At 39.0% G+C, this 72,089-nt stretch overlaps 2 protein-coding genes and 1 pseudogene across 2 annotated transcripts in view; 1 reads left to right on the top strand and 2 right to left on the bottom strand.

The window, feature by feature from the left end:
- Positions 1 to 4,884, bottom strand: part of LOC127622115 (solute carrier family 22 member 6-A-like) — a 22,638-nt gene extending 17,754 nt beyond the window's left edge. The window contains exons 1-2 of the mRNA XM_052096052.1: positions 4,244 to 4,884; positions 2,507 to 2,610 (exon numbers count right to left, since the gene is read on the bottom strand). Of these exons, the coding sequence (XP_051952012.1) occupies positions 2,507 to 2,610; positions 4,244 to 4,603 (464 nt within the window). The 5' untranslated portion in view covers positions 4,604 to 4,884. The remainder of the gene's footprint in view (positions 1 to 2,506; positions 2,611 to 4,243) is intronic.
- Positions 4,885 to 28,534: 23,650 nt separating this feature from the next.
- Positions 28,535 to 50,555, top strand: ccn6 (cellular communication network factor 6). Its single transcript, XM_052096403.1, has 5 exons — positions 28,535 to 28,597; positions 31,753 to 32,014; positions 40,728 to 40,949; positions 45,948 to 46,141; positions 48,003 to 50,555. Exons 1-5 carry the CDS (start codon positions 28,550 to 28,552, stop codon positions 48,282 to 48,284), a joined length of 1,008 nt encoding a protein of 335 aa, XP_051952363.1. The 5' UTR covers positions 28,535 to 28,549; the 3' UTR covers positions 48,285 to 50,555.
- Positions 50,556 to 50,655: 100 nt separating this feature from the next.
- LOC127621716 (tubulin epsilon chain-like) lies at positions 50,656 to 70,414 on the bottom strand (annotated as a pseudogene).
- Positions 70,415 to 72,089: the final 1,675 nt, after the last annotated feature.

The following is a 72,089-nucleotide window of genomic DNA, read 5'->3' as shown; positions in this document are numbered from 1 at the left end:
CTAGTACTTGTAGAATCTGATCAGATTTTTAAAGTCGTGTAGTGTAATCCAGCATATAGTTTGAGTTCATGGGTGGATTTCGTAAAACTTCTGAGGAGGAAATTCATTAACCCTTATATTGCGTTCCGGTCAAAACTGACCAATTTACTTATTTTTTGCAACAAGCGATAAATGATATCCCATGTTAATCAGAGTTTTGTCCTAACTTTTTTTCCATGAATTTGTTTACACAGGGCATCTGAACACACAAATGTTTTTAGATCATTTTCATATTTTTTTAACATATGGTTTTATTACACTTTGTTACACCTGTGGTGTTCCCAGTCTGAATTAATGGATGTGTCCAGGAGCATTCCAATACTTTAGATGAGCACATATGTGGATGTGTGTTTGCACACACAATGTCCTTGAACATGTGTATGCACTCAATCACTCGCTTACTCACTCGCTCACTCACTCGCTCACTCACACGCTCACCCACATGCTCACTCGCTCGCTCACACGCTCGCTCACATGCACACACACATGCACACACACACACACACACACACACACACACACACACACACACACACACACACACACACACACACACACAAATATCTTGGGTCATAGACACAATGGGTTTTATACTGTACAATCTTTATATTTTATCCCTCTAACCCTAAACCTAACCCTCAAAGAAAGCTTTCTGCATTTTTACATTAAAAAACCTTTTTGAGGAATATATCAAGATCTACTTATTATACTATGTTGTGTTTGGGCTCGTTTGAATTGGGATAGTCTGCTGTAAGTTACTATATGCTATTGTCTATGTTATATGTATGGTTCAGGAAGTAATAAGGAAAAATGTGACAAAAAGACACTCCTGTTTATTATATTTATGTGTCAGTGTGAATCTAATTTGCTCATTGCATCATCTTTTTATGTTTTTACCAACTCTAAATATAATTGTTGTGCTATCAAATTTGCAAATTATGAGAACAAAACAGTTCTAATTTGTCAAATTAAAAAGCATTATTTAATAATAGGTAGGATCAGCTATATGCATTGTAAAGTTCAGATTCTAAGCTTTAAAATGACACCTATTTTGTTTAGATCAAGCAAGTAATATTAATTTATTACATCATTATTTTTCTGCAGGAGTGCCTCACAATAGCATAATCTCGGTATAAGCTCAATTCAATAAATCAATATACATACAGTATATATATATATATATATATATATATATATATATATATATATATATATATATATATATATATATTAGACTGTCAGTTTCCTAGACAGTATTATTCTCTCCAGCCTTTCCAGTATAATGAGAATTCCACCCCACATTCTCCCTTCGGTTCATTCACACCACAGTGCTGGTTTTGTCTCTCCGACACTGAGATGTGAACATGTGCTGTGAACATTAGAGGTGCGCTCTGAAACCACTGCGTTTCCAAAACCTCAGAAACTTCTAATTTGGTTACAGCACAACCCAGCTAACAAATGTATGTTCTTAAAATGTTTTCCAAAAGTTATTTTGTGTTTGTGGGAACATGAAAATGTTCAGCTTTCCTAAAGTGAGTTGAAATATTTTTGGGTTGGCAAAACATTCCTAAAAACGTAACTTAGTTTGCCAACTTCTGGATGAGTTTTTTTTTTTTTTTTAACAGTAACACTTTACAATAAGTTTCCATTCATTAACATTAGTTATGATTTTTCTTTGTGCATAGTACATTAATGAATGTTAACATACAATGTTTGATTTAAAAAATAATATTATTATTAATATTAACTGGATTAATAAATGCTGTAAAAGTATTGTTTATTTTTAGTTGATGTTAACTAATGTTTACTAATGGAACCTTATTGTAGAGTGTTAGCTTTAAATCTAATGACGTAAGAACAATGCTGCTCTTGGAATTTTCTCCTAACATTGGGAGAACCTTTACCAAATACTAATTACATCATACGGATGTTCCATTAACACATTTTTTTTATAAACTTTATATAATGTCAGTCAAAGTTGTTGGAATGTTCCGTTAGATGAAAAAGAAGCATTCATGCATTCAATCATCCCTTCTCACAATAAATATCAGTAAATAAAACCAGGACCACTCAAATAGACGTCCGCATACAGGAGAGAGGCCCTCCCAGCCGTCTCAAGATTGTGTAAATAAGCGGTGAAGATAGTGCATTGAGGTTCTCACAGACAGAGTCGCATTTTCAACTTGTTGATTTGCCATGTTCAGGAGGACGGATGTGTTTGCGGTGTAAAAAAATATTCCAGTGACCAATGTATGTAACATATCCAAAACCTCCTGATATTTAGGGTCTTGTCCAGGCATGCACAGTTTGTTAATGATCTCATAAGTGGTGTCAATCAGAACGGTTTGTAAGCATTACATGATATCAGTCATAACATTTCAGATAATTTTTTTTTTCACCTGAGAATCTTCATGCATTTATGTGTTTGTGTGTGTGCTTTAAGTTATCTTGAGGTGCTTCTACTTACTTATCAGCAAGGGCACCAAACAGCACAGCACCAACCAGCAGCCCAAACATATAGACAGATGCTCCAATGTTGTTCAACGTGGCATTTTCACACACTAGATCCCACTGTAATATAAGGTGATGGGAAAGTGGAATGAATTGGTGAAAAAAATAAACAGGTCATGTGATCCTAAGGTGTTCAAGCTGGTTTTTAGACAATGGTAGCTGGTTTGTTGTTGGTCAAAGGTGGGTTAGCAGTCCTAACCAGTCTGACCAATATGGTCCACCAGCTAGTAGTCCAGCTGATCAACCATCTAAACCAGATTTGACCAATAATGTCTAGTTTAGACCAGCTTATTACCATATTCAGTTAAAGCAGCTACCACCAAAAGCACACTTTATGTGTAAGTAACACTTTAAAATAAGGTTCTATTTGTTTACACTAGTAGATGCATTAGGTACAACGAAGTAACAATTAACAATATATTTACAACAGCATTTTATTAATCTAGCTTAATGTTGCTTTAATTGTTCATTGTCATTTTCTCATAATGCATTAACTATTGTTAACATATACCACTTTTAATATGAAAAATGTATTAAATTACGTTATGTACATAATGTGGTTTTTGCTGTCCAATTAAATAATTAAAGTCAATAAAGTCTTTTTTCTAAGAGGTCAGAAAAATGTCATGTCAACTGCCCATTGACTGAGTTAGACACTGTGCCTTTGCTTTAGAGATTTGGCTGGATCTTAGAAGTTATTTGGTTCAGAAACTCTCTCCTCCCCATATCTATTCCCTATACACCTGGACTAGAGACCGACCAGTCCCAAAATCCTCTCTTCTTCTGCTCCCCTCTTTGCCCCCCTTCCCTTCACTCGCCTCAGCTCAGCAGCTGGATAGCATGGAGTAGAATCAGATGGTCGGGCCCCCATTGTGAGGCCGGTCCGATGTCCAGTGTTCTGGTAGGTCCTGCTGCGAGCAACTCATCTGTCCTTCTCGCATTCTCCATGTCACATGTAGCAAGGCAAAGGCCGTTCCATTGGCCCGTCTCACAGCTTTGTGAGTTACATCTCTTTATATGAAGTCTTAGATTCCTTCACCACAGGAGGCCAGAAACTCTCACTGCAGCCCTGCACTCAAACCATCTAAACCACACCACACGACCAGCTCATATAACACCAGATAGAACGTACAACGTGTCCTAACCATACGTAACACAATAAAGGAACAAGCAACAAGCGATACAAGATATCCCATGTCAATCAGAGTTTTGTTCTAACCATCCGTGTCCACAATAAACCCGCACACTATGGACTTTCATTGTTCGAAAAACCTACTACATACAAGTATATATAAAACATCAACTAGATACATCAAAGTTTGACAAACTTTACCTAAGCTTGACAAAGCCTTATCTAAAAGTTTAAACTAGTTTTAAATGGAATATATTGAGTATACAGACAGTACAGTAAGACAAAGCAAGCTAGCTAGATAGTCAGAAGTTGCGTCTGAAACTGCATACTGTCACAGTATGTACTACACAGTGCTACACATTTAAGCACAAGAAACAATTATCTTGGTATATATAGTACAGATGAGAAGAGCCGTCCAATATTCAGTGTGGACAGACAAATCTTATTGCATCACATCTGGTTAGGACACAATGTTAGGAATCACCTTGTGGGAAGCATCATGTTATATCACAAAACTACTGCCTCCTTATTCTACCCCAATTTTATGAGATTAGCACTCACCTCTGTGGCGACAGTGCTGAGGAAGACATCTTTACTGAACTCCCATCCGCCCTTGCAACCAGTCGAGTGCTCAGTAATTGGTAGATTGAGGCCACTGTGATTGAGATGGGACTGTGGGCTGTGCTGAAAAGAAGAGCAAGACTCACCAGAAGCATTGCTAAAGTTGAGGCCCAACCCAGGGCCGCCACCGTCGCCCGGTGGCCAGGTGGATCTGCACAGATGAGGGGGAACGGCACCAGTAAATATAGACACCAACATGTGGAAGGCCAAAAAGATCTGTGGCAGACAGATCCACACATAAAGCGTCTTCTGGAAGCGTCCAAACCCACCAATCCGGTCCAGGACCTCGTCAAAATTCATCCTGCCTGCCCTTGTAAGCCACTAAATGAACTCTCACATGTAACTATTCAGATAAGGATGACTGGGCCCAGGATTCTTTGGACAATCCAGGACTATGAGTCTGTGTATTTGTGTGTAATGCTCTAGATGATGTCAGGTCAGTATTATGATGATTTTAATGCTATCTGGTTAAAGCCTGGAGGGACTGGCGCAGTGTGAATGGCTGGCGTGGGTCTTCTCACACCTGTAGCAGAGAAAGAGGGAGGGAGAGTGAGAATAAGTGAGAGAAAGAGAGAGGCGGAGAGGGCTGCAGCTGAGTGCTAGCTGTTTGAGTTGTTCGAGAGTAATATAAGGAGGGAAGGCTGGGAGTGACCCAGATATCTGAAATGAGCCAGTGAGAGGCAGGGGGAGGAGCCAATGAGCATGATTGGGGGGGTCTTTCGGGTGAAGGGGAAGAGCTTACCTTTGCCCCAATGAGAGAACCTTACTTTGAAACTCTCTCATCTGCAGTACAAACTTGCATCCACTGTTACATTCCTCTCTTCTCTCAACCCCCAACTGCTTCTTCCTCTTTCTATTTATTTCATTCACAGACTTTATGCCTGTGTGTATGATATAATAGAGGAAGTGTAAGAGAAAGTAAATGAGGTTTGTTTTTCCAAAACTTAGTGTCTTTCGTACATGCTGTAGTATCTTTTTTTTAACACATCACTGCTTTATTTTTGACAACTTTACACATAAGAACTACCCAATATATAACTATATATAACTATATAGTGGTAGTGGTGTAGTGGTCTAAACCACATAACTGGTAAACTGGTAATCAGAAGGTTGCTGGTTCGATCCCCACAGCCACCACCATTGTGTCCTTGAGCAAGGCACTTAACTCCAGGTTGCTCTGGAGGGATTGTCCCTGTAATAAGGGCTCTGTAAGTCTGCCAAATGCATAAATATAAATATAAATATAATAAATATACCCATAGGAAAAGACAATTACATGTGAGCAAATTTAGACTTGTACTTAAGTCTTCTTCTTATATTTTTTCAGACCCTTTTTTATCAGGGCAATAATGGTTATAGCTCATGGATCATTAATTTGCAGAGTTTGAACCTACTACCTTTCAGTTTAAGCACATGTGTTTGCTCTAGAGTTTCGGAATAAATTTATACAATGTTTCAAACTCAACACAGATTTGCCAAGCTAACAAAGCATACAATCAAAAGTTATAGATTTCAGTATGAACTCAAACATTTCTCATTAAATTTGTCACCCTGACCTCATAAAATCAAGTTACTGTAACTACATTTTTGCAAAATGATTTTATGTGCCTTGGTGTACGTTTTGCAGCAGTTTCCAGGCACTACAACAACAACAACGACTTTTATTCGCTTTCACAAAAGTCATGAATACAACTGCAGATTTGTCTTCTTGTATCTCTCCAAAGGAAGAGACATTTCAAGTTAAGTTTATCAATTAAAATCAATTAAATTGGCAGCTACATGGTAGTACAGTCCCTAGTACAGCAACAATAAACAATGAGCTCTACTGAAGTACTGCAGGCTAAAAAGGCCCCTAAGTGCATCTTCTTTCGCTTTGAGTTCCATTGTGAGTGTAAGGGGACCCTGTATGGATGAAAGACAGATTTAGCCACTAAACAGAGACTGCTGAAACACTTTAGGAATCTCGTGTCTCTCATACACATAGCCTGAAGCCCCTGCAAAATGTACACACACAGCGGGAGACTAAGATTATCCTAAAGAAATGCAAATTACAATTCAAACCCATTGAATGATCTGCTATGAGAAGCATGATTGTAGCCAATTCAGGACCATGAAAGCAGTTGAAACTATCTCAGATGCAACTGAGACAGGCAGTCTGCTCCTCTGCAATTATTTTACTTGTTCTCTCTCTTTCGCTGCCATTCCTTCATCACTTCTTTTTGGCATGAGTCAAGAGTTTGAAGAACAGCTTAGCTGGACAGATTGCATTGAGAAAAGAGCAAGCATGAAGGTAGCGTTATGGAATAATTTACTAAAAGTTGTGATGCTACTAACTTTTAGATCAGTTATATTAAATTGCACCAATTTTTTGTGTCCTTGACCAATTTTAGAGTCTTTGTTTCTACAGCTTCAAAGTAGGACGCTATTGTGGGTTTGTAGCGGTACATATGAAGTGAATTTATGGAGAGTAGTGGGGGCTGCAGTTTATCAGCATTCTTCAGAGAGGTGTGGGAGTGGATTACAACACACACCCACCCACACTCATTGTAAATAAAACTATATATGACAACATCTACGCATAGTTCTATTAAACAAACACTAATGCCATTCACAAAAATCCAGCATGAATCATTAGTTTGGCTCAAGGATAACAGAATAAAACGTTACAGTGTTATCAATGAGGTTGTGTGTTAAACGCAGGCACATATCTCTTCTCAGTCTCTCGTTGCTGTTTTAAATTACGCCGTATGGCGCATTTTTTGTCAAGGTTAAGAGGATGACATCAGAGGAAATGTGACAGTTTGAGGGTTAGAGCAAAGAAATATGCGTGACCGCCATACATTCCAGAAAATGTCTCATGCTATAGCAGCTGTCTCAGCAGGATGCATTTAAAAAAAAGTGAATTCTTCATGCTGGTTTTGTTAAGTGTGGAGTTTAGACTTCAGATTGCCTGCTGTATGTCAGAGAACAACGTGAAGGTGCATTTGTGCAGTTTACATTCATATGTACACACTTAATGTTTTTTAGATCTTAAAACTCACAGTCTTTTGATCTTCAAGGTGCACTCAGTAATTTTTTCCTCATTAAAAAAGTTTAACTCAAGACATGAGTTGTAATTTTATAATATATTTGGAAATCATGAGCACTCACATTTAAATGAAGAGTCCAGTCATTTCAGTAACCTTATAAAAGCTGTTTTATGGAGGCTGCCATGTTAGAATCACATGACCAGCCGAACACTACTCTCTAAATCTCAGTAACCATCCTGTTATTTGACACTTTCACTCATTGATTAAAGTAAACATGGCTGACTGTGAATACTACATTTCTACAATGTTATCTGAAACTGAATACTATTGATTTTAAATGATGCTGCACAATGGTATAGCCCTGGCGGATAGGGCTGAAGCCCCATATCTTTTGTTAATAGCCCCGAATGTTTTTTGTGATGAAAAAAAATAAAGTAAGGCTTAATGTTAATTACATCAGGGTACAAAAGCAACAAGACAGGCTTAAATTCTGGCTTCAAATGTAAATGAATTCCGATCAGTGAGCCCAAGTTGCATTAATTGACAGTTCGCACTTTGACTTTTAACTGCTGTTCATGCTCAATTCCTTCCTCGCACTCTCAGGCCGGGGATCTGCAGCGGTTATGTAGAAAAGGTAATTTATTCAGGAGAAAAAACAGACAGATTCGAGCAGTCCCACTTGGCATTGTTATTGGGTTTTCCTCTATAAACAATACTGTAATTGAGGGGATGTTACCACATACAATATCTTGATATGGACTTGTGTGCACTGCATCATCAGCGTGGGTGGTTTCTCGTCCCTCGTTGAAACCAGCAAGACATCGTGTTCACATAATGAGTGACAAATGGGATTCAGAGGTATCATTAACCTGTAAGATTACTTTTTACTTCACTGACAGTTATGTTTATAGTTAATCAAATATGCATTCCTCTTCACTGTATTACATCATTTACAGCTAAAAGCAGCTCGCTTCTGATGCCCCTCTGTGGACATTTCACCTGGAAAAATGTAAACTGGAACTCAAACGTGTCCTTATGTTCAAAAACTTTTCCTGTTTCAGCCACTGGGGGCATTGTTTTGAATATCGTAAGCACAGACTGACCCTGCATTCCAAACGGGATAAATCCGCCTTCGAAGGGTACTTCGATTGTGGCCACCATGTTGAAGGGTCGTTTCAAACCGAAGGCTATTTATATGGCTATTTATGAGCCATAAATAGCTGCTTCGAAGGGCCCTTGATGGACACTTTGCTACCAAGCGGACCGGAACCGGAGCATACGTCAGAAATATGGAGGTTTGCCAAGTGTAAATTAAACCATCTGCAACTGCAATCTGTTTCTACAAATAAAAACACTTGTTATACCTTCATCTCCATAGTGTCACAGTTTTTCATCGTTCTGTTCCATGGACTCTTATTTTGAAATAGTTTTGTGTCAACTGTCCTTAGTTTCCCACAAACTACATTCCCCATAATGCACTGTCCTTATCACAGCCATCTGTCCCTAATCCTCCTCACCTGTTCTCCATTCCATCATCAGCACCTTTGTGTATAAATACCCTCTAGATTTGTCATTTCCTTTGTCAGTTCTTGAAGTGTTTCATTGAATTGTTATGTTGTGATATTTAGCATTATATTTTGTTCCACTTAAACGTTTGTTCCACTCCAGCGAGTTTCCTTGACTAATTCTCTGTGTTTGTTCCACTCCTTCTTTTTGTTTGAATCTGGTTAATGCTTGTGTTATTTTAATGTAAACTCGCTGATTCAGTTATTCTAAAGGAGTTTAAATCAAATAATAATTAAAAGTTACATTTTATTTAATAAATGCATTGTCCGTTTGTTCACTGGTTTCTTTTCACCTCTGTGCGATAGCAGCGGCTCCTTTGGATTGATAGATGAATACTGTACTGATACAGTATTTGTGAGCCCTACACTCTTCAGCCCTTCAAAAGCTCTCACTCTGAGGTTAAACCCTCTGAAGGGATTAGGGATGAACATTTCAGAATAAGATTCAACTTTATTGTCATTGTGCAGTGTACAGGTACAGAGCCAATGAAATGCAGTTGTTTTCGCATATCCCAATTAAGCTGGGGTCAGAGCGAAGGGTCAGCCATGAAACAGCGCCACTGGAGCAGATAGGGTCACCGACCAAGGTCTTGCTCAAGGGCTCAACAGTGGTATCTTGCTGGTGCTGGTGCTTGAACACCCGACCTTTCGTTCAGTAACCCAGAGCCTCAACCGCTGAGCCACCACTTCCCTACTTCTTGAGTTTAGCTCAAGAATAGTCAACCTACTGTTTCCGATTTCCCTGTCGCTGCATCCGAATATCCATACTTCACTACTATACAGTATGCCAAAAACAGTATGCCAAAGGAGTAGTATGTCCGAATCTCCAGCAATCATAAAAGAGTATGCGAGAAATACACAGATGACCTACTTTTTCCGGCGAGATCATGAAGTGTGGTTCGACTGGACTTTTTACTATCCCATAAACCAATGGAAGCTGAGGAGATGTCACTTTCAAAAAGGCTACATTTTAAAAAAGAACGTTGTTGCGTGTGCTTAAATGGTGCTTATTAAACAAAACCAGAGTTATTTTCAGGTCATGGAACAATGCCTACATTCTCGGAAGAAGTATGTTCGGAATCTATTCACACTACTCAAATGCATACCTAAATAACTTTCTGTTTTACCACCCTAGAAGTACATCCTTCATCAAAAGCTGTACATACTCTGACAGTGATTTAGGACACAGCTTGCAAGATCAGCCTGAAGGAAAAGCAGTTCCTTCAATACTGTTTAAAAAAGCATCACAGAATGCACTTCATGAAGTTGATTGGGAGTATGCCCAGAGTCTGTAGAGCTGTAATCTAGGCAAAGAAGTTGTTCAAATATAAGATCATTCTGATTTAACATTCTTTGCTCACTACATGAATAGCAACTATAAATAATTTTCCTTTTATTCAAAGTGATTTACAGTACAAGCGAGTAATATTTCAACTTAAACACACGCTTTGCTCTTCAAGTTCGCAGTTGAATATAGACATGCTAAGGGGGACAAGGAAAATCTAGGGTGTTAGATTTAAATATAAACTAAATAAGTTGTATAATTATTGATTTAATATTCTATCATTTTGGTAAATAAATGAAGATGAAGAATCGAAGGTTCTGATTTGAGTGTTTAAATGCAACCTGGGTGTGTGTGTGTGTGTGTGTGTGTGTGTGTGTGTGTGTTACTTCAAGAGAGCAACATTTTTACCAATTACTTTTCCCTTTTTTTCTTTCCTGTTTAATCTTAAGCTGTGTCCTATATAGTATTCAGAAGTTAGAGATAAAGATTTGCCTATATCCACCTCAAGATTTGATGTGCTGTTCATTCTGAGATGCTATTCTGCTCACTACAATTGTGGTTATCTGAGTTACCATAGCCTTTCTGTTAGCTCGAACCAGTCTGTCCATTCTCCATTGACCTCTCTTATTAACAAGGCATCTCCGTCTGTAGAACTGCCGCTCACTGGATGCTTTTTTGTTTTTTGACACCATTCGGAGTAAACTAGTGAATATTGTGCATGAAAATCCCGGAGATCAACAGTTACAATATACTTAAACCAGCCCATCTTGCATCAACAATCATGCCATGGTAGAAATCACTGAGATCACATTTTCCACCAATTCTGATGATAATTCTGATGTGAACATTAACTGAAGCTGATTACATTAACATTAACATTAACTGAAGCTGATGAAGTGTTTAGAGAGTGTATACATTTAAAAACACACTTTGCTGAGCGCACAAATAGCCATGGTAACATTAGTCATTTCATAAAATACTTGATCTATATATCGATTATTGATCTGCATGCTATTTTATCAATATATTTTTGAGGCATCACAATATTAACATTAGCTGACATTTAAATTAGAAGCCTAATTTGCATGCTTTCCTATTCACTCAGTTAGACTTCTGTTTAATGTCTGCTGTAATATCGTTGGGAGACCACAAGGGAGTGATATAACATTTACTGAAGCAGTTCGCAAGGCACTGGTATCACATGACATCACCGGTATTTTAGAACTCCTTGCACAGGACGAATCGAAAAGTTGCAAAGGTTTTTGTACTACTTCAAGAATGAACAAAGTGACGTTGGTGAGTTAGTTAATGTATGAAACTGGTTTAACTGTGCAAACTGAACAATTAGATATTACTATTCAATTTCTCTGTGTAGCTATGAAGAGTTTTCATTCATTCTGTCAAACCACATACTTGTAACTGAAAATACATTTTGTAGGCTCTATGAAAGATTCTGTATATATACTGTACAGATATCATCCATTGATGGTTAGAGTAAATAATCATTGTCCTTTTATAATGATTTGGGTAGAATTTGATAGAAAACTATGCGAGTTACGCTCCGTGGCGCTGCAGATTTTGAGCAGCCTCCAGAGATGGCGAGGCCGTGGTGTGTACAGTATATACTGTCATAGAAAAAAGTTATTTTGAGTTTTAGAATGCACCATCTCCTTTGCCAGAAATGTCCAGTGTGCAACCCTCTTTAATTTACCCTGCCGCTTACACTCTTCCAAAATTGTGTTGAGAAATCTGTTTGAAAAGACAAAGATTATTGTGCAATGGGTAGCCCTATTTATATCTGAAAAAATACCAATATATAGCCTCGATAATCATCTGAAAAAGGCATTGATCCCAGTTCTAGTTACCATATTTTAAACCCGGCTGATACTTTTGGGATCCTGATTGTGGACGCTGAGCTTTCTGAAGTTGAATAGCACTCCAATACATGTACTTTTACCATAAACTATTGTTAAAATTAGCACTGTCTAGACATATTTATAGTCAATTTCTATAAATATAGTCCACCTAGAAAAGTCACTCTTGAAGAAGTCATAATGTGGCCTTTTGTTTACCACCTTTGTTACTATGGTGGTTAAAATAATATTTCAAAGATTTTTGCAGTTACAACAGGTTGACATATTAACATTATATCATTATTGTAAATAATTATTGAATAGTTAAAACAGCTTTAATAACACAATGGTTTTTCATGTAGTCAGTTGTCAAGACAGCGTGCGTCTTATATTTAAATGCTCTTCTAAACGCCAGTCCCCAGCGGCGTGTCAGGTGTTTGAATGTTCACAAACATTATAGCTACCGTTGCTCAATTGTTTCAATCTTCTTTGTTGCTCTGAGCAAAGAACGAAGAACTTCTCAATGAGTGTATCAGAGCCTTAATAGTGATGCTTCTTTAGCAAACACCACTAACTATGGAATTTGGTGGAAACTAGCTACAATGGTAAATTTTTGTAAAAGCGGTGTCTACTGTAGTGTGGGTGACTGTTTATGAATATGGCAGCCATGGTCTTGAAACATTTATTATAGTCAGGCATTCTGAAACTCTACACCTTTGAAACCGCTTTGAGAGTAAGCACAATGAACTCCAACAAATTCACATGCACCTGCACAATATACAACACATGCTATGTGAGCAAGTGTTGCATATTCACCATACAACACACGCTCATATAGAAGAGCAGCATGCCTTTCTGACAATTACATTTACAGAGGTGGAGAGACCGGAAAAAAGAAAGCCAGACAAAGCGGTATGTTGACGCAGACCTCGGTTATGGTTGTAGGTGTGGTAAAGACACACAACCAAGGATTTACTGTTACCTCTGCCTGAGATAAAAGGGAATGGATTTCCCAAACCTGAGGAGGTGCCCTACCTGTGCAAATTCACTTAATAATTGTTGGCTGGGAACCTAGCAATGGTGGCAGTATCACAAAACAAACCATGTTGAAATGTGCCACTCAAACTGGTACAAAAATCAGATTAAAATGATCAGGGATCTTCTTTAAAATCATTTTCAGCCAACTTCAGCCATTTATATCAGTCTTGTTCTTTGTTCTTCTGGTGTTTAAGAATGATAATATCCTATATTCTTCATTTTACTTCACTGTGATGGGGCGAGCCCAGTTTCTGAACACTGATTAGGTATTATTGATGAGTAAATGTGGGTGGTCAGGCATTCATATATTAATTAAGTTAAATTTAGAAAGTTGTGGAAGATAAGAAAAAGCCATTTATGCAGCTTAGATGGTCTTTTTGAATATAGGGGTTCTAAAAGTAACTATATAGTATGTTTTCACAGTACATCACAGTCTTTTATTTGCAAAGATTAAGGCCAGTTTGATTCCTAATGATATGAGCCCTTTAAAATGGATGTGAATTTGGATTAGGTTAGAACGACTTTGGACAAGTGGAATGCTGGCCTACAGGAATAGCACAGAGTCACACTCAGTACCCTTCATTTAAAATACTTCTCTGTTCAGAGCACTTAAACAGACTTTTGCTGTGGCGGGTTTGTCTGAAGAGCAGGTCCTAACGAGAATACAACATGGCCAAAGAGTTACAGGGCCCACATTCTTCAAATATGTGTAATTTATATAGGCTATAGATATAATTTACAACCATCTCTCTAAAGGGTCTTTTTTTAACAGAGAGTAAATACACATAGGAACTGTACTAATGGGGAATGGTTAAGACAGTTTACAAGAATTACCGAATTTATATTTTATGGGAAAAAATTTACAAGAGCAGTATTCGAACAGGATTGGCTGTCTAAGAGATATTTGGGGTACAATTATTTGGAAGTAATATCTGTGATTTTATTTACTGTTCTGGGGTGCGTTTCCCAAAAGCATCGTTAGCCAACTATGGTCGCAAGTTCCATCGTTATCAACATAGTTCAACAATTTTGTGTTTTCCGAAACCATAGCTCCAATGAACATTAGCAAACACCATTGCAAAGCTGTGTGGTTGGAACTACAGCTATGTATTTGTGGTTAGGAACATAGTTCTTTGTTAGTTTGCTATGTGGGCATAATTTCACTTCACTTTCATGTATATCTTTCATTCTGTTAAGACTTTGACAACTTTTGCATGCACTTGAAAAAACGTCTTCAGGGTTTTGCAGAAAGAGGCATCACATAAACACAAATGCACCTTTTAAAAGAATTAAAAGGCTTTTAAGAGAAAGTGCTTTAACACACATGGTTTCTGTCAGATATTACAGCTCAAGCGCGTCAGGGAAACCCCAGAGTCTGATGTAGAGGTAAACCCCACTATTGCAGCGCAACTATCTGTCGCATTACATAGTACACGTCTCTTTCATGTCTTTAGCAGCTTTCACACATTAAAGAGCTTTCTGGTATAAATGAGCTATTATAATTGAATATCTGCACAAATTATTACTCCACCCCCTGCGTAACATCATTAACGTCAGCTCTATAAGCCTATTGTTGAACCAGTGTTGTTTGAAAGAGTGATGTGCATTTAGGGAAACATTCGTGACAAGCTGGGTCATTTCTCCAACGATGCATCATACTATAGTGGTTGAGCAGTGTTTCATCATTGTAAGCATACTGGAAACACACCCCTGAACAGCCCTTGATTGGACGCTCCTTATTGATTTAATTTTCTTTACACATCGCATGAGATACCAGAAGTACTTGAATGTGTATACAGCAATCAAAGACCAGGATGTGATTTTCTCAGAGAAGTGTCACCAAAACAGTATATATTTGCTTTGTATTTATTACTGAGGATGTTCAGGGGATCAAATTGTAAACAAGTGTAAAAGCAGCGGGTTTCCCCCCAAAATCTTACTTATACCGAGGTATTGTATTAAAAAGACATCAAAAAGATAATTTGAACTTTTTTATTGCTATCATGTAAGGCTTGTTAATAGAAGCTATCAGCCGAGCCATTTACTGTCTGACTCTGATTTGGAATACTAGGCTGAATGGGGTCTGTTAAAGCTAAACTCTTGCTGTGAATTCAGAAATGATTTTCATTCTTATCTAAATGACCCAACCAAAGGCCGGCATGGTCACAAATAAATTTGTATGGGGCTTTGAGTTAAAAATGCTAGGATCGTAGTTTGGAGACTGAAAATTCAATGAACGCATTAAGATGCACCTCTTGTGAAACTCTCTCTCAATTGTCTCAGCTTATCAGACAATAGGAGTTAACGTTACTTATCCTAAGTAATCATGGGAAATGATTATACATCCAAAGAAACTGTAAATTTAAGACTTTAGGCCATCAAATACTGGGACGAAATGCTATAAGACATTGAAATTTATGTCCTAACCATTCATTCTTAATAAAGCTTCTTCAATGGTAAGGGACAGTTCACCCCAAAATTTTAATCTTTCATTATTTACTCTCATGCCATCCCATTGTATGACTCTCTTTTCTCAGCTGAACATATACAAAGATTTTTTAGTAGAATATCTCAGCTCTGTTGGTCCAAATAATGCATGTGAATGGTGGCCAGGACTTTAAAGGTGCAAAATGCTCATAAAGGTAGCATAAAAGTAATCCATATGAATCCAATGGTTATATCTGGTGTGGGTAAGAAACAGATCAATATTTAAGTAATTTTTTTTACTATAAATTATACTCCCTGCCCAGTAGGTGGTGATATGCACGAAGAATGCAAATCGCCAAAATGAATCAATAAATATAATAATAAGTATTTTTCTCCAAAAACATGTTTGCCGCAATTATTGGCACCTCTAGAAATTCTTATGAGGAAAATGTATCTGAAGTATATTCCCATTCATATTTTACATTCCCCTTCTGTCACTCACTCAAGTTGTGTGGAATGAAGTGACACAAGGGGACACAATGTCTCGTTCCCTCCCTCAGGGAAAGGAGGTTACGAGAGTAACAATGATGTTTTTTAGTACACCTGGGTGACTAGGAACATGAAATTGTTCATCCATGACTTTCTTTTGCTCATGGGTAAAAATACAAGGTAACACAAGCCAAATTCTCTTAGTCATCCATCACAATGGGTAAGACCAACGAATATAGTTATGATGCATGGCAAAATGTTGTTTAGCTTTGCAAAATGGGAAGTGGCAATGAAAAAATAGCTAAAGTATTGAACATTTTCCACCATCAGGGAAGTTCCAATCAACTGGAGATGTTAAGAATTGGCCTGAAAGAGGATGTGTATCTATATTGTCTCCACGCAAAGTGAGGAGGATGGTTCGAGTGGCCAAAAATCCTCAAGGATCAAAACTAGATTCTGGAAATTGGATTGGTCAAATAGCCTCCAAAACTACAACCAGACAACACCTACATCAAAACAAGTTGTTTGGGAAGGTTTCAAGAAAAAAGCCTCTGCTTATACACCAGAGATGGGTTTGGTGCACAGAGAGGTAGCCATAGGGAAAAGTATGCCTACGGTTAAATATGGCGGTGGATTTTTAAGGTTGTGGGACTATTTTTATGCTAGAGGTCCTGGTCATCCAACAGATACAAAAAATTTTAATCTGCCAGAAAGCTTAAAATGGGCCCTGGTTGGATCTTCCAGCAGGACAATGATCCAAAACACACATCAAAATTGACTAAAAAATGGTTCACTGACCACAATGTCAAGGTTCTGCCATAGCCATCCCAGTCCTCTGACCTTGAACCCCATAGAAAACCTGTGGGGTGAACTGAAATGGAGAGTCCACTAGCATGGACCTCAGAATTTGAAGGATCTGGAGAGATTCTGTATGGAGGAATGGTCTCAGATCCCTTGCAATGTGTTCTCCAACCTAATTAGGCATTATTGGAGAAGACTCAAAGCTGTCATCTTGGCAAAGGGAAATTGCTTAAAGTATCGAATAAAAGGGTGCCAATAATTGTGCCACACATAAATTTGACAATAATATTCGTTTTTTAGATAAAAATTGTGTTGTGTTTGCAATTGTTTGATATCCAATCAATGATAAAACAAATGTTCTTCAATGATTATTTACAGTATCTTCAGCAAAATTCAGCAACACTTTTCATATTAAGAATAAGGTTTGGCTGTATTGGATTGGCTATATGGTCATTTGGAGATTAAAACTCTTAATGTTACATTATAGGATGTTCGGATCATTGTTTTCTTTCTTCCATCCGTTAACAGAGGAAAAGGGAAGCTGTCCTGGGCTTTCTGAAGCACTGGTACAAAAACGGATTTCTAAGAAAACATAGTACTTAAAATCAATCTTCTATGATTTAAGGCAATAAATCTGCAAACGTTCCTTACATTTGTTCTGCTGTGAACTTCTGACAAACCCAAACTCATTGAAAGCAACTACTGTATAAGTGAGTGGTTGTTCAGGAATCCCCCCACAGGCAGACAAGGAAAACTTTTCTAATTAAAATGTCGACTGAAACCTTAGTTTTTTTTGCTTCTGTTGCTAAGTGAAACAAGAAGGTGTTAAGACTTGTAGTTGTGGCATAGTCTTTTAACAGCTTGGAGCTGATTTTTATTTATTTCAGCAGGTGACACCTCTCTGATAAGGCAAGACATTCAAGCATGATGTCCCAAACAGATTGTACAAACAAAAGAGTTTCAGGGTCAATGTTTCAATTAAACTCCTTTATGAATCATATTGATATTAGTAATACATCATTAATGCATTAAAGCTGTAGTAGGCCGCAGCATAATTATATGCAATACAACTGTAAAATATGTATATTTGAATTGAATAGAGTTTTCAGTATTCATTTGAGCACTACAGCTCATGCTGCATGAGTCAAGCAGTAGTTGCACAAGATGTAATACGTCATAACATCTGACACATTTCCAACAGCCTCAGTTTCACAGAGTTGAAGCCAATGTCCTATCAGGGGCATTTACACATACAGTGATTTAAAGCGAGAAAGTGATCAGAAGTTTATTTTAAATGAAAGTTGGCAATTACAAACAACATGAGCGGCAGCAAGATGGCAATGTTTGGTTGGTTGCCATGACAGCTCTTCAAAAGTACACATGACATTTCTTCATGAATGAACTCATATTCAGTGAACATCTCTTTCTACCTGAGAAAAAAGTGTGCAATCCTTTCACTTTGTGATGAATTTCCTATAAAAACTCATTTTGAGACTTACAGATGATTTTTTTCTATGGCCAATATTTTTCTGCTGTCAAAAGGTTTTATGCCTTTGAATTAAAAAAAATTATATCTGTTATATATCTCTAGGTAGCAGGTTAAAATTGACCAAGAATGACAGGTGCTAACACTGTTACTGGAGGCTACCATACAAGATTTTAGGATGACTGTAAGATCTGGGCCAGTTGGGTAAAAGTTATGAAATAAAAAATGGCATTACTGAATTTAAATTTGAATATTTAAAAGGCATAAAGAACATCAATTCATTAAAATAGAGAATAATCTTTTTGACCAATCAGCTGTTTTATATATATACACACATTTTATGATTAAGTCTTTCTCATTGTCTATTCATGGCACAGTTACTTTTACCACATATAAATGTTTCTAATACCAAAAGATTGCAGATAGGTTTGAAAATGTCAAAAAATACAGAAAGAATTACAACAATAAAAAATTAAAAAGAATAATACTACTACTAATAATAAGAAGAAATAAAGGACTGGTTTTGTCTCAAGTTAAATTAAAGGATATTTTCTAGGATATTTCTATCATTGAGAAATATTCAAATGAGGAGAATGTTTAAAACATCAAGATATCCTCCTCATAACTTAACACTTTTCTGTCAAACTGAAAGCAGGCAAAACAAATCAGAAAATGATTCTCCATTCCATACCTCATCTCAATGGGCTTGACAGTGATTTAGTTGACAGATACACTTATATCATATCATTAGTTAAACGTTTCTGTCATGTAATGATTATGAAATGTGATTCAAACAGCCCCCATGCGTCAAGATTCAACAAGTACACTTTATGCAACTCTTCTGTCAGAGTTACAAAACAGCAGTAATGAGTGTGGACGCAGTAGCCTATAGGGGTTTCTAATTTCAAAGTGGTTCTGTGGGGCGGGCCATAGAGAAGAACTTACATATGACTAACACACACAGAAACAGGCAGGTCAGGGTTTCTGGTTTCTATTTTCAATAAAGGGAAAGTGGATAGTGAATTATACAACCATGCTAAAAAAAAAAAAAAAAAAAAGGCATTATACAAATACAGTGCATTCAGAAAGTATTCAGACCCCTTCATTTTTTAAACATATTATTATGTTGCAGCCTTATGCTAAAAATATTGTAAGAATATTTTATGAATATTTTAAATTTACAATTTCTTTTAAAATATTTTTTATTTACTTTATATATATATATTTATATAGATATACCACAATTTAGATTTGAGAACTGCAGCACAAGGAAAGATTATTAGTGAATAATGCATTAAAGGAATAAAATAGATAATTATCTTAATTTAAAAAATGATTTACTCAACCTAATGCCGCCTCAAACTTGTATGACCTTCTTTCTTCTGCGATATGATGTGAATATATCTATACAATGTAAGTCAATGGGGTCCAACATTTCCAAGCTCCAAAAAGGACATAAAGGCAGCATAAAGGTAATCCATTTGACTCATGTGGTTTAATCCAAGTCTTCTGAAGAGGTCCGGTTTTGGTTGAGATAATTTGAAGTATCGTATTGTATCACTTCAGAAGACAAATATTTAACCACCTGAGTCATATGGATTTCCTTCATTGCGCTGAGATGATCTCGCTGGAAAAATAAATCCAAGATGGTGGTTGAAATAAAGACATTTTGATTATAAATATACTTATAATCCATTCAATAATGAAAATAATCAATTAATTTTTTTTTTTAAATAATAGACTGTTTAGTAAAAATGTCAGGTATGGAATGACAAAAGGGTGAGTAAATAATGACAGAATTTTAATTACTTGTTCCTTTAACCAATGGGTGAATTCTCTACTGTAAAACCACAGCTAATGAATGTGCATGTGTGTAATCGGCAGGAAGCCGGCTAGCAGTGGTATCGCTTCATCAAGGAAGTCAGAGTGTGTTTTATGCTGCTCCTTACACGCCTCGGCCCCTGGCGTCCTGGGCACAAAGCTGTTGCTTGTGAAACAGCATCTGTGTGTGTGTGTGACACGTGAGCAAGTATTATGTGTGCGTGTTAGTGTTTGCGTAACAAGTTCATATTTTGCTCTCACGTTTTGAACTTTATGTCACTCAAGAGGCATTTGCTTGGACACACTCCTCATTTAGCCACGGGCCACCTGTGGAGCCTTTGATGTCACGACGCCCGTGTGAAATATAAGATCCTAGATGAGGGGCCTTCTATAAAAAAACATTGCATGTCAAAGCTGTCCATGCAATTTCTCAGCGCAGTATCATGAACAATACTTAAAATCCTAAAACAAAACTATTCAATTCTAAAATCCTTAAAGTTAGTCTAAAAATATGTTAAACCAGCTTATGCTGGTTTGATGGTCCGAACTTGTCTCTCAGCCTGGTCAGGCTGGTCTGCTTGGTGGTTTAGAAGGGTACTTTTAGGCACTTGAAACCACCTAGGACCAGCAAACCAGCTTAGGCTGGTTCAAGCAAGTTTTTCTCCCAACAAGTTAACACTTAACCTAAGGTAAACACTGGTAACACTTTACATGAATGTTCCAGTTGTTATTAAGGGGTTAATTAATGACTAATAAGTCATTTACAAATGTATTATAAATGTGTTTATATGTTGTTATAGCAACTTTCATCCAATTCTTGCCAAATATTTAGCATTTTAACTTACATGTTATGAATGCCTAATTAATGCATGTATTCATACTTCATGATTTATGTCACAGTCTAGCATAAATAGATTATTGTATTGAAAAAGAAAGTAAAGATTCTGTCATTTTGGCTACAGTACACTTTGTGATTATATTAGGTCTGTGAATCGATTAATCGCGCATTTTTCTATGATTAATCGCGATTAATCATGGTACATAGTAAATTAAACTTTCAAGATATTAGTTAGCCATCATTTATGTTATTATTATGTAAACATTTTAAGTTTAGGCTCATTTGTACAGGTATAAATCTTTGATATTATAAGCATATATAAGCATATATTACATGTCATATAATCAGTGAGCATGGTGTATTTAAAAGTTGGACAAAATCTTCTGGTTTGAAACTTGGTTTGTTCAAATCACTAAAATGTTACAATGAGGGAGGTCACAAGAGCAGGATCAAAACACAGCTTTGTTCAGTAATAATGAAACAAAATACAAAGCAGGATAACACTGAAACAAGGCAAGACAGGAAACCAGGAAGTAAAACATAAGGTAAACAAACTGCAACTGGAGCATGAACTGGATAGAAACAACCGACAAAGGGGAACAGACATCTGGGCAATATATACACAAGGGATAATTAGGTAAATGAAACACAGGTGAAAACAATAGGGAACAGCTGGTAGCGAGCAGGGCAGGGAATCATGGGAAATGTAGTCCAGGGGGAACAGATGACAGAGGCAAAACACAGGGCAGACAACAGTGAATCGTTTCATAAAACTAAGCTGGCCTTAGAAAACATCCCTAAAGTTGTAAACAAGCACCGGCAGTCAGTTAGGAAGCACTGTCCTGCAAGGAAATACAGGCATTGTTCACTGTTATGTAAAAGTGTTATCCAAAAATGATTTACAACATCCTGGTGATCTTACAAAAGAGGGCAGGCTTCCCTAGGGCTCAATGCCAGCATAATCTCATTGAGAAGTGTTGCAAAGGATCTCATGTGGTGTGAGAATATGGGGTTCTTTAAAGAGGGAGAGGAAGACTGACAAAGTTATTATTATTAAAGGTGAAGAAAACTATAAGTAAGCCATTATCATTGTGTAGTAACAGAATACATATAACAACATTACGTATTTAAAACACAAAAAAATGAGTAAATCTGTTCCATTACAGTTACATTTAAAATCAGTTACATAAAAAAAATTGTAACCCAAACCCCAAATTCACCCTCATGCCATCCCATATGTCTATGACTTTCTTTCATCTGCTGAACACAAACAAATATTTTTAGAAGAATCTGTCAGCTCTGTAGGTCCATACAATGCAAGTGAATGGTGACCAAAACTTTGAAAGTCCAAAAATCACATAAAGGCCACGTAGAAGTAATCCGTAAGACTCCGGTGGTTAAATCCATGTCATCAGAAGTGATATGGTAAGTGTGGGTGAGAACAGATAAATATTTAAGTCCTTTTTTTTACTATAAATCTCCACTTTCACTTTCACATTTTGAAAGTGAAAGTGGAGATTTATGGTAAAAAAAAACAAAAAACGTTAACATTGATCTGTTCAAAACCCATGCTTATAATATCGCTTCTTTAATCACTGAAGTCTTATGGATTACTTAGTATTTAGATGTTGTTACAGAACTTGAGTAAACTAATGGAATATATTTCAAATGACATTATGCAGCAAATATTCTGCAATCTGTAGTGGAATACATTTTAAAAGTAACCCTCCCAACCCTGGGCAGTAGAAGGCTGATTCCCTCGGAAAGTAATTTTTACATTTCTTTACTGTAAATTTCACTGTGGCTCACACACACACACACACACACACACACACACACACACACACACACACACACACACACACACACACACGTAGTGTTTCCATGTTTTATGGGGACTTTCCATAGACATAATGGTTTTTATACTGTACAAACTTTATATTCTATCCCCTAAACCTAACCCTACCCCTAAACCTAACCCTCACAGAAAACTTTCTGCATTTTTACATTTTCAAAAAACATAATTTAGTATGATTTATAAGCTGTTTTCCTCATGGGGACCGACAAAATGTCCTCACAAGGTCAAACATTTCAGGTTTTACTATCCTTATGGGGACATTTGGTCCCCACAAAGTGATAAATACACACTCACATACACTGAATACATATAGAATATACAGAATTTATTAATTGTGGCAAATTTTAATTCCTATTGTTCTGATTGGTCAGTTTGCTAATTAGGGAGATGTTATTTATAGCCTTTTCTGACATTCCATGCAGTTATTAAAACTTGCATGTGACAGAAAAATAAATAGTTTTACATTACATAGTTTGCATCAGAGTAATGCATATTAGCTAGGAAATTGATAAAACAACCATTAATTTGATCACTTTTATTTATTTTGAATAACTATTTTGTGGAGGCTTGGCCTTCAGCTGCGTTCACACTGCCAGCTACTTTATCGCTGCATGTCGCCAGTGGCTGGCAGTTAGGTCGCTAGTGGTGTGTATGGAGAGTCTAAACAGCACTGTTTCTTTACAAGTAGTATTATTCTTAAAATATTAGGATCACGTGAGTTCTACCATCTTCTCTCGTATTGGCTGTCGCACCCGAAAGTCGCTCTTCATTTGCATAAAGTTAAACATTTCTCAACTTTGTCGCGTCGCTGGACACGCCCACATCTGGTCGCCAACGGTCGCCGTCGCTCGTGTTGACAGAAGTCGCCAGCTCTCATTGAAAATGAATGAGATGAGGTCGTTTTGTCGCTGCGTGTCGCTGGCAGTGTGAACGCAGCTTTCCTTGACTCCTCTTGAAGGAAATTCTCTCTTTTTCTTTTTTTTTTTTATAAATTAAGTAAATGTGACTGAGGCTAACATTCTGCCTGAAAGAAAATAAATTAAGACAGTATTTTCATCAAGACAGAAAAATCCCTCTACACAGGTTCTAGGGGGTATTTGAATAGATTTCAATTTGAAATCATTAAACCTATAAAACAGAAATTATGAAATATGTTAGGGCTGTCAAGATTTTTAGCTCTTGACTAATTGCTTGTGATGTTCCACATTTTCTAAGTCGCTTTGGATAAAAGTAGCTGCTAAATTATTAACCTTCTAAGAATGCTGTGTGCATTTCCCATTTTGATTAGTAACTAGTAGCTCCTAATAAACATGCAATATATATATATATATTTCTGGAGCATATAGTTTACCTAAAAATGAATGGCAACATATGTGGACAGCGGGACTATCATTGTAAATGATACCAAGCTACAGAATTTTTTTATTTTAGAAAATTGTTTATTTTGCTTCCAGGAGTGTTGGTTATTCATGTTGTTGATGTGTTACAGATATTACATCAAAAATGTGCATAATTAATTCTGATTCATACTAATGGCCAGCATTGTCCAAACACTACCAACAATGTTAAAATAAAATTATTCCTTATAAATTCTGAAAGTACTGATTATGATTGTCCAATGTCTGCCAAACATGTTGAGTGATCCAAACATCATCTGCAGCCTGAAACTCAACTTTTGATAGGAAGTTTGGATTGAATGTACTTAGCTGAAAAAAAGAGCAACTGGATGCTCGCTTGCTCCCTATTTAGTGAATGACTTAACCGCAAGTGTGCTGTCTGTCTGCACAGGTCTCAGAACAGTTTGAAATGCACCTTATTTTCATCCTAACTCCATATAAAGCTTCTGAAAGCAAAATGTTTAATTGATTCTCAAAGTGATGATGCACAGTAATATAGGATTTCTAAGGAAAAAAGTTGCTGAAGTGCACGAGTGGACACTGTGTTTAGCATTGTGGCGTTTCACGATAAATCGTTCAAATGAAATGGCATATCGGATGAAACTAGAGACTCTAATCTTTGTACTCAAACAGGATTTAATGTAAAAACGTAAATAGGTTTCTTACCAGATGTACTTTTTTGGGATTTCTCCCAAAGACAAACTCTGTTGTGGTCAGCACCATGTTGTTTAGTCACATGATTCCATGTGTCAAAAGTTTAACACAGAGTCTCCTGAACTGAGGTCAATCAATTTAAATGAATTAGAATTATGTGTTGCGTATAATGAAGCTAAAATACAACTTCTATGTATATGCAGAGTTGCAAGAGGTTAATTGCAATTAAATGTAAATGTACAGCCCCTATCGACAAAAAGGCATCTTCAGAATGCGAGCATGCTTGTTTCTTATAGGTGCATGCTTATGAAATGACATCAGAATGAAAAGTTTACAAGCAGGTTTTATACATTTTTTTAACTTTTCGTTAACAATAATCAATGCATAATATATCATGAACTAACAGCAAACTATATCTTTTTACAGCCTTTATTATTTAAATTTTTTTTTTTTACAAAAATTAAAATTGTAATTTTTGGTTCATAGTGCATGAACTAATGTTAACATACACAACTTTTGATTTTAACAATGTGTTAGTATATTTTGAAATGAACATTAACCAAGATTAATACATTCTGTAAAAGTATTTTTCACTTGTTAGTTCAAGTTAACTAATGTAGTTAACAAATGGAACATTATTACAAAGTGTTTCCAACTATTCTAACAGCATTGAAGCATAAAAAGGATTTGACATCAAATGGTAAAAAAAAAACCTTTGAAAGTTTGTTAAAGAAAATCTCAGTAACGGCCATATACTGGCTTCAGTCTATACTGGCTTCTATCGCAGCTTAAGACGTTGGAGTAGTTCTGCTGGTGTGTTGTGTTGGGTATCTTTGGGTCTATCTCTCCCCTTAGGGAGACCTAACCTCCCCTTGAGGTCAGCATCAGGTGGGAAACTAGCATCCATAAATTCAAAGCCTTGAGATGACCCCAATCTGGCTGATAATGAATTTCACAGAATTCAGACATGGTTTGCAGGTTTGGCCAGGAAAGAAGCACAATTCTGACATGATACATCTGCAGAAACATCAATTATACAACCACTGTCAAAACTCCACGTGGGATGCTTAAAAAAATCAACTTTCTGGAGCCCCGACAAAACTATTCATACAGTTAATAATTTCCCAAACTTGCAGCTTTGATTTCCTGATACATACTGTATATGAGCAACTTTAAGTGAATGACAGAATAATTATTAATAACAAAACTCGCCCTAATCATTTTAACATGCATCTATACCAGATATCATCTTAGTTTGGATGTTGATTTTTATTTTAAAAACCTGGTAATCGATTTTGATGCATTTCTCACAATTGTCTCTTTACGTCATCTGTGCTGTTAATGTTAGGGCTGTCTAGCAATTGCAGACGTTGAAATTCATGCATATAAAGCTTTATACTAGAACGTTCTCTTCAGATTTCAAATGGGTCACATACTAAGCCGTGATATCGCATAAAGCCTGACTGAATCACACAAGTTTCGGTCTGCGCTGTTCCAGACCTCTGGCACTATCTCTGGAGCATGCTTATGTGCAATGCGGCAGTTCATGCGAAGCCATGCTGTATTCACCCTGCACAGATGCGCGTGTCAGGAGTGAGAAGCATATTTACTGCTTATAAAGTGCTGAACACAAGATTAATATAATAAGTGGACCCCCCCTCCAGTCCGGGCACCCCTTAAGCCTGGGACAAAAGGTCCAGTTGCCAGCCCTTATTGCGGCCCTGTCCACACCTATAATATCGCTTATGAAAACATGGATTTAAACACTGGAGTCATATGGATTACTTTTATGCTGCTTTTTTATGCTTTTTGGACCTTCAGAGTTTTAGTCACCATTCACTTGCATTGCATGGACCTACAGAGCTGAAATATATCTAATGAAAATGAAGTATTCTCTACTGATTATTATTTCTATCAGGAAGACTCGCAGACTTGAGTGAAATTTAAGATGACATTTATTTGATGAATATAAAACAGAAATGTTATGTCTCTCTTTGGCGAAAGCCATGTCTGATGGTCCAAAAGAGTTTCACTCGGAACCGTCATATCCTGCCAGAGATAGGAGGCAGGGGCGAGGAGACTACCCCCGTGCAGGATGGGACACAACTGGTGGTGGTGGGGTGGTGGAGGTTGCCATGTAAGCACACTGAAACAGCAATGTGATAAATTGTGAGCAGACATATAAAGCAATGGCTTACATGTTATTGGCTAGGAGTTACACTTATTGGCTAGTCTTCCCGCTAGAACAACGCTGCAGTTAAATATACCAGCAAAACAAATTAGCATTGTCATTTTTTATCTTTATATGTCATCTTCCAGACGTCAGACAACAAAACGCCGGTCAAGTAGAAACATCCCACATCCAACTTTGAATGGATCACTGCAATTAGACTAAAAATAAGTAAATAAATATACAATGATTGCTGTTCACACTCCTCTTCTTTAAAAAAAAAAACATGGCCTGACAGTTTTGTGATATCAATCTGCAGTTAATTTGAATGCAAAAACTGATTTCAAGCCTCTAGTGGGAGGAGAGAGAAAAGAAAGAGAGACTTATTTACCTTGAGCAAACATTGCAGGAATGTAAAAATCAAATACACAGAGCTCCAGTAAAACACAAGCTACAGGGAAAAGAAGCGTTAGCCAGAATAATTTACCAGAATAATGACCTGGATTCTTAGCAAGTGGGAAAACTGGTTTGATTTCCTTATACAAATGTTTGTTTAAACTTAACATAGTAATTCTGCGGAAAATACTAGCAAAAAACATTTATTATAGTACTTGTAGAGGCAGTGGGGTCCAAAAGTCTAAGACCACTAGTGAAAATACTGATGTTTTGGATTTTTCTAATTTAATGAGGACATTTCCTGAAATATTCTATTATCAAGCATATCAATTTGAATTAAATGATAAACCAAAAAATTAACATTTATTTCAGAATTTCTTAGTTGTTTGTCATCCTCTGGCATGGATTTCATACAAATTTGTATAAAACCTGATGATCATGTTATCCAGCAAAATTTGAGACTCTTCCAAAGAGAGTGTGCTTCAATGGAAGCAATGAAATCTGACTTTTGTACAAAGGTGTTAACATGATCAATGTCACAAATGAGCTTACATTTGATTAGTGGCCTAATAGTGCAGAATTTTCAATATTTCACAACATATGTCACAACATTTATTTGTCTTATATTTTTTCAAAATCCTAAAACTTTCTGTTTAAATTACATTTTTGAATCCCTGATTCGAAATGTGGTCTCAAACTTTTTGACCCCACTATTTACAGTACATTTAATCATTTAGTAGATGATTTGATCTAAAGCGACTTTCAAACGAATCATTCAAGCAATTTATCATACAAAAATATCTGCAGTAGTTATACACATATAACATAAAATGTTATTTAATATTTCTAAATAATTTGTAGAAATACATACTACAAGATGTGAGAAGAGAAGGGCAATGCAGATGGTAAAAGAGGGAGAGAGAGTATAGGGAGGATGGAATATTTCAGATAGACATGTATGTGAGCTGCTGTAGGGGAAAGGTGTGTTTGGAGAAGAGACAGAGGGGAGCTTTGTATACCTCTCAGATAGGTCAGCTCTCTCTCTCTCTCTCTCTCTCTCTCTCTCTCTCTCTCCCCAGCCTTTCCTCTGTCCCTCTCTCTTTCGCTCTTGCTGCACAGAGCTCCTTTGCAAGCCGTATATGATGCTATCGCTACTGTGCTGGGGTGTGCTGCTATTTCTAAGCCAGGTAAGGGCCACTGATTAAATTCTCTCCTCACAATCAATGCTAGACTAGCCAACAGCATCTTGTCTTTCTATGAGCCATTTGGCGGGCCTTTATCATATGCCCATTCTCTGCTGAAGTGAGTTAAAAAATAGACTAACCAATCTGTGTTTGAGTTTCTGTAAAATGTTGGTATGCATTTATTATTTTAGTTTCTTGCTGTGTGTCTTAACTTTGCCGTTTAAAGAGTTTTGCAACTTTTAGTCCATGTCTGTTTTCTTTGAGACAATCTCTATGCTAGTGCACTCCTAAAAGTTGACAAAATTAACTTATAGCAGATATACGTGATTAAAATGTACCTTATCATCCTATGAAACAGGCCAAAAATTTTGATGACATCATCTTGTTCTCAAGGGTGTGTCCAATGTTTTGACCAATGCAATTCTCTCTGGAATGAGAATGCCTCTCCTCTTAATTCCACTGAGGAGTAAATCATGGTTTACGGTCAAGGTTCCTTGGCTGTTGAGGACAAAAAGGGATGAGCCCTTCAATATGTCCCACCCCAACTTCCTGTTTCAATAGTACAGATACGTCAACACGGGAAAAAACTGTGCTCGTCAAGTCATTTCATGGGGTCTTTAAGTATGGTGAAGAAGTTGTCAAAGTGATAATGACAGGTCAGGCTCTTAGTGATGTAATGTAAGACATATTCTATTTAAAAATCTGTCATCTGCCAATGCAGGCCAAATAAACTGTTCGAGTAAGACTCTCCTCTCTCTGTCCATCAGATTTAGGCCTGAGATATAGGGTTTAATACAGCATCTACACAAAGTGAAGATTCACAGAGATGCTGTTTATGAGTGTGTTTTGGCATGTAAGTTCACATTTTTGATTCAATCTTAAGGAATGACCTCATTCTGTAAACTTCACAGAAAGACTTCAGATTTTTGTTGTGACCTCTGGGACCATGAAAGCAGTTGTGTGATGGAAACGTTGGAGATAGCATTTACTTACAGTAAAGAGAAATAACTGCCTTTCTCCAGATGAAGCTCAAATTATGAAACACAAGTGCATTTGTATTTAATACAATCTAACAACATTGAGCATTAAACCAGGTGAAAAAGAACAACATGGTGAAGATCAGTTTTCAAATCTTTGTTGTTATAATCTAACATCTGGGGCATTCTGTGATACGTTTTGTAAACTGTTTGTAAATGTTCCACTTACAAAAATTAATAATAAATACAAAATAGAATAAAAATAACAAAACTAAAAGAAGTATTCATTAGTGATGTCAGTAGATATAATTGTTTAATCGCTATTAATCGCATAATTTTTCGCATAAAATTCCGAAATTTGACTCTAAATATACTTCTTTTCCTGTCTTTAAGCATTTATTTCCTTCTTTGGAAAGAATATGTAACAATATAATGCTTTATTAACATTTTTAATTTAGTGCATTTCTATCTTTATACTGTGGAAGGCCTTGCCTTCCAAAGTATAAAGATAGAAATACACTAAAATAGCACTAATTCAAGTAACATTAAGCATTTCCCAAAGTCTAAGTGGGAGTTTGACAAATTGAAAGAAGTAGTCCTCCCATAGGTTGCATATGCATTGCAATGGGCATTCAATCTCTTAAACTCTTACCCTCCACAATAATAATCAGCTGGCAGACTGTGGCCATCTGCTTTGCTACAGCAATCGTGAAGCTGCGTTCATGATTCTCGGCGTCAGTACCGCTTTGAACTCCACATAAAAAGTGCTTGCAAACAAAAATGTCTCATTCTGCGTGATAGTTAAGACTCTGCTTGCTTCTGTGGTAATTAAAATGCACCTTACTTAGGCTAAAAACTATTTGATTTCTTGTTTTGTACAACAAATAGTGCAAAGAGCTTCTTTCCCCATCAATTTATCACTGACACTGAATCACTGCTGTGTGTGTTTAATGTGTGTGCATAACAGACACATCGCAGAGGTTCCACCCTTCCAACCAGTGTTTAAGTAGGTTTATGCTGTATTAACAATAAATGCATTAATTGGGATAAAAAAGATTGCGTTTTAAATTAATCACATCCATTAATTTTGACAGCCCAAATATATATATATATAGTATATTTACTGTATATAAAATAAATAATTATCAAAACATTGATAGCAAAATGTTAGATTTTTTGTAGTTTAGGTGGTAATTATTTTTTTTTAAATAATAAAAAGCTTTTCATTGCAACAGATCATGCAAAACTGTCTGCTCTAGCCACACTAATTATTATCAACAAAAAATGTACACCCTATTTAGTGTATAACTTCTTCAGAGTATGTGGTGTTGCTAAATAGGTCATGTCCCGAAAATGATCAGAAATAGCTTTAGACTTGTTTCATCTTAAGTGGTCTTTTTGATTAAAATGGCATTTTTATGTGCAGACGTCTATTGTGTTGACACCTGTCACAGTAACACTACAGAACTCTATGTGCGGTAATGACTGAAATAATAATAATAGTAAACTGTTGCCAAATATAGTACAATTAAATGTAAATTGAAATCTGAAGATTTTTTTTTAGACATTTACTACATTTCTTGCCTCAGTTAGCTCAAAACTCAAAACTCTTGGACATAATCCACCCAAATCAATGTAAAGAAAAAATGGAAACATATGCTGACGTGGCTTTACTAAGCAAGAAAATGTAAAGGACTGAGTGTACCACTTCAACAAGCCTCAGTTCAGACATTAGATCGTATATGTGCTATATTTTTGCCTCCTTGCTGAGTGTAGACACTGTAAAAGCGACTGGGCGGTTCATGTTTTTCTTCCCTAGGCTGCTATAACAGTACAGCAGTCAGTAGAGCTGTGTAAAGGCATCGCTTGTTGATATCCGGATCTGATTTTTCCCCTGCTAGGCCAAGTCTGCAGATTAGCAGCTAAACTCACAGAAATAGCCAGAGAATTACAGTAACACTGTATTTAATGAGGGACTGGGGTGGGTGAAAAATTTTTATTTTAATTTTTTGCTGTATGGCTTTAATGTAATGCTAGCTTACAATTGCAATATACTTAAAAAGTTGAGGACAATAAAGTGGTGAAAATCACCACTATTGATCACATCCACACCTAAACCTTAAAATTACTTGGAATTATGATCTTGAGTGAGCCATTTTACATGTACTGTGCTGTGTTCAGGGTGCTGATACCCAGCAGAAGCAACGAGGAGGGACAGGCGTGGCGGACAGGAGGCAGTTCTGTAGCTGGCCGTGTAAATGTGGCGTCCGGTCACAATGTGCCCCTGGCGTCAGCTCCGTCCTGGATGGGTGCGGCTGCTGCAAAACCTGCGCGCGGCAGATTGGGGATTCGTGCAACGAGAGAGACATCTGTGACCCCCACAAGAGCATGTACTGCGACTTTGCCAAGGACAAACCACGATATGAGGTCGGCGTCTGCGCTTGTGAGTGAAATGTTTATGAAGAACCCCTGTTCGGTGTTAAGATAGCAATACTTTCACATACTTTTTTTATATTTATTTATCAAAGTTCTTTTTTTATACGTAAATACACAGAAATACCAAGACATAAGACAAATTATATTTAACCTACCCCCCCTTGGGGTGAAATAACAACGGCCACAGGTACAAAAGTCCAACAATAATGCATAGAAAATAATATGAAGGTAAAATGAGATAATTAATAATAAGCCATGCATAACAGGGGATAGCCTACATTAATCTCTTAGAAAAATAATCAAGGAAGGGGCCCCAGATCCTGTCAGAAAGCACCAACTTTGGAAAATCGTATCTTTCAAGTTTAAGGGAGGAGACCATCTCAGCAAGCTATTTCTGAAAAGTGGGTGGAGAGGTGGACTTCGACTCCCCCAGGATAACCGTCTAGGCCACCACCATCCCAAATATTGAAGATAATTGTTGAGAATATGGTAGTGAGTATGTGAGATTGGAGCACCCAAAAAGAGTTAATTAAATATCTGGACTGATGTTTTTCACAAAAACATGAGAAAACCACTGGGACACCTCAGGGTAGAACCAAAAACTATGAGCAAGTGTCTCTTCTGAGCTCTTGCAGCGATCACATATAGGGGATACTGACAGATACATTTTATGAAGCTTTGCTTTCATATAGTGTAATCTGTGCATCACTTTAGAAGTATTCATTTTAGCCTTGTATTTATGGAGCAAGTATGTATTCTTTCCAATCCATCCTCCCAAATATCGTCGGCACCCATGTGACACACATATCGCTCTCCCAGGCTGCATTAAGGTGGTCTGAGGAGACTGTAAAGTATGAACCGAACATGGAAACAAACCGTGACACCAGATGCTTAGAATCAGAGTGCTGATCGCTGGAGACTATACATACATTTATCTTGTGGCAGATTCTGAAAATCAGAGAAAGTGTGATTTATATAGTGATGAACTTTCAGGTAGTGGGATTAAGAAAGTTCAAATGTCTTGCAAAGGTGATCGAAAGCGGCAAATTTATAATTTTAATACAAATCCTTCACAGTGGCTAGACCCTTGCCTTTCCAAATTACAAATATTTTATCAGATTGGCCAGGCATAAAATTATGATTTTCGCAGATGAGCAGGTACACTGAAGGATGTGTGATGTTCACTGCATTCTTCATTTGGTTCAAAATTTTAAGAGAATTAAGAACAACAAAGTTTTTACATTGAAACTTTTTCAAGGAGTTAGTACCAGAAAGATGAATTGCTGCAACTGGCAACAGACCGAGCTTCCATATGCAACCATTTGGGAGACTCATCAGCCAGATCGTCTGTACATGGATCACTGCTCTGCCATTACACCATAGCACTGCCATTGGCGGCCCAATAATACTACTGAAAAACAGGTAGCCCTAAACCACCAAGCTCCTAGGGGTTCCGTAGGTGGACCTTGCAGATTCTAAAATACTTTGTAACCCCAGATAAAGGGCAAAATAAAAAAAATAAACAAGTTAGATATATGGGCAGGTTCTGAAAAAGGTAAAGAAATTGGTGAAAGGAGACAATTTTATATGGCATTAACATAACCAATTAAGGATAGTGGGAGAACCCTCCACTTCTCAATACAGATTTTCAGCTTCTTTATAGCTTCAGTAAAGTTAAGACTTAAAACAAATATATATATATATTTTTAGGGTTGACCAGCCTCAAATAAGTCAAGTGCTCTACAGTGATTTTAAATGGCAAAGAGTTAAGAAATCTGTTATCCAGTCCCCCACCCAGTGTCATGAATACACACTTTTCACAGTTGATTGAATAACCAGAGAAGGAGCCGAAATTTTAAGCAGTTCCATAACAGGAGGCAAAGCGGAAGAGGAATCACACATGTATAAGAGTAAGTCGTCAGCCTATAATGACAGCCTTCATTCTGTATCACCGCATGTTATGTCTTTAATATCAGGGTGATTGCAGAGGCTCTTGGGCCATATTAAATAACAGTGGGCTTATACAGCAGCCTTGCATTGTACCACGCTGAAGAGGAAAAAAACACAGATCTGTGAGTACAGCTGATTTAGGAGAGGTATAAAGCATTCTGATCAGTAATCTAAACTTCTCAGCCAAACCGCTCCAGAATCAAGAACATGTAACACCATTCAATCTGAAGGCCACCAAGGCCTTCTTGGTGTCCACTGAAATGACAGCTGCCTTTGAGCTCGTACTGTGATTTCCATAAAGACTGCTTAACAGGCGACATACATTAGAAAATGATAATCTGCTTGGAACTAAGCCAGTTTGATCAGAATGAATTAAAGAGGCCATATGTCTACCCTGTTGGATGGCCAAAACCATAGCAAGCACTTTTTTGTCACAATTAAGTAGACTTATTGGTCTGTAAATAGAAGGCTCTGTATCATCCCTATTCTTTTTCCTCAATAGACATACATGAGCCTCATACAGGGATTCTGGGAAAATACTATTATCAGTTGAGTGATTTTCGCTCTAATCATCAAGCGAGCGATATACACTCACCTAAAGGATTATTAGGAACACCATACTAATACTGTGTTTGACCCCCTTTCGCCTTCAGAACTGCCTTAATTCTACATGGCATTGATTCAACAAGGTGCTGAAAGCATTCTTTAGAAATGTTGGCCCATATTGATAGGATAGCATCTTGCAGTTGATGGAGATTTGTGGGATGCAAATCCAGGGCACGAAGCTCCCGTTCCACCACATCCCAAAGATGCTCTATTGGGTTGAGATCTGGTGACTGTGGGGGCCATTTTAGTACAGTGAACTCATTGTCATGTTCAAGAAACCAATTTGAAATGATTCGAACTTTGTGACATGGTGCATTATCCTGCTGGAAGTAGCCATCAGAGGATGGGTACATGGTGGCCATAAAGGGATGGCCATGGTCAGAAACAATGCTCAGGTAGGCCGTGGCATTTAAACGATGCCCAATTGGCACTAAGGGGCCTAAAGTGTGACAAGAAAACATCCCCCACACCATAACACCACCACCACCAGCCTGCACAGTGGTAACAAGGCATGATGGATCCATGTTCTCATTCTGTTTACGCCAAATTCTGACTCTACCATCTGAATGTCTCAACAGAAATCGAGACACATCAGACCAGGCAACATTTTTCCAGTCTTCAACTGTCCAAGGTGAGCTCTTGCAAATTGTAGCCTCTTTTTCCTATTTGTAGTGGAGATGAGTGGTACCCGGTGGGGTCTTCTGCTGTTGTAGCCCATCCGCCTCAAGGTTGTGCGTGTTGTGGCTTCACAAATGCTTTGCTGCATACCTCGGTTGTAACGAGTGGTTATTTCAGGCGAAGTTGCTCTTCTATCAGCTTGAATCAGTCGGCCCATTCTCCTCTGACCTCTAGCATCAACAAGGCATTTTCGCCCACAGGACTACCGCATACTGGATGTTTTTCCCTTTTCACACCATTCTTTGTAAACCCTAGAAATGATTGTGCGTGAAAATCCCAGTAACTGAGCAGATTGTGAAATACTCAGACCGGCCCGTCTGGCACCAACAACCATGCCATGCTCAAAATTGCTTAAATCACCTTTCTTTCCCATTCTGACATTCAGTTTGGAGTTCAGGAGATTGTCTTGACCAGGACCACACCCCTAAATGCATTGAAGCAACTGCCATGTGATTGGTTGATTAGATAATTGCATTAATGAGAAATTGAACAGGTGTTCCTAATAATCCTTTAGGTGAGTGTAATTAGCATGTGCTTTATAAAATTCCACACCAAACCATCAGGGGCTTTCCCATTGGGGAAGGACTTAATGGCATCTAATATTTCATCAAGGGAGAACTCCTCCTCCAGTTCCTCCCTTGCAGCATCATTGAGTTTTGGAAAGTCATCTGCATCAATAAATCGTCTACCTGAAGCATTCTACTTAGGGCAATTAGAAGAGTAAAGATGTTTATAGAATTCCAAAAAATGGTGATTAAAATCTTTAGGGTGAGTTAGGAGGTCATCAGATTTAAATTTAATTTGAAAAAATATGGTCCTGCTTGTCTACACACCTCACTTTTCTGACTTGTTTCCCAGTTCAAACTGGTTTTGTTTGAACTTGAGTAGAAAGTTAGAGACATGATCGCTTAAAATAGAGTTGTATTCATATTTCAATTTTAAAATAACGTTAATGTCAGTCTGAGATTTAGAAGTTTGAAAGGCTTGTTCCCGGAAGTACAGACTAAATTTCAGTCAGTCGCCTGCGATTCTCCCTCCTCAAAGAGGACTCAGCACCACCTTACAAGCCTCCCATCCCCACTGTTATTAGTCTCCAGAAACTGCCTTAGACACCCAGACATGTATGACTGAAAGTTAGCAACTGCGGATTAAAGCGCCAGCAGTACTGTGCTTTGGGCAAAGAAAGTTTATGATTCATGGATACAAGACTTTGGTCTGAAATGAATTTATTATGATATTTAGACTTTATCACACAAGGAATGACTTTGGAGTCAATAATAATATAACATTACGTGTATATGATTTGTGGACATGAGAGAAAAAAAGAATAGTCGCGTGCTGTTGTATTAAACAGCCCCCATATGTCAACAAGTTTCACAGATTGGATCAAATTATTCAAAACACCCACAGACTGAATTACAGGGGGAACATGTAATCCAAATTTGGATCCAGATGTCAGTTAAAATGAACGTTGAGTATCATTGGTTGAGCTAGGGTCTGGAAGTAAATCAAAAACTTTGCAGAAGAAACTGTGGTCATCCTTATTTGGACCATACATATTCACTCATGTTATGGGAAAGTATTAATGAACCAGATTCTACATTATATCTTCCCGCCGGGTCAGCCACTATGGATTGCATACAAAATGGAATGGATTTTCTTTAGAGGAAAACATTGATTGTTAAACCTGTGAGATATATTTCACTTTGCATGAAAGTGAAGGGACCACTTTATTCCAGCATCTCGAAGTGTTGTCGTGACTGCGCTGAATGCATGCTGCTGTGTGGTCACTTCAGGCGTGTTGTCGGGATAATGCATATCTGCTTTTCCTTGTAGAGGAAATGTATTATAGCTGAGGAAAAGAGTAAAATCCTTATCACTGTGATTATGCATCTTGGCGACGATAGTGCGTGGCCTTTGTCCATCTGCAGACTTGGGCAACAGTGCCCAATGGGCCCTGCCTAATTTCACAGGCTTTGGGAAGTTGTCGCGGCCCAAGAGTTCAGTGATCAAATCAGAGATGAATGCTGAGAGGCATCCTCTCTCGTCTCCTTCAAGTTTGAGATTGAACAAATCTCACAAATCTTCAATAAATTTGAGATTCAATCTGCTGGAACGACCCTCTAAATGTCTAGCTCCTTAACTTTCTTTTTACACCAGACTTTAAATTAGCTAGCATTTATAGTCATTGTTTTGTCTTCTATACATTTTTTCATATCATTTCCTTGATTTTCAATCGCTGCAAGTATTGTGTCTGCCATAGAGTGTAAAGGGAATCACCTGCTGGCGTGCTATCTTTAGTAATCACGTTAGATTGCAATCGATCACCATTTTGTAAACTCGCTCAACATCAGTAATTAGAAACTAGTGAGACTAGTTCATCATAGTGAAACAGACTTATGGTGCAAAGTTGCGACTACCCATTTGCTGTGCGCATGCGCCCTCCACTGCTTTCACGTACTTAATTTGATGTTTTCTGCTCCAATTCTGTGAGACTGTTCAAATGCAGCTTTCCCTCAGACAGCTATACGCCTGCTGTCGGGTCTTATACCTGATGTAAAGTTTGTTTCCCCCGGCTTGGGGTGGAGAAAGGCCAAAGAAAGACGGCACAGAGCCAAGATAACTGTTCATAATCATTTCCAAATATACAGTTTATCTTACTATCAATACCAAATATTAGAATTTCACATATTTCGGAGGCAAGCTTCATAATTTCTTACCTGCATTTGTCTAGAATACCTGGAGGTGTGGCCATTTTGTGTCGTAAGAAATATGATCCAATGATCAGTATTATCAGATTAGAGGTGGATTGGTGCATTGCAATTAAAGTTGTGCATTCTATGAATGTTTTTATTATTTAAAATGTTTATACCCCATATGACTGCTATAAAAATGAAGATGAATATATGAATAGATTGGCCTTTTTGAACTCTTATATTAAGGAGTGTACATATGCAAATATATTTGTGATGGGTGATTTGAATGCAGACATTTCTGATGATACATCTCTCTTTGGTCAGCACTTGTTACAGTTTTGTCAGGATAGTAAACTGGTTCTTTCCAGTATGAATTTCCTACCTGCCGGTAGTTATACTTACGTTAGTGAAGCATGGAACACGACATCTTGGCTGGATCATGTAATCTGTACAGCCGATGCTCATGAAAGTCTGGAAAAAGTTGAAATTCTGTATGACTTGACTACAACTGATCACTTACCTGTCTCTATGATTATAAATGTGGATAACTTACCTGACTGCAGTAGTTTGACAGAAGATGGTGCTAATATGGTCAAAGTGGATTGGGATGAACTAAATAGAGAGGATGTATTGTACTATTGTGGGAGGTCGGGATGCATCATACGTATACTGGCTTACTGGTATGCAAAACAAAGCATGCAGGTTAAATGGGGAAATCGCTTATCGTCACCATTTAGTGTAAGGAATGGAGTACGGCAGGGGGGGCTTTTGTCTCCGGCACAGTTTAACTTATATATGGATAATCTCTCAAAGCAGTTGGGGATATGTAAGACGGGATGTGTAATAGGGAACACTCTGTTAAACCACCTGCAGATGATTTAGTTGTTATGTCCCCCAGTACTGTGGGGTTCCAGCAGTTGTTGGATATATGCTCCAAGTATGGGGGTGAGTTTGATGTACAGTACAATGCAAGGAAGAGTGTTGTGTTGGTTTGTAGGACTAGAGAAGATCAGAAGCTGCACTTTCCTATGTTTTACCTGTCAGGGCAATGTATCTGTGTATCTAACTGTACAAAATATCTTGGGCATATCATTAATGACAAGATGGAAGATGATGCTGACATGTATAGGCAAAGACGAATGTTGTATGTACAAGCGAACATGTTAGTCAGGAAATTTCATTACTGCTCTGATGATATGAAAGTGCACTTGTTTCGTGCTTACTGTACCCCTATGTATGCCGCCCCATTATGGGTCAACTACAGAAAGGAGACCATGCGTAAACTGCAGGTAGCATATAATGATTGTCTGAGGATACTGCTGAAGAAGCCCAGGAGCAACAGTGCAAGTAAGCTTTTTTGTGACTTGAGGCTAAGCTGTTTACAGGCCCTCTTGAGGAACCTAATGTTTAAGTGTATGGGTCGACTTGATGAGTCAAGAAACTATATTATAGTAAGGCTCACAAGTCCCAGGTGTAGCTCGGTCCGATATCAATCACACCTATGTAAGCATTGGTATGAGTGCCTTTTAAGATTTTTGTGAAAAAGGGTGTAATGTATATGTTTATGTAATTGTTTTTTTTTTTTTTTTTTTCTCTCTCTCTCTTTTTTTTGTGATGTATGTCCTGTTGTTGGGCCTAGAGCCTGTAATAAAGTTTAAAGTCTACTCCATTATGGATTGAGCGCAATACCAAGCGCTGGCGGCGTAGGCGGTGACGGATAAAAGCAGACCCCCCTAAAAATGCTCTAAGATCTGCCTATGGGCGTGTTAATGCAAATAATTACCAGGATTTATTAATAATAAAAAAGATTATGAACGCCGTTTAAAAGTATAAAGTGTATAAGAGTATAAAAGATGTACTGTACTTTTTTATGAATGTACAGTTTGTTTCTATAAATCTCTAGATCAAAAATTGATTTACTGTAATTAATGAGTGACGGCACAGACATTTATAATGATGCAATGCATATTACAGTTAAATAGTGTATAATTATTTATTAGTAATTTACTAAGCAGTTGTTTACTCTAAATATTTAAGTATGGGACAGTGTAGTAAAAAAAAAATGTTCTAGTGACGTAATAATAGATACTGGTAATCTTTAAGAATAAATGTTAAAAGCTCTTGCCATACTATGGGAGATCAGCAAGACGAGCAAGCAACTTATGCTGGTCTGACACAATAAATGCAACAAATAAACAGAGTTTAATCATTGAAGAGTTGAGAATGATACAAGGCCCCATAAACTAGCTCACAGACTTTGTAAAGTCTTTCCTATAATGCCCTGTGAAGTCTGTCATGGCACAATAACCTGCGATTGTGTCCAGCAGAATGGAAAGTTAAATGGAAGTTGAGTTATACCAAAGTCTTTAATAACCAAATCAGTCTGGCCACCATCTTTGGAATGCTCCCAGCTATTTCCAGTCATGAAAGTGCAGCTCATATCTACTTAAATGGGGAAAGACCAAAATATCCAAAACAGTTGGCCAAGATTACGATCAAAGAACATACATGTATTTCAAATCAGCAGTAAAATCTGACAACACTGCTATCATAAATTTTGCTTATCTCAGATTATGTTAAATTTTCCCTGCTTGTATAGCAAATGTGCATGTGCGTTCTCGAGTTGATTGACATTCGATGTCTGAATCTAAAAGTTTATTGGCTCTTTTACCTGTAAGGCAGAAGTTCCTTTCTACATACGTTGGGCTTTAACATTTTTCCCATTCATTTTATTAGGAGTGCTCCGTCACTGCTAAATAGACTCTGGTTGTACTCTGTGTGTTTTTGCAGTCATGATGGGTGTGGGTTGTGACCTGAATGGGGCTCACTATGATAACGGACAAGCCTTCCAACCCAGCCCACTCTACAAGTGCACTTGCATCGCTGGAGCCATCGGCTGTACCCCCGCCTTCATCCAGAAACCTGCAGGAATGCTGAATTCTGCCACCCTGCCAGCAGGTCTTAAGAGCAACCAAAGCCTCAAACACCAGCAGGACACCACCTACATGTCAGGTGAATGTGACCCTATATGTATATAAAACCTATTTTGCAGCAAAATTAGTAATTAGTAAGTAAAGTAGCCTCTAATTTCCATAACATGACATATTTCTAAGTGAAAAAGAATCTTTAGCTGGACATAATGTAGGGCCTGATTTTATCCATCAAGGTTTGATATTATTGGTTTATTTTTCCCCTCCCACAAAGCCCTAGTTACAACAGCAGAAAAGGAAATTAATTTAAGAGTTGGAGAAAACGGTTACATTTTCATGAAATATCATAGTAACAAACTTGTTTTTCTTTAAGCCCTAAGTATACAGTACTTCGTTTTTATGCATACAGGGAACTTATGTAAATTTGATCATCAGCAGGGTTCTCTAGCACGCCCCCAGCCCAATTTTTGTAACTGTACATACTTTGTATGCATGAGTCTGTATAGTCGCCTGGAATTGTTTGCACTAATTAGTGGGTTCACAAGGTGGCAACACTCTCAATTAAGCTGCTGCTTTTACATAGTAGTTCAAGAAGACAAAGTAAATACTGGTGAACAACGGGAGACGAAGGTGTAATGGCTGTGCACATCAAAAGCGCATGTGTTAGGAGGTCAGGAGATACAGTGGCAAAAACAAATGTGTGAACCCTTTAGAATTAGCTGGTTTTCTGTATTAATTGGTCTTAAAATGTGATTTCATCTTCATCAAAGTCTAAACAAACAAGTATAAACAAACACAATGTGCTTAAACTAACATCACACAAACAATTATAATCTTCCACGTCTTTATTGAAAACATCCCACTAATCAGTCACAGTGCTATTGAACAAGTAAGTGAACACTTGGATTAAATAACTGGTCAATCCTCCTTTGGCAGCAATAACCTCAACCAAGTGTTTCCAATAGCTGCGGATTAGACATGCACAATGTTCAGAAGGAATTTTGGACCATTCTTCCTTACATAACTATTTCAGCTTAGCCATATGCTTAGCATGTCTGATGTGTACAGCTCTCTTGAGGTCATTCCACAGTACCTCTATTGGGTTAAGGTCTGGTGTAACGCAGTTCAGACTGGCAAGGAGGAGGCGAGAACCAGCTTGATGAGATAAATAATATTTTAATGATTAACTTAAACAAAAGACAAACACACACACGACAGACATGTCCGTAAACGATCTCTCTCTCCCGCACCACCGCCCACAATCAGCCTTTATCCCTCTAGGAGGCTTAATTAGCCTGATAAGGGACCGGGTGTGTATAATCATGACCTGGCTCCGCCCTCCGCCCTGCCACATCTGACTGGGTCTCTCCAAAAGGCTTTGAATCTATTCTGTAGTGGATTTACTGCAATGTTTAGGATCATTGTCCTAATGAACTTCTTCTGAACTTCAGCTGCCACAGCCAACCTGACATTATCCTTTAGGATATCTTGATAAACTTGGGAATAATTTTTTCCATCTATGATGGCAAGCGTTCCAGGCCCTAAGCAGCAAAGCAGCCCCAAATCATGATGCTCCCTCCACCGTACTTCACTGTTGGGATGATGTTTTCTTGTTGATATGCGGTGCTCTTTTTACACCATAGGTAGTGCAGTGTGTTATTCCCAAACAATTCAACCTTAGTTGTCCACAAAACATCCACAAAACATTTTCCCAGCAGCATTGTGGAGTTTCAACATGGTCTTTGGTAATTGTAGAATTAATGGGAGTATGAAACAGAGAAAAAGGAGTGATAACTCTTTACATGCGAAACGCTACATGGTTCATGAGACAGGGTCCCGCTGCATGCTTCTGAACACAGCAAATGAGACATGAGCTGGATTGAGCCTCGTCGCATTTGGCAGGTGGCGGGTGCAAGTTTCACACCTTGGGCTACTGTTTAATATATTAGATGCCTTCCCATATCCATCATGGCTTTGCCATTTCCCAATATTGTCTATCACTGTCTGTCAATGAGTGTTGCAATCAGCATCTGGCTATTTGTAAGATTTCATCAATATCATCCAGCCCTACATCCCTACATTAAGGTAACTCACAACTGGTGTGACCTCTGGCTTTGCATTGTCTTGCAGATAGTTTTGTAGTCCGATTAATTGGTGGTCAATTTCAACTTCATGCACGCCTTCTGATTCGCAAAGTGCTCCATGGAAATAAAGCTAACTAAACTCAAAGCACTTCCTGAGATGGACTGAGATAATTTGCAGCATTCTCATAACACTACTTTTGCAAACTGTTTTCAGATGATTGAAACAGAGAAGAAAGAGACTGAAATCTATGCATGAGCGTGTCTTGAAGTACCACTTGGATTGCACCCATGAGTAGCAGAGCTCACTATGCACACAAATCAGACACGCATCAGCGGCTTTTCTTTTGTCTGTTCTTCAAAATATAATCACACGTTTCTTCAAACGTGCATCTTTGTGTCTAATTTCTTGTCATATTTCACTCCAAGATGTCTTACAGGTCGCTATCCACAGTGGCTGACAAATTACCACCACTGTGCACGACAAATTCATAAATAAATGCAGGTAATTCCAAAGGGTTCACATACTTTTTCTTGCCACTATATACTCGATTCTAAAAGACTATAAAGACATATTCATGGGTCTAAACTCCTGAAGGGAAACAGTCCAATACTGCATAGCAGTCGTAATTTTGTTGTTACGTGCCATTGTGTTACTACAATAAAAGACCGTGCAACACGGTGTCATTTAAATGGTCTGCATATCAAAGAATATTTTGCACTCATAATGTTAAAGTGTGCTGCATTTATGCAGATATCTTGTTTAAAAAGATGCAATTCACGAACCTCATGAAAATCCAGTGTTTTCTTCCCGTTGAGCGCTCATCTAATATCTTCATCTGAAGAGCGTGTTCCATCAGCTAGAATCAAAACTTCAGGATCAGGATCAAAAGTTCCTGTGATTCACAAATCATGATGGTCACTCTGTGACAATCCAATCAGGTGATCCAGGCCATTTAAACTGTCACGAGATTGCAAAAGCGCTTCATGTGTGCTATGAGTAAATGTCTTGTGCACAATGGACTGTATGCACAGTTGGTTTGATTTGGGACTTTTGAGAAAATGCGATTGCTAACAGTGACATGCCATCCATAGTTGCTGGACTACTCTGTGTACTGTTATTTCCTTCTTCCTAATAAATTAACAATTTTTTCATGGGCAAATTAATTATTAAAATTTGATGACTAAATAGAAATCAGATGAAACTGCTATCTACCATTCTCTATCTGTCACTCACTCGACGTTGTGTTGTTGTTGTGACACTAGGGGTCACTCTTGGGAACCCGAGACACCTCTAATCTTTCATAAAAGGCCAATGGGAATTGGTGAGTGGTATTTGCATGCCACTCCCCTGGACATACGGGTATAAAGGAGGGGCGTGCATACCGCTCATTCCCTTCGGAGCCGAGCGGCCGATGATTCAGCGAGCTGAATTTCCCATAGCTTCCGTTTCATTTCTGCTGGATCATTATGGCGCATTACAGCAGCTTTCTCCCCTCTCTGCACGGGTGCACTGCAGAGATCGCCCCTGGGCACTTCGGCAGATCTACTAGAGTATATTCTAAAAGAGCCCTTAGCGGGACAAGGGCAGCCTCTGCGACCTTCGTGAAGACACGAGGGGACAAGGACAGGCCAAAAGGGAGGACTTTGTACTGGTACGCCCGACCCTCGAATGCAAACCGCAGGAAGGGTCTGTGTCGAGGTAGAATCGAGACGTGGAAGTACGCGTCCTTCAGGTTTACCGCCACGAACCTTGATGCTGGATGCTCGCTAGAATGTGCATCAGCATTTTGAACGGTAAACTGTGTAACGCCCGGTACAGTACTCGCAGGTCCAAAACTGGACGCAACCCACCGCCTTTTTTCAGTACAATGAAGTAGGCGCTGTAAAACCCGTTCTTCATTTTGGCTGGAGGGACAGGCTATTTTGCACGCTTCCGAAGCGCCCAGGGGCGATCTCTGCAGTGCACCCGTGCAGAGAGGGGAGAAAGCTGCTGTAATGCACTGTAAGGATCCAGCAGAGGTTAAATGGAAGCTGTGGGAAATTCGGCTCACTGAATCATCGAACGCTCGGCTCCGAAGAGAAAATCTGAATGAGCGGTATGCAAGCCCCCTCCTTTATACCCGTATGTCCGGGGGTGTGGCATGCAAATACCACTCACCAATTCCCAATGGCCTTTTATCAAAGATCAGAGGTGTCTCGGGCTCCCAAGAGTGACCCTTAGTGCCACTACATTGACACATCGTCTCGTTCCCTCCATCAGGGAATGGAGGTTCCGGAAGTAACCAGGACGTTTAAAATACAATATTACATTTTTACAAAGTTAAAGTTTAACTTGAAATTTAGTAAATAAAGTGCTAAAGAAGAGTTTAAAATTTTATGTTTATGTTACTTATTATATTAAATTGTGTGATATATCGGCATTGTATTGGCCTATCGACCACCCTGGCGTGGTCAAGCGCCCGTCCGGGAGAGGAAAGCAGTAAGGGTGCTTACACCTGAGCTAAATTATGCCTAACACCTGTCTCTAATTCCAGTGAGCACGAGGAGAGCGGCATAAAAGCAGACACAGAGCCTCCAGTCGAGAGAACCGACAAGCCAACCCAGTGTGCTTGTGTTGTGTGACATTTTTGGTAGACTGTTGTAAGAAAGACGGCAATTAAAGCCTTACCTTTTTGTTGAAACCTCGTTTCCTGTCCTCTTCCCATGAAGGTTGTTACACTGGTGCCGACACCCGGGAATCAAAAAAGCGCCCTTACCACTTTCCTCTCCCGGACGGGCGCTTGACCACGCCCCCGCTGCCACACGGTCGATTGCTATTGCTTTCTGTGTTATAGATGATGAGGAAGTCCTAGTAGCTGTGACACAAATAAATACAGTTAATATATAATGCTTACAGGCACTGTGCTCATGTCAGAATCTGAGGCCTTGGGTGAGGGGTAAATGTTTGTATGTGTGCTGTGGGATGACATAGTGCTTTGTGACTGTAACACTGAAAGCTTACAGGGATCCTCCCTTAGCCTGGAAGAAGAACTGCCTGGTGCAGACCACACCCTGGTCGCCCTGCTCACGCACCTGCGGTATAGGCATCTCTATACGGGTCAACAACGACAACGGAAAGTGTGAGATGAGAAAAGAACGCCGACTCTGTCTGCTGAGACCATGTGAGAAAAAAGCTCTCAAGGGGCTTAAGGTGAGAAAGCCATCTTGAAAATGTAGAAAGAAAGTCAATAAACCAATTTAAAAGATGAAAAGAAACATAATTAACTTTATTTGTGATTTAATTGACTTCTTTTAAAGGTGCACTCAGTATTTGTTGTGTTTATCTCGTCTTACATGTACACTAACACCTAGTGGCATGAATGCAGCATAATTTAAACATAACAGTTTTCAGTTATCGATGCCATTGTAGAAAATAGCTGTTCACAGTCAGTCATGATTCATTTAATCTGTGAGTGAAAGTGTCCAAAAACAGGACAGTTACTGAGATTGATTAGATTTCGGCTGGTCATGTGATTCTAACATGGCAGCCCCCATGAGGGGACCCTCTCCATGTAGAATAAAACTGCCTTTATAATGTTACTGATATGACTGGAGTATTCATTTCCTGTGAGTGGTCATGATTTGTACATATGTTTCAAAATTACAATTAAATTCTTTAGGAGTAAAACTTTTTTATTGAGTGCACCATTAACTGCTCCATCAGGTACCATTTTTATACTTTCCAACCACCAAACAGTATGCATACTATTTGTAGGATTTCAAAAACAAGGCTATACATGAATCTGCAAATTGAAATGGTCTGTTCTTAAGTGTTTTGGTGGCTGAATATTAGAAGACTAGCTCTGGGGGCAATATAGTCTAGCGTAGCCTAGCCTCAGATGCACATGTGAACATGACTCGGCTTCCAAGGGGACTGATTAACCGTCCTGTGTGCAACTCCTCGCGGAAGTTCCATCCAACCAGCAAATCAGATTTGCACTGATTGTTCGAGTAATGGTCAGTGCATGGTCAGTGGGCAGTCTGTGGGCTGCATGCCGCTTGAGGCTGAGACTAGGGGCAATATGACCTCATCACCTTTGTGTGAAGGTGTATTTGAGAGAAAGTGCAATCAGACTCTATTATTCTTTAGGTGTGATGAAGCACAATAATTGAGAGAATGGAATAAAAGAGGGAGACTTTACAAACAGTAGATGACCTTTAGTGTCAGGTGTAATACTGAACATACTGATGATGTAAGAGGACTTACAATACCATATATACCATATCATTATAGAATTCCTAAGGAGCTAATAGGAAAATTACACGTTTGTGAAGATCTGTGGCAGGTTTCAGTAGAAACAAACAGTCAAGAACATGCCTGTGCAGGACCTGACATGAAGACAAAAGTCTGAGCTTAACAGAAAACTGCCATAACTTGATGTTAATTGCAGTGGCTATTATCAACCACACCTCTACACAAAAACCTTTGCCTCAGAGAAAAATACATGACTCAAAGTAAACCATATCAATCTAACACCACTCTAACACCTTGAAATAAGTTTTGCATGTCCTTGCAATAATTTGTGTTCCCTCACAATAGTTTTACCATGGTTTTACTACAGTAACCATACTATAACCATGATATTTGTAGTGAAACTATAGTGACAATACAGGAAAATGAAAACTATGGTAATAATAATAATACAAATGTTGCCGTAATTATGGTTTTACTACACAAATACCATAGTTAAACGATAGTTTACTATAGCTATATTGTAGACTGTAGTAACCATAGATTTTGGAGGAAATTATATGTATTTTTTGTTTGGCAGAAACCATGGATTAACTATAGCAATATTGTAGTAACTATGAAAAGTTATTTTTTGGTGGAAAACATGGTTTTAATAGGGTACTGTATGTGTTTCTTTTTACTACAGATTAACCATGGTTAATCTTGTGTTTACTATAGTTTTATAGGAAACTCGACATTAGGAAACTGAAAATGGATTAGTGTGGATGTGGCCTAAAACTAACTAATGGTTAATAGCGTTAATCCTCTTGATTGCACACAGATGCCGAAAGGGAAGACCTGCAGACCGAAATTCCAGGCCAGTAAAGCTGAGAAGTTGTCTCTCTCTGGCTGTACCAGTGTTAAGAAGTACCGCCCATCATACTGTGGCATCTGTACTGACAAGCGCTGCTGCGTTCCCAATAAGTCCAAAATGTTGAGCATAGAATTCCACTGCAAAAGAGGATCCAACATACGCTGGAAGATGCAGTGGATCACTTCCTGTGTGTGTCAGAGGAAGTGTTATAATCCTAATGACATGTTCTCAGAGCTGCACTTAATGTAAAACAAACACGGAGGAAGTACACAATCTGAGGGATGTGTTCTTTCAGTTTTAGTTTTGCCTAATGTAAGCCATAGCGTCAGTATAATTAAGACCAGAAACATACTTTACGCAAGTACGCAAACGCAGATGTGAATGCTTTGACAATGCAAGCACGTGGCCCATTGCACTTAGTTAACATGCAATCTTGTGTTACTAAAGTGGTACTCAAGGGGGTATTAGACTTACCTTAAAATGTCTATGGCATTAAACCAGTTGTTTTTATTAAGGTAGCTGCCTATAAAATTTTTTATAAGACCTTGCTCAGCAAGAATCCCTTGTAACAGTTGCTCCACCATGACAGTAGTTGACCTTGTGGCAATGCAACGTGTGAAATCAAGCTTGTGTAACTGCCAGTGTTCACGTACTTGTGTAGAGTATGTTTCAGCCTAAACGTACAACTGTTCATATACAGTGTAAAATTGATATCCCTTTACTGTTGTTTACTCTTTACTTTATTGCTTGTAATAGAGCAAAAAGCGTGAGACGTTTTTGTAAACACTATATTGTCTTGTCAAACATGTTAAACATTGCCTCTAGCTCATGTGCACAGTTTGTATGTCACATGACCTTAGTCACAGGGTACCTCTTGAGTTTGGAGAACCCACAGTTGGTTTCTATAGAAGATGTAATAAGATATCATTGCATTTTAAAGCAAGTATTTGGTGTTCAGAATAGCTGGTCACAACAAATCAGTGAAATTCTTTTTTTTGGCATTTCTTTGCTTCAATAACTGGGCTGTGCTTAACATAATTGTTGGCTTAGACTCCCTGTCCACACTAGCGGTTTCAAGCATTTTCCAAAAGGTGCTCGTCCACACTGAAACGTATGAAAACACTTAAATCATGTTACTGCACATGCGGAAAATCCCCGTTGCATGTACGGTCTGAAATGCAAATGTCCTCGTGTTCCGTTGGCAGACACCAATTCTGAGTAAACTTCCCTTCGCCTTTGAAGGAAAGCAATGTGATGGTTGTACAAAGTAACATTTATTTTTTATAACGTTATCAAAGTGAGTATCATGTATAACAGTGCCGTTATAACACGGGCCGCAGTACCTAGCTGACCTACTGTACAAATACACCATCCGTCAATAGATCATAGGCAGTGCCAACAGGAAGATCATATAATTGACTATGTGTATATATTTTCAGACAGTGACCCATTTCTTGTTTTAATACAGTGTAATGAAAGGTGAATATGTGAATTCTATTTTAACCATATTGAGGTATTGTTTGAAATTATGACACTTTAATGTCGTCATTTCCCATTTACTTTTATTTAATGCTGCATTAACTCTCTTTTTAAAAGAGGGAAGATTAAAAGGAATATTCAGAGTTTCTTACAAGGTATGCGGGATCAACAGCATTTGTGGCCAAAGTTGATTACCACAAAAATGTATTTAGACTTGTCCCTCCTTGTGCCTTACTGTAACCAAAATTCATGTCACTTACAACAGAAGTATATGGGGCCAATACGTAAACATTAAAATACTCAGGGTTTCAAAAGTATATCCGTGAGAAACAATATGAGTGTTAACATGATTTAAGTGTGATACAATCACTTTCTAGTTATATCCAATTTTACAACTCTGTTGCCATGATGATGTAACACCATAAACCCTAAAACAACCATAAAAATAATTATTTAAACAACATTACAGCTCAAAAATACAGGAGATTTAACAGAAGAATTAATGTAAGTGCTTCTATAAAATTAAAGGCTTCACATTTCTTTGGCCCCATTCACTTCCATTGTAAGTGCCTCAATGCAAACTTAAAGATGCTTCTTTTTAAAGAAAAGTGGTGACAAGCCAAAATGTTTTTGAGGTAATCATTATGCCACAAATGCTGTCGACTGAGCTTAACTTCAATTGAACTTGGAATATTCCTTTAAAGGGATATCCAAAAATCAAATGTGTCATCATTTACTCTTCCACATTTTGAATGTTAGACTCGTTCACCATTCACTTTCATTGCATATTTCTTTTCCCGTATAAATAAATTCTTTGGTGACTAAGACTAAATGTGAAGTGTCTAACTTTTTTGGTGTTAAAATACATTCTTGTATACCAGCTTAATATGCAGAGACAACAATATGTATGACAAAAGAAGTCATACGGGTTTGGAATGACATGAGAATGAGTAAATGATGACGGAATCACTTTCATTTTTGGGTGAACTCTCTAACATTTTACATCAGGAAAACGTTGGTCATAAATATGTAATTTGTAATTAAATGTATGCATTAAATAAAGTTTAACTTAATTTACATGTAGAAACATTTGTTCACTTAATACACACACACACACACACACACACACACACACACACAGTCAAGTGGCGATGGTGAGTCTATGAACACTGGGCCTCAGATGGGTGTAGTCCTCGATAAGAGCTGAGAGAGATGACGACACCTCCCTGAATCCAGCTGACTCCATGCCATCCACAGAGATATAGTGATGCAGGTGAGCCTGGGGGAGGCACAACAAACATTATCAACTTAAACAAATTGATATTTTGACATTTAAAGCAATGAAATTCATACATTAAGAGTTGCTGAAATGTCCAATTGACCATTGCATGTGCAAGTTTAAACACAACGAAAGCCTTTGGACTATTTTGTTACAGTACATACCTTCCTACTTTAGAGCTCCACAAAATTCTCCCATTGCTCACTGAAAGTGGACTTGACACAAGTGTTGTTGGCCAGGGCCAGCAAAGAGTGTGTGTGACTCGTAGGTGGGACAAGTCTTCATCCTTCCTGAATCCATTGGACAAATGGCAGCATGGGTTTTGACTTGAGAAAACAGATAATTCTAAGCATTGATATGGTAACTTAAAACTCAATTAAATGATCAAGAATTATTTATGTATAATTGAATAGATTATTAACAATTCAGAACTGTTTCTATAAATGAGTGCGTTTACATGCACTTTAAAAGTCTGATTGCTAAATCAACTAAAGCAATAATTTGTCTTTAATATGTCATGTAAAAACTTAAATCTGACTGTAATTGTTCGTCCGGTTTTTGTGAAATCTAACTAACAGACCTGTATGTGATTGTAGCTCGGCTTCATCCAGCATGTATACACATTAGGGGACTGATCGCCACAACATTAAAACCACCTGATAATATAATGTAGGTCCCCTCGAGCCACCAAAAAACAGCTCTGACATGTCGAGTCATGGACTCCATAACTCTGAAACTGTCCTGTGATATCTGGCACCAAGGTGTTAGCAGCAGTGCCAGGTGGCATAAAACAAGTTATTTCCTTATGTATAACACATAAAGTGTGATTCCCCCTTACCTGAGGGAATGACTTGAGAGTGTTGCATGTAATCCCTTATACACTTCTCTTAGGTAAGGGAAACCATTAAGGGATTTACTACAGCGAGCGAGGTTGTACCATAATAAGCATGTCTCGACCATCACTTGGGCAATTTTACCACATAGAAAATACTTTACATTTACACTATTATTTTATTTGAATATTAATGACTATTACATTTTCTCGCTATCATTATTCATGGGAAAACATTTCCTGTTAGTTTTGTAGTCCTTTGTAGTTTTATTCCTTGATTGGTTCTCCCTGATTATTTCTTATTCCCTGATTGTTTCCTCAGGTGTTCCTCATTCCCTTGTTTGTTCCCTTGTGTATTTAAGCCCTTGGTTTCCCTGTTTCCTGTGTCAGTTCTTGCATGTTTAGCTTTCATGTTTTGTGCTTGGTTCCCAGTGTTTTGCTTTTCCTCTGGGTTAACTTGTTTGATTTTCAGTTTAATAAAGCTGTGTTTAGATTCTTATTCCTTGCCTGCCTCGTCACAATCTGCAGGCACAGTGAGGCGAAGACTTTTGGACAGTGGCCTTACACACATGCTCAGTAAACTTGTTTACATTCATATGAACATCACATGTTCACTGATGAAATTTGTTAATGGTGGATTCCGTTTGATATAGATACACAACTCGCTCAGGCTTTCTAGAAACAGGAAAAATTCCTGACTTTAAATAAATACAATTATAATTACAAGTGTAGGATGTTTGCTTTGTAGGGATGTACATGCAGATTTCAGATATAAAATCTGTGATTGAATGACTAATGTTTACTTGCTGAAATTAGATGATTTCCTATTAAGTCAATAGGGATATTGGAATGTTTGGGCATAGCAAAATGGTGGAGCAGTGTCTTCACTGATATGACATCATGAGCAATCCAGTTCTATATGATATGTATATCAGTGGACAGGACAGGCTTTCAGTCTAAGGAAACACCTTTTAAATGTTTGCGCAGCACGCATTTATTAACGTGAGTGTTTTGAGATATGTAGTGAGGTGGACTGCCTCTGACTGGGACTCATTTGAGACATGGTTTACTTTGATTGTCAAGACACAAACGCTATCTATCCATCCATCCATGATCAATCGATCCATGCCTCCATCCATCCTAATGTGTGTTAACTGATCGAAGAACTTATATTTGTAAATCCTTGTGTTGGAATAAGTCTCAAAAGTTATTAAAGTCTAAAAAACATCAACATATTTTCAACACAGAGTACATGGCTTGGCATTTATTTGCATATTAAATTACAGGTATAATTGACCAGTGTAAGTAGTCTATTGTGTAGTGTATCATTTATTTGTGCATTCTGTTAAGGGCAATTGTGAGAATCTTTGATGCTGTTAACTGCATTGTTAAAATAAAGCTGAGAGACTGGATCAGACAGTTGTTGGGTTCATTCCCCCTTCTCCCCTCACTCCACTGCTAATCAAAACCACTTTTAGTGCATCTTTTAAAAATGTGGTGAAAGCTCTGAACAGGGAGGTGTTCTGACCCTTTAATTAGTAACATGCAGGGTCCTAACTGCTGCAGCTTGTAGAAAAATCAGTTTACTTTTTTCGATCTGCTCGCTAGAAAACTAATTTGCTTGTGTTGTTTGTTTGACAAACTTGTCAAGTGGTTAGCTATTCTTCTCACCCGTGATGGGTGAAGGGCGGACTGGCTCAAAGGTGTGAGCCAACTACCGTACTGGGGTAAATTTGCTTGTTGATTGGCGCCTCCTATTGTAAATGCGTGAATGTGCTAACGCCTCGCTTTCTCTGGGAAAGATCGCGTCTCCTTTGGTGTGCAAAGGTCTTTAGATGATAGTTGCCTTTGTACAACAGGCTAACTAAAGATTATGATGGAAAAATAGAAAGTGACGGATGAAAATATGTGAGAAAGGCAGAGGATACGAACCGCTCCATGTTCATGCGCAGATCAGACAGTTGAACAGTTTTCTCGCACCATAAGAGCACAGGCCAGATACAGGTTGCATTTGTGGACAGCACTGATCAGCTGATGCTCCTTACTGAATGCATCTGAGAACATCTGATTCAGTCTATAGCATAGAGAACAACAACCACTCCATAGACAGATGATACACTAAAACAGTGGTTGTCAATCCAGGTCCTGGAGTACCCCAGCACTGTCTCCCTTATTTAAGACACCTGATTTAACTCATCAGCTCATAAGAAATGGTCCAAGATCTAAACTGGACACATCTTGCCTCAGCAAACAGCTCTAATCACAAGAAATTATAACAACTATGTCAAGGCTTTGGGCAGTTATAAGATCAGATGAAGAAAAACTGTGTGTTAACGAGACCTGCGCTGTGGCATGTTGACATCTGCAAGTGTGTAGAGGGGAGTGAGACTGGACACCATATATGGGCCTTTTCCACTGCATGGTACAACTCCACTCAACTTGACTCTGATCACTTTTTGGGGGTTTTCCACTGTGGATAGTTCCTGGTACCTGGTACTTTTTTTAGTACCACCTCGGTCGATGTTCCAAGCGAGCCGAGCCGATACTATATGTGACGTCAAAACCCTGCAGATCACTGATTGATTGAATCAGCGTCACTGGATTTGCGACATGGGACATCAACCCACTAGTTTTAAAATTAGCTACAGCGATATCAGTATCATTTGTTCATGTGATTTTCAAATTGTAAAAAGAAATGGCTGTGCGCAAAACCACACCATGGTCAAAATACTGTATGCAGACGTTCCTCTCGTTAGCAAGGAATTAAACAAAAAAGTCTTTCATGAAGTGTCTCAGCTGTTGGCTGCACAGCTGAGACACTGCTACCTACCTATCAACAGAGTAGGGAAAAGTAAAAAAGAAACATCAAGGAAAGTGGAAGTGGTTCGACCAAATGGACACTATCTAGACTGGCGAGCAATGGGAGGGAGCCACAGTGTTGTTGGGAGTCCATGATGGAGGGTGGTACGTTAACTCTATACCCTGCTTGAAAGCTTCAATTTATTTAGTTGACCAGCTACTGGAAAGCTTGCTTCTAAAACAAGCAGGAAAATTTAACTGTTACGCTTGTGTAAAATCACCATGCAACAATTGCTTTGTGCAGTACAATGAGCTAGTAGCTAACAGCTAGCGGTTGTGTTATTGTTTATTGTTTTGTGTCGCATTTAAGATGATGTCACGGCAGTAGAGGCGGCGCAACTATGACGATCAGCCTATAATCCCACCTACATTGAGGCAGCACTAAACAGCAGTGGAAAAGCAAGCTCAGAAAAGTAAAGTGAGTAGTGTTGAGTCAAACCATAACGTGCAGTGGAAAAGTGCCAATAGTGTAACCATGGGAATGGCACCAGGTTCATGGCTTTCTCATTCAGATCCATGTTGAGAGAGCCCTCGAATCGTGCTGAGCTGCAAGAGGAGAAATCTTTAACTGAAAGATCAAAAAAGGGTCAAAGACAAAATACAACATACCAGCCGCAGTAAACTCACAATGAAATTAGTTTTTAGTATCACCTATAATCCATGTCTTTAAATGTACTGTCTTCATCAATGAGGTGTACTGGAGTTACTGACAGCACTATAGTGCTTAAAATCATATATAAAGAAGTCACACTAGAAGCATTTTACTCGGTATGTCAAAAGTACCAGTACCTTTTAACAAGACAATTCTTTGGTATCTTTAACAGCAACATTGGAACTGATAAAATTGCTTCAAAGTTTTTGGATTGGCCAGTTACCCCACTACATTTTCTCTGAATTTGAGCATAGTTGAGCCAAACTCATCTGTCACAGGACAGATCATAGTCTAAGAAACCAAGATTCTGTCATAACTACATTTTTACAACATGTGTGCTGGTAGTTACTGCGTTTTTCCTTTGCATGGCAACCGAGTACTATTTTAGCATGGTGACCCTACATTTAACATTTCAATGGACATTTTCAATATAAAGGGCCAGCAAAAAAACATGTGAAACATGTTGAGATGACATTTTTGAGACATTTGGCTTGTGTGACAAATGTACGTATGTAAACTACATAATAAAACATACTATATGATTTCCAATGAGTATGACTCGCTAGGATATGTTGATAAGCACATAGTAACAAAAATGTCACTGTTCCTTCAAGAACATGTCTACTTCGGTTTTAATGAGAGTCACTCCTTGACTATAATGTGTGTAAATAGCAGAAGAGGTGTGTCAAATCTTTAATTGAAGGTTGTCCATATGTGATTGACCAAAGATCAACTCTTACCTCATCACATGTCTCCTTACTGCCCACAGAGACACAATACAACCTTTAAAACATGTTTGAACTTGTGGATCCAGCTGTGAAGTCTTGCAGATTTGTTCTGAACTTATGCTGTTATGCACTCTGCCTATGTTTTGAACACTTTGCATTTAGTTTGTCTCAGTTTCAGGTGTAAAACATGTATAATTTCAATTAAACTCTTTGAGAGTTTTTGTTCCAAGGTTCTTTTGTACACAACACATTATTATCCCATTTTTAATGGGTTCATGTCACTTTCTGCAAGCTGCAAATACATCTCAACCCTTTTCAGCATATCATCAGGGGCCTGGTAATATTAAAAAGTAGGTTGGCCAATATTTTGTTCATGGCATCAAAGGGCTTCTCAAACTTCACCACCCCTCCCTGGGCAGAAATAATGGTAGAGTTCTTCTTGATGACACAGCCAAGTATGCCAGTGTGGGACATATACTGTATCTTACCAACAATATCCAACATCCAATATCCTGAAGAGAAAGAATAATTGATTTGCTTCATCCTGATACAGTATTCACTTGCCTTTAAAAGCAAAATTCACCCAAAAATGAAAATTCTGTTATCAATTACTCACCATCATGTCACTCAAAATCCCCATAACTTTCTTTCTAGTGGTGGTGGCGGCGTAGTGGGCTAAAGCACAGAAATGGTAAGCAGAAGGTTACTTAACTCCAGGCTGCTACAGGGGGATTGTCCCTGTAATAAGTGCACTGTAAGTCACTTTGGATAAAAGCATCAGCCAAATGCATAAATGCATACAGCAGAATTTTATGCACATTTTGCATAAAGCCTGAATGTGTATAAAGGCTGTAAAGCTCCAAAAAGGACAAAAAAGTTTTCCAACTATTCTGTAGACATATGATTGCATTGTGAGGAAAAGACTGAAATGTATCAAAAGTTGTTGCTTGCTGAAAATCTTTCCCTCTGCCATAGCACCCAAATCTCATTTGCGCTTCTGCATATTCAAATTTGGTCTGTTGCGATCATTTACGAGACAAGAAACAACTAATGCCAAACATTTACATTTACGTAAAATGGGGTTGGAGTGACATAAAGGTAAGTAAATGATAACATAACTGGTTATCTACCAGCAGTACACAGTCTGCGTGCTCTGTGAGATCTTGGCCAGGACGCTGTTGTAAGGAGAGGTGATGACATCATAGTCTGATGTCGGGTAGACAGAGGCCACTATCTGATAGACCACTGGGAATTCCTCTCAATGTACCTAACACAAATGTACCTAAACCCAATCCTGTCCCTAAGCACACAAATGTACCACTCAAGCAAATACAGGACTTAACAATAAGGATGATCCGCTTTCCCAGGGCCAGTGCAAGAGAATTTCAGGCAAGTTCACAGAACTCTCACTTGCCCCGTTATGTCAGTGCTTACATAAGTTCAAAGCGCAAGTGGGTGTGGGAGGGAGTGTTTGTGCTACTGGGGGCGTATGCACGCTAACTGTGGGTGTATGGTAGGATAATACAGTGGCACTAAGCGCAAATTGCTATTTTCCCCAGAAATATGTAATTATGCTAAGACATTTCAATACCACTTACCACTTCCAGTTACCATTTGCAGTTTAGAGATTTCACCAGCAGGTGGTAATAAAGTTAATGTCTAAATTCTGAAAGTACAGAACACTAGACACATGGATATTTGACACTAGACTCTTGAGGACAGTTAATACAATAAAAATAAAATGTATTTACAAATATTCATTAATGGAAGAGTTATAGAAACCGGAAATGTTAAATTCCTTACGATTCCCATCCCTTGCTGTAACATTTAAAGCTACAGTATTATTGTAATTTACAACCAGTATTGATTGTCTTACTTTATTGTTAATAATTGTTTTAAAAAAAAGATTTTAATAATAAATATTAATATATTTATGTAGGATAAGTAAAAATCGGTAGTATTGGCCCAACTGGGCCAGCAACAACAACAAAAAAAGTTTGTTGAACCTTGATGTAACATGACTGAGATCATGGGAGTTCAGGATAGAAGCTCACCTCCTCCCATAGAGTGAATGAGAAAAAAGCATTGAAAGCAATCACAGTGTTCTGCAGCCCTGCGGACCTGATCCACAATCTGCTCTCTGTAGGCCGAGCCATATGTGTGGTGCCCGACAGCCAAGAGTTACACCCCAAACACAAATTAGTTGCTTTATGGAAATATAGATAACACAATATTCTAATTCAAAACTAAAGAAATCATATCATGAGGAATACATTTTTCCTTTTCTGTTTTGAGGTAAAAGAGCTTGATGTACTATGAAAACCTACTGCAACTGTTGAACGCTAAACTTCCTTTCCAAACCAACAATTCTGGGATTGCCTTATCTGCAGAGGACACATACAAAAACACAAAAAAACCCTTATGCTTAGGGTTTGGACAAAATAAGTTATCTTAGAAGGCTGCACAAACATGCAGCCTAGTGTTTGAAATGGCCTTTGCATCAGGATTCGGGAGCACATCTACTGTATGATGCCTGTAAATCTATTGTTAACCTTTTGCTAAAATACTCTCTGGGTAGGCAGCTCACTATGTTTTGGAACAGAGCTATTAAAAGATGATTTAATAGTGATCCTTCTTTTCATTTTTTACTCTACAGCTTAAAGTGATTATTACAGGTTAAAATGATATTTCACACCAAAATAACAATTCTGTCATCATTGACTCACCCCATATTGTTCAAAACCTATAATTGTTCAAAACCTATATTACTGTCTTTCTTCTGTGCAACGCAAAACATTTTAGGAAGAATGTCTGCCTCAGTCAAAATGAACTTTCATTGCATGATTTTTTTTTCTCCATACCATCAAAGTTGTCTGAACCTATTTTGTTTTTTGAGGCAGAAAGTAAGTCATGTGTTTGAAACAATATGAGGGGGAGTAAATTATTTCATATTTGGGCGAACTATTCCTTTAATGGCTGGTGTCATTTCACTCTGAATCAAAGCAATCGACTGTGAGCGCTTATACATGACAAGCCACTTAAACACTCAAAACCATCAAGTCAGATTTTTAGCAATGTGCCTGGAGACTGTCAGGTGAACACATAGGTGTGTACATCACATGAGGAAAAGTAACAGATTTTTATCTCTTTGACTTCTTAGAAAACCATTTTTTGACGAGGTGTTCTTGACAAACCATTTTGAGTAAACATTTGTCAAAAACCTGCCAACCTGTAACATCAGCTTACAGGCTTGGCTTACAGGTTATTAGATGCATGATATAGATGAATGTACATTTAAGCACTAGATATGTCATATGGGCCCTGATCTAAGCATGAGCATGTCTGGGACTGATCACCATATGCACGAACAGGCGTGACTCTAGAATTGTCCTGTTCATACAACAACTTACAGGAGTGGCTCCAATACTGTCTACATGAATGAATAATCAAAGTCAATAAATTTTTCATAAACAAAGATGGCAATGTTTAACATTGGGATGTCTTTTAAAACTTGACATTATGTTATTTAATAATAATAGTGTAAAATCCTTTATAAGCCATGAATCTAACCAACCACCTCCAAAGTGAATCACAAAATGTAAAACTTTGATTTGAATTGATTTACTGAGATCGTGCTCACTTGTGATACTGATCAAAGTGAAATAAAATATGGGTACCAACTGGCTTCAGCAGTTCAGGCGACCAATACTGCTGCTCTGTAGCATTCACGAGGCTTACCCCTGCATCCATCAACTCACTGAAGACAAATACCATGGATGGCTCCATTTCTATTTTAACTGTACCATGGCCCTGAATGCTTTACTGGATTTTGCCAGAAACATGCAAACGTTTCCTTCCAAAATAATATGTAAATAGTCGAGACTGAAAAACTGAAAAAGAAAAATCCTAGCAGAGGAGTTTCAAGATTGTGAGTCAATGCAGATTGACAGACCCCCTGCAGAGTTCAACTCTCACCAGTTATTCCCTGAACTGGAGACGCCGCTGATGAGTTGTGTACTGAAGAGCTGATGCAACAACCCCTACAGAATCTCGCCCAGGACTCCCTCCTCCATGTCCACCAACACGGCCTGCAGACACACACACACACATTGGTAGTTCATACATGGACTTGACATTTTTATTTCAAAATCTATGTTTTTTTAAGAAACAGGCCATCATTTCATAAACTCTTTTGGCTTTACTAGTCCTGCAGCGTAATATTGTTTTTAAAAAGTGTATTCTCTTAATTGATTTAAGGTCATGAAATCGGCATGTAAAATTAAAAAACCAATAAGCACAGCATTATGCTGCACATATGGGTTTTGATGGGAGTTTAGCATGACATCCAGCTATTTTTACACATTGTTTCCAACTGTTAGACTCCCATATTTAAGGACTGGGGATCTATTGATATGAATATTTTTGGACTACAGAAATACAGATTTTAACAAAAACCTATTCACGAACGTTCGCAATCTTCCGGTGAACTTCCGGTTTAGGTTACTACCGGTATTTCCGATGTAGATGTTGTTGAAGAGTGAGTGGCAAGCTATCAGTGAGTACCGTATGTAAAATGTTAACAGTAAATAAGAAACGTCTTAAGGCCATTGCACACTGAGTCCGAAATTTTCGTATGCGTTTTTTCGTGTTCATCAGCCTAAAAATTCGTCACGCACAGAAACCTTGCACACTGAGTCCGATGCGTATTTATTAAACCTTTGCGGAAAAAACGCAAAAAATACAAAATTGGATTCGTCAAGCAGTGAGGATGATTTTGTTGCCCTCTCTCTTCTTTAAAAGAGAAAAAGAAAGAGGAAATATTGGGTCCATCCAATCCTGAGATTGCGCCGAGAGGAAGGAGAGTTTCAGCTCCTTATCAAGGAGTTGCGAAATTATCCCGAGCGATTCAAAACCTACCTCAGAATCAGAATGTCTGTGGAAAAGTTTGATGCTTTGCTAGCGATACTGGAGCCACACATTAAAAAGAAGACTACAAATTTCCGTGAGCCAATCGATCCTGAACAGAGACTGGCAGTATGTCTAAGGTAGCTATCACACACACACACACACACACACACACACACACATCTGTTGTGTTTCCATGTTTTATGGGGACTTTCCATAGACATAATGGTTTTTATACTGTACAAACTTTATATTCTATCCCCTAAACCTAACCCTACCCCTAAACCTAACCCTCACAGAAAACTTTCTGCATTTTTACATTTTCAAAAAACATAATTTAGTATGATTTATAAGCTGTTTTCCTCATGGGGACCGACAAAATGTCCCCACAAGGTCAAAAATTTCGGGTTTTACTATCCTTATGGGGACATTTGGTCCCCACAAAGTGATAAATACACGCTCACACACACACACACACACACACACACACACACACACACACACACACACACACACACACACACACACACACAGACAGCCGGCGGAAGCGCTGGGCAGACAGATCAGCTGTATACAGGTTATATTTTGTACCCTAATAATACAATAGTAATCGAATTGGCTGCTCAATCACACCTAAATCGATCCGAAATTTCGATCTGATTGAAAGGGGAGGTTTATTCCTTTTCTATTCCGATCGAGAGAACATACACTTGATCGAATTGAAAACCGAAACTGAAAGGACTGCGCATATTCAGTGTTTTTGTAATCCGCATTTTGTTTTTCATACAGTACTTTGTGCTGCGAGACGAAGTGTATCAACTTGTCAGACGCCATTCTGGATCACAAACTGATCAGATATCTCAAAGTCAAAGGTGCATTTTGCATTATTTTTCAAGTTAGCTACTATGAGTTAGAGAATGAGGTTACTTTAGGGTTAGTAAGAAAGTAAGTTAAACAGAACACAATATAAACAGCAAAGCAACTGTCTCAACAACCAGCTTCTGATATGGATTGCAAGAGTAGATTTGTGTACCGGTAATACTTTTTATATTATAATATTATAATACATTACAATACTTTTTATATTTAGATTATAATATTATTTTTATTTCTAAATTATACTTTTATATTAATTGATTTCATTTAGATGAATGAAAATTCAATTGTGTTGCATCATTTATTGCTTATATTTTTGCCTTGCCATCAGTTGTGTCAGTTATTTACAGTATGCACTGTAACCGTTCATCTGTGAGACAAATCAGTTGTATACATCAAACTCAGCACTACACTAAAAACAGTTGTGGTTATGTTTAATGGCTTTGTGAATTGAGTTTACTGAGTGTGATGAGTTTAATTGTTTTTCTAATAAACATCTCCACTGTTTCTCTACATTCACGTTAATTCATTGTCATTTCCACCACCACCCTGTCATTTCCATCACCACACACATTTTTTTAAAATATTTAAAAAGTTCTCATCACACATTAAAAATGTATCCACAATTTACGAGATCATGCTCTACTTAATATAAAAATGCAAGTCATTTATTTTCTAATAAGCTCTTGCCCAAACCAATATTAAATTTCAGAGTGTGACAGGTGTACAGTTCACTGTTTGGTCCTTAGGGCATTTAATTTATCTCATTGACAAATGTATAATTATTGTACATTGTGGAAAAACTGATAAAACTAGTTACAAAAATGATCCTAGACAATTCTTGACTGACATAAGTTATTCTGTTTTTAAATAACAGCATTGAGATGTGGTGGAAATGACTTCTTAGTTATGAGACTAACACAGTCTCATAACTTCTCTTGTAATCTAAGTTTGCCCTCTTACAGACCTTAAAACTAAACAAATTATTTAAACTTATGAGACGGTGTTATGTGACTTTTGAACAAGTTTTTTTTATTCAACTTCACAAGCCTAAAAGTGCCCCTTGTTGAAGAAATGCCCATATATTTATTCAATGTCAGATAGTAAAATGAACATATAATAAACCACATGTGACCAACAACTAAAATTAATCGTTTAATAAGTATTTTGTAAAGTTACTTTCTAGCCTAACGTCACCTAGAATCATCGCTAACATTAGGGCTACAGCTAGCTAAAGATATAGCATAACTTAACTTCATAATTGTCAATGAATGAAGAGACGTATATCTTGAAACCCTTTTCCCTCTTGCTCTTGGGAGCCGATGATGACGCTTGAATTATTCGGTGTACGTCGTTTATCGTTATCCTTGGCAGATGTTGAAGGGATCTGGTGTAGAAAGCCACGTTTATCTGGTCCTAGTCTTACCTGACAGTTACCGGCGTCGTCGATGAAGCTAACGTAACGTTAGACCGGAAATACCATCGCCCACCAGTGACGTCTGACAATCATGGAACGTTCGTAAAATCAACTAGCCAATAAGCCGATACCAATATTTTGCCACTTAACTTATTTTGTCATCAAATCACTGTCAAAATAATTTTCGGCAGATTCACAATACTTCTGCGAAAAGGATTAAATTGTATAATATGTAAGATTACACTCTCTGTATCAAACTGATGTCAAATAAGTTCAGGCCATAGTATGTCTGACTGTACTATTACTCCAACACATGATATTTTGAAGGTAAAATCTTCAGAGTAGAGTGTTTACAACCATCGTGAAAGAGTGTCAAGGCCCCTTCAGTGAAAGTGTTCATTAAAGTATGTAGATGTGTGTTACTTTAGAATTATGCTTTAAAAATTTACAAAGAGGTACAAAAGCTTTTTACTGTTCTTACAATAAATCATTTCCATTGAACACATATTGGATCTATTGAACACATGACAGGCCATCATTTTAAAGAGAGCCACAATAAAAGATGACTAGAAGATAAAAAGATAAAAAAAAATAACTAAATAAGATAACATGATGATTGGTATCAAAAAAGATTATTTTGTACTTACTCTTATTTTCCACTTCTGTTTCTGCAGTTCAAAACAACAGAACTCACATTTGACATGTATGTAATGTATATAATAGAACATTACAAATTCATACTATTTACAGTATATGTTGAGCAATTACACAGAAATCTCAACCATATCATATTATTAAAAATATAAAAATTTAATATAAAAAAATCCCCTATTAAATTCTATATAATAGTGGTTAAATGAGCAATGGATACTGCCATCCAGACCGCTAGAGGGCGCCAATTGCTTACAAAGAACTGACAAGTTTTGAATGCAGAAACGCAGTCTTTTAAGGTTTAGTAATCGTGCAAGACCGTATTGCCATTTCAATCTTAATTCGATCAGTCATGCAGAACTGAATAAATGAACATGGAAGTGGTTCGACCGTACGAGTTGGCTCCTACAAAATCAAGCTACTTTTACAATTAGATAATGTCATATATATCTGAATAGTTTTTCTATCCATTTGAATTCACATAGTTTTTACAAAGTGTGTTACAAATTAATTAGAAATAAAATAATTGTTTTTTCATATCTGCGTTTGCATGCTAATAACCAATATGTGGATGGTTTTAATTTGGTCAATAATTACCTGATAAATACCATGTTGGGATGCATGGATAAATCCGTGCATCCCTAGAAAAACAATTATTTGCCTTTTTCTTTTATGAGAGTAAGTATTACATGTCATATCAACTGCCCACATACACACACATGGCAGCTGTCAGACTTGTCTCCATGCCACAACGCCTATACATCACCCAGCATGGTGCTCACCCTGGCATTCAGAGCTATGATCCTGCCCCTTGTAGAGTCTGCTCCACCAGCTCTCCTGCAAATACACCACAAACACACACACACACACACACACACACACACACACACACACACACACACACACACACACACACACACACACACACACACACATGTTGTGTTTCCATGTTTTATGGGGACTTTCCATAGACATAATGGTTTTTATACTGTACAAACTTTATATTCTATCCCCTAAACCTAACCCTACCCCTAAACCTAACCCTCACAGAAAACTTTCTGCATTTTTACATTTTCAAAAAACATAATTTAGTATGATTTATAAGCTGTTTTCCTCAAGGGGACCGACAAAATGTCCCCACAAGGTCAAAAATTTCGGGTTTTACTATCCTTATGGGGACATTTGGTCCCCACAAAGTGATAAATACACACTCACACACACACACACACACACACACACACACACACACACACACACACACACACACACACACACACACACACACACACCATCAGTGCTCATATGAGAAGATATCACTGTAAACTCTCGTGGGTCAGAGAAAAGAGAACATGTGGAGTGGCAGTGGACTGAGAGGGAGAGACAGAGTGTAGAAGAAAAGAGAGAGGTTACTTTGGGTCGACATTTCTAAAGAAGCTGCTTAAGGCCTCATCGTAAACTCCCTTCTGCATAGACAAACACAGTGAGACTCACTTTAAGACTTTAAATGGAATTATTCATGGAGAAAAGAGACTGTAAGATCAGACAGAAAACCACAGCAGGTTCTTTGTAAAAACAAAGAGGCAGATTTATGTGGCAATAACGTATGGGGCAGCAAACATAAAAGCATTTTACAACAACTTGCCTGATTTTTCAAGATTTAAAAACAAAACTTCTAGGTTACGTATGTAACCTCCGTTCCCCGATGGAGGGAACAAGACGTTGTGTCGGAGAAGCGACACTAGGGGTCTCTCTTGAGCGGCCATATATGCCTCTGATCTATGAAAAAAGGCCAATGAGAAGTTGGCAGACGGTATTTGCATACCCCGCCCATGGACATACGGGTATTTGGAAGTGGTATTAGGGAGGCCAGCAGGGGGTGCTCACCCTACGGTCTGTGTGGGTCCTAATGCCCCAGTATAGTGACGGGGACACTATACTGTAAAAAAGGCACCATCCTTAGGATGAGATGTTAAACCGAGGTCCTGACTCTCTGTGGTCATTAAAAATCCCAGGACACTTCTCGTAAAGAGTAGGGGTGTAACCCCGGTGTCCTGGCCAAATACCCCCCATTGGCCCCTATCTACCATGGCATCGTATTAATCTCATCCCTGAATTGGCTACATAACTGTACTCTCTCCTCTCCACCAATAGCTGGTGTGTGGTGGGCGTTCTGGCAGCACTATGGCTGCCGTCGCATCATCCAGGTGGATGCTGCACACTGGTGGTGGTGGTTGAGGAGATTCCCCCTATACTATGTAAAGCGCTTTGAGTGCCTAGAAAAGCGCTATATAAATGCAAGGAATTATTATTATTATTATTATTATTATTATTATTTAAGCGGGCAAATACGGGAGTTCATTCAGGATTTTTCTGAGGAGCCGGAAATGGTCCGGCTCCTCAGCGACATGGCGGGGAAGACACAACGTCTCGTTCCCTCCATCGGGGAACGGAGGTTACATACGTAACCTAGACGTTCCCCTTCTGTCGCTCTCTCCACGTTGTGTCGGAGAAGCGACACTAGAGGTCCCACTTAAATCATGCCGTGCGCTGAGCCGTATACGTGAACTGCTGATACAGAAGCGGGCAGGTATTCTTACGTGCAAAACACAACCAGCTGTATCAGGCTGCACGTACCCTTCCCCAATGCCTCATTAAAGTCATTAAAATAATTCTGGTTACCCTAGTGAGGGGATCAAGGTGATGCTTGCCAACCTGGGAACGGGCCAAGCCTGGCTGGGCCTCTTTTCTCTCTATGTTTCTCGCATAGAGCAATCACGGCCGGAGCCCTTACATGCATTAAAGGAAGGGGGTCTTACCCAGTTTCCTATTCTTTCAGGGGGAGAAGACCCTGCGGAGACCACACCTACCCTGCAGGGGAGGTAAAAGTGGCGAATACATCACATGGCCGCTTAGGACCTATGTGGGAAAGTTGGCGCGGTGGTAGATCCAGCCTCATAGAGGGGGGAGTTGCTACAGCACGGCGACCGAGGCAGCTGGAACTGCCTTAGGGAGACACGGGAGTCCACTCGTGAGGGGACAGTACCGCGGAGATTACACACTGGGGGAGTCCGCGTAGGAGGCCTTTGACCTGTGGAGCACCTATTCCAGTACAGGGTAGATTAAGTACCCGTAGTGGATTGGGTCGGCGAGTTCCTCCGCTGAACTGCAGACCCATGAGGGCTAGGGAGGAATCAATCAGGGATCCAAGAGATGGGGTCTCCAGGGAAAAAAGGCGCACTATTTTACCTCGGCTGAGGGAAAGGGCGCTAGGCGCAAGCGATTCACCCGGCCAGTTCGTCAGCGTGTTACAGAGTTCTATGGGCTTGGACCTGAGAGAACACGAGACGATACCGACTCAACCTGGAGATTGTAAAATCTTGCGAAGGTATCTTGCTCCTCGTTCTCCTTGACCTTGCACAGCACCTGTGCAAGAAGGCTCACTGGAGGGAATACGTACTTGTGCAGCCCCGTGGGCCAGCTGTGTGCCAATGCGTCTGCCCCGAGGGGAGCCTCTGTTCGGGCGTTCCAGAGCGGGCAGTGGGAGTTTTCTTGGGAGGCAAACAGGTCTACCTGGGCCTTGCCGAACCGTTCCCAGATCAGCTGGACCGACTGGGGGTGAAGCCTCCACTCTCCACTGGCAAGCGTTGTCGTTGAGGTTGCCGGGGATGTGAGTGGCACGCAGCGACTGCCATCCCCAGATCGATTCCATTGGCTGGCTCCAAAAGAGGAGACAACGGGCGAGTCGTGACATGTGGTGGGAGAGCCTTGGCGATTTATGTACGCACCACTGCTATCTGACCTGACCAGGACCTGTTTGTCTCGAACTAACGGGAGAAACTTCCTCAGGGCAAAGAAAACAGTCAGCAACTCTAGGCAGTTGATGTGCCAGCGCAGTGGCTGCGTGCCCGTTGCACACGGTGCCCCAACCTGATCTGGAGGCGTCGGTCGTGACCATAATGCGTCGGGACACCTGCCGCAAGGGTACTCCTGCCTGTAGAAAACAGAGGTCTGTCCAGGGTTTGAGTGTTTGGCGGCAGGCGGTGGTGATCATCACACAGTGTGTACCACGGCGCCATGCTCGTCTCGGGACTCGAGTCTGAAGCCAGTGCTGAAGTGGTCTCATATGCATCAACCCCAGCGGCGCGACTGCCGTGGAGGATGGCATATACCCCAGGAGCCTTTGGAAACGTCTTAAAGGGACCATAGTGCTTGGCTTGAAGGAAGTGAGGCATTTCAGCACCGATTGTGCACACTCGTTGGAGAGACGTGATGACATTGATACTGAATCTAACTCCATGCCGAGAAAAGAGATGCTCTGAACCGGGGCGAGCTTGCTCTTTTCCGAGTTGACCTGAAGTCCCAAACGGCTGAGGTGCCTGAGCACCTGGTTTCTGTGCATGCATAGTAACTCTTGCGAGGGGGCCAGGATGAGCCAGTCATCGAGGTAGTTGAGTATGCGGATGCCGGCTTCTCAGAGCGGGGCAAGGGCTGCCTCTGCGACTTTCATGAAGACGCGAGGGGACAGAGACAGGCCGAAGGGGAGGACTTTGTACTGATACGCCTGGCCGTCGAACGCAAACCGTAGGAAGGGTCGGTATCGTGGCGGAATCGAGTCTTGAAAGTACGCGTCCTTCAGGTCCTTCCAATCCAACCTCACGCTAGCGGCAGCCCGGGAAAGCATGTCAGTCATCTGCGCGTTGGCCTGAGCCTGGGCGTGCTGGCCCGAAAGCATGCTCTCCGATGCAGCGGCGAGCTCATCTGCTTCGAGCTCGAGAGGATAGACTGACTGGCTGTGAGGTGAGCGTGCCGGGGGGGCGGGTGGTCCGAGGGGGCGTACCTGGCGGAGCTGCACCCACTGCCATCCCCAGATCCCTTCCATCACCAGCCGCATCGTCCTCAATCCCGTGGGAAGAAGGAGCAATGCGGGGGGCGGCTGGAGTGGCTTGCTTTCTGTTGAAAGCAAGCCGCGACTGCAACGTTGTCATGGTCATGTTCTCGCAGTGAGAACATGAACCATCCACAAACGCAGCCTCAGTGTGATCGCTGCCCAGACACATGATATGACGCCTGTGGCCGTCTGAAGCGGAGAGCACTCTACCGCATCCAGGAACAACACAGGGGCGGAAAGGCATCTTGAAAAAGACGTGTCCTGAAAAGGACGTTCAACGCTGCTGTGTTTTGCTCTTTTAGAGGAAATTACTCTTTTAATAAAATCACTCTTTGTATGGAACTCTTTTGAGTTTGTCTGCACCGTCAAAGCGCCCAGGGGCAACAATGCACAGCTGTGCAAGGAAGGAGAAAAGCCGCTGTTGTGCGCCGTCGAATCCAACAGCATGCAGAGCGTCAGAGGAATAACAGGAACTGGTGTGTGACTCGCACTAAACTGCATACACGACCATCGGCTCCGAAGAAATTTTCTGAATTAACTCCCGTATTTGCCCGCTAAATACCCGTATGTCTGGGGGCGGGGTATGCAAAACTTCTGCCAACTTCTCATTGGCTTTTTTTCATAGATCAGAGGCATATATCGGCACTCAAGAGAGACCCCTACTGTCGCTCCGACACAACGTGGAGAGAGCGACAGAAGGGGAAATGTTGTTTTCAAATGCTTAATGTTGGGTTTCATGAACAGTTTTTAAAAATAACTATTCAAGTGAATTAATATAACATTTCCCTGCACCCATTTGTCATTACTGCAAAAGCAAATTAGCTTATAATAATAATGAAAAAAAGAAAATAATACAAATAATAATAATAAAATATACATACACACACATACACCCACAACATAAAAACCCCCTGCCTAAAATCGTGAAGGTCCCCCCTCATGCTGCCAAAACCACTCTGACCCATCGGGGAATGGACTCCACAAGACTTGGTATCTGGGCCAAGGTGGATATGACTTGCTGGTCTAGCACATCCCATAGATGCTCAATCGGATTGAGATCTGGAGAATTTGGTCAACGCAATGCAAGTCAACACCTTGAACTCTTTGTCATGTTCCGCAAACCATTTCTGAACAATTTTTGTAGTGTGGTGGGGCGCATATCATGCTGAAAGAGGCTGCTGCCATCAGGAAATACTATTGCTATTAAGGGTTGTTCCAAGAAGAACATTGCCCAGAGCATCACACTGCCTCCGCCGGCCTGCCTTCTTCCCATGGTGCATCCTGATGCCATCTCTTCTCCAGGTAAATGACGTACATGCACCCGTCCATCCACATAATCTAAAATAAAACATGATTCATCAGACCAGGCCACCTTCTTACATTGCTCCATGGTCCAGTTCTGACGCTCACGTGCCCATTGTAGATGGTGAATAGGGTTCAGCATGGGCACTCTGACCGGTCTATGGCTACTCAGCCCCATAGATATCAAGCTGCGATGCACTGTGTGATCTGACCCCTTTCTATCATAGCCAGCTTTAAGTTTTTCAGCAATTTGTGCTACAGTTGCTCTTCTGTGGGATCGGACCAGACGAGCTAGCCTTCGCTCCCCATGCGCATCAATGAGCATTAGACGTCCATGACCCTGTCACCGGTTCACCAGTTGTCCTTTCTTGGACCATTTTTGGAAAGTACTAACCCTTGCATACCAGGAACACCCCACAAGACCTGCTGTTTTGGCGATCTTCTGATTCAATCGAATAGCCATCACAATTTGGCCCTTTTCAAAGTCAATCAAATCTTTACGCTTGCCCATATTTCCTGCTTCCAACACATGAAATTCAAGAACTGACTGTTCACTTGCTGCCTAAAATATCCCACCACTTGACAGGTGTCATTGCAACGAGATAATAAATGTTATTCACTTCACCTGCCAGTGGTTTTAATTCTGTGGCTGATCCAGCCAGTATTGATGCTGACTACCACCCCTGGAGTAGTGAGTTCGAATCCAAGGTGTGCTGAGTAATTCCAGCCAGGTCTCCTAAGGAATAAAATTGGCTGATGTGTGTGTGTGTGTGTGTGTATATATATATATATATATATATATATATATATATATATATATATATATATATATATATATGTAAATATATGTAAATATTTTAAATGGTAAAGTATGAATTATTAATACATCATAATATTACACTATTACAGAAACAAGATTCTAATAATAAAAATTGAGAATAATGATAATTTCAAACTCCAAAGTCATCCAGAGGTAACTTAGATAGAAAATGTGCTTATAAATTATTTAATGAAACTTGTGATTTTTAAGATAGCGTACAATAAGGGTTGGTGAGAAACAAACCAAAATTTAATGTACAGTATTATTGAACAGTCCTCAATCAAACAGAAAGAGATGGAGTAGGCTGGACTGTCTGTCACCTCTTCTCCATTCTGAACCAGTGAGTATTTGTGACAGACCTGAAGAGAGTGAGACCTCTGCAAATACATTCAGTAGGAGTAAAATTCTCAGCCAAAATCATGTAGTTTTTAACTGGCTCTTGAGATGCTGGCTTAAATATACTGTTATGAGAAAGTTTTGGACCAGTGCCAGTTCACATCGAATGGAGTTACCCGCACGATAACAAGCTATCGATAGAATGTATTCGCTCATCATGGCTGGTTAGGACAAAAACTGATTAAAATAGAAAATATACTTTTTATCATATGTAATTTGCCATCAGCAGCCGACACTACAGAGGATGGTTCACTCTCCGTCTCTGTTGCAGATGTAACCCGATCCTTCTGACGGGTGAACATTCGTAAAGCCGCGGGTCCAGATGGCATTCTGGGCTGCATCATCAGAGCGTGCGCGAACCAACTGGATGGTGTTTTTACGGACATTTTCAACCTGTCCCTCTCCCTGTCCGTAGTCCCCACATGCTTCAAAACGTCCACATTGTGCCTGTACAAAAGCAATCAAAAATCACTTGTTTAAATTACAGGTGTCCTGTTGCTCTGACCCCCATCATCAGCAAATGCTTTGAGAGGCTAATCAGAGATCACATCTGCTCTGTGCTGCCCACCTCTCTGGACCCATTGCAGTTTGCTTACCGCAACAACCGCTCCACTGATGATGCCATTGCATCTACAATACACACTGCTCTCTCCCATCTGGAAAAAAGGAACACATGTGAGAATGCTGTTTGTAGACTACAGCTCAGCATTCAACACCATAGTGCCCTCCAAGCTTGATGCGAAACTCCGGGCTCTGGGCTTAAACAGCTCGCTGTGCAGCTGGATCCTGGACTTCCTGTCAGGCAGACGTAAGGTGGTTAGAATGGGCAGCAACATCTCCTCATCACTGACCCTCAGCACTGGAGCCCCGCAGGGCTGTGTTCTCAGCCCACTCCTGTATTCCCTTACACACATGACTGTGTGGCAACACATAGCTCCAATGCCATTATTAAGTTTCTGACGATATGACG

The sequence above is a fragment of the Xyrauchen texanus genome, chromosome 28, assembly GCF_025860055.1.
Source record: "Xyrauchen texanus isolate HMW12.3.18 chromosome 28, RBS_HiC_50CHRs, whole genome shotgun sequence".
Taxonomy (NCBI): Eukaryota; Metazoa; Chordata; class Actinopteri; order Cypriniformes; family Catostomidae; genus Xyrauchen; species Xyrauchen texanus.
Note: the sequence above shows the minus strand (reverse complement) of the source record. Positions and strands in the feature narration are given on the sequence as shown.

Bases quoted from the DNA above. Each gene is read 5' to 3' on its own strand.
- ccn6 (XM_052096403.1), top strand. From the start codon at position 28,550: ATGATGCTATCGCTACTGTGCTGGGGTGTGCTGCTATTTCTAAGCCAG. The intron at 28,598-31,752 runs GTAAGGGCCACT...TGCTGTGTTCAG, and splicing joins TGCTGCTATTTCTAAGCCAG to GGTGCTGATACCCAGCAGAA. The intron at 46,142-48,002 runs GTGAGAAAGCCA...GATTGCACACAG, and splicing joins AAGCTCTCAAGGGGCTTAAG to ATGCCGAAAGGGAAGACCTG.